Below are 72,089 nucleotides of genomic sequence, written 5' to 3' on the forward strand. Positions count from 1 at the left end.
AGAAAAACAAAAAAATTCGAAACTGTACGGACAGATTTGCGATCGCAGGAAAATATCAGCACAACCCCAATTTTTTCAAATCTTCCAAAAATCATAACTAATTCAAATAAAATCCAAATTAAGTTTTGTAAAGGGCTAACTTGCTTAATTTTTTCCATACTATCCAATAAAAATAATTCCAGAGATGAAATCGCAATTATTTTTCACGAAAATTTCACAAACATCAATCAATCATCAAATAACACTCAATACAACATGATATCATCCAAAGAACATACAAACAATCGTTTTAAAGTCCAAATTTCTTGTAAGTAAATCAATTACCATGGCTCTGAGGCCAGTTGTTGGAAATATTATTTTACCAGGATCTTAGATCTACTCACAAGTATGTTGTTTAAACATCCTAAAATATGAACTTTCTAAAACGATAAATTAAACACATATAAAGTTAAGAAAACCTTACATTGATGCAGCGGAATTAATGTCTCCTTCCACTCAGATCTCTAACCCTTGATTCCTTTCTGTAGCAGAGTATAATCAAGATCTGAGCCCGAATGTCCTTCTTCTTCAAGTTTTGATCCTTCACAGTCTTCCAATCTATGATTGAGTTACTGCTTGCTGTGTGTGGGCACTCACTCTTTCACTAGGGTCACGAAATTGATGAAGAAGAAAAGAGAGAGGGTTTCGGCCAAGGTGTAGAAAGTGGGGAAGGCTCAGTTTTCTAAAGAGAGAAATTTCTGTCAGAAAGATGATCAGAAAACTTGTGATTTGACTGAGCCATCACTTTCTATTTATAGGCAACTACTAGGTTTAGGTTAGGATTTATTTGGCATTAAAATAATGAAAATATTAATTTGAAAAACTCATCTAAGTGGCCGACCATATGGTGTTAAATGGGCCTCACTTGATTTTGCAGTTTTATCAAATTTTATCTCTATTTTCTAAAAAACGCCAATTTTCCAATTCTAACATTTTAAATGCCAAAAATAATTAATTAATAACTAAAATAGATTATTAAATAATATTGTCATTTAATTTAATTATTAATTAGACATATAAAGTCCATTAATAAATAAATAAACCTAGAAACTCTTTTCTTTACAATTTCACCCCTACTTAGTGAAAATTCATAAAATCAGACATAGTCTAACTTTAGAATTATAATTGATCAATCACGAATCAATTAATGAGTCTTACAAGCAGAATGTTCTCAACTAGAATGGGGACCATGGATCTATATGCTGAGCTTCCAATAAGTGAACCAAATTTACCAAGTAAATTTCTACTTATTAATTCTTCGTTGAATCCACTCTTAGAACTTAGAATTGCACTCTCAGACTTATATAGAGCATATTGTATGTTCCACGATATCAATATACTATCTCATTTAACCATTGTTATAATCTTATTGTGATTTAAAGATCCTCTATATAGATGATATACATCGAGATAGGATTTCTTTACCGTTCTCACCCCTCAATGTATTTTGCCCCTTAAAACACTTAGCTACCTGTAAATGGTGTTTAGTGATCTAATAATTAGTCAGTTAAACAAGAGCTCATCCATTTACTTCTATTTGCTAAGCTCGAAGGGAATCATCACTTGACTTCTATACACCAGTAGAAGCTATAGATTCCATATTTATGTTCAGCACTCCCACTCAATCATACTATCATGTTCTCGAAATATATGTATCACCCTGACCCGAAAGTAGGCTTAACTAATAAATCTAAGAATATGAATAGCACTCCTGAGTTGAGCCCAAGCATATCAGGATTTAGATTCTTTTAATCTTGAGATCAACTACTGATATTGACTTGGAAAGATATGTATAACGGTAAGTTTATAATATCTTAACTTAGTTGAATATCGGTCCAGTCCAATGTATTCTCCATACATTCGAAACTAGTATACTTTACTAATGTCCTGGAAAGAACATAACACTTACTCCAAGTGTAAGTACACATCATCGCTGATTATCACATTAGTGTAAATCCAATAACACTGATTAAACAGGGACCAAAACTTTTGATTCATATGATCACAATCACATTCCACTGTGTTGACGATACTGTAATTGTGAATAAACATATGATCTACATTTAACTGATTTTGTGTGTATGAATGTAATAAACATATTAAACATATTAAACATATTAAACCATTAGCATGTAAAATTCATGCAAACATCAATCACTTCAAATTTCTTATATTAATAACTAATCAGATTGTAAAGAGTTTTATTTAGGGCATAAAACCCAACATTTCCATCCCAGTCTGGGTCTTGGTCCGAGTCCAGGTTCGTGTTTGGATCCCTATTTAGGTCCAAGTCTGTGTTTGGGATCGGTTCCAAGATTTAGGTCCAGGTCCAGATCTCAGTTTCGGTCTGGGACACGACCGTGTCTGGGCACGAGTTCCAGTCTCAGTCTGGGTCTGAGGCTAGGTCTGTGTTCGGTTCTAGGTCTGGGTCTGGGTCCTTGTCCTGGTCACTGTCCTAGTCTTGTTCTAGGGTCTTGATTCGGAGATTCTTGTTCAGGTTCTAATTTTGGGTCCCAGGGCTAGGTCTGGGTTCGGGTTTGGTTCTTCGTCTAGGTTCTGGTCCTAGTTTGAGTCCCTGATCTAGACACCGACTACTGGTCTGTTCTAGGCCCTGTTCCCCGAATCCCGAGTCAAGATCTGTATCACTGTCACGGGTCTCGGTCTGGTTCTGGTTCAAGTCCCAGGTCTGATTTTTGAGTTTGGGTTCGGGATCGAGACTGGGGTGCGGTTCTAGGTCTCGACCCTGGTTCTCTGTCCCTAGTCTGGTTCCATGTTTGGGTCTGAGTTCAGGTTCGGGTTCGGGTCCCGAGTCTTGGTTTGGGCTGGGATCCAAGTTTGGCTCCCAATTGAGGTCTAGGTCTCATTGGGAGTCCAAGTCCTGGTCCAGTTACGTTTCTGGATCTAGGTCTATTGTGGAGATTGTCCCACATAGAATAAATGGTAGAGAAGTGAGCCATATATAAGAACATGGGCTACTCCACTCATTGCCAATTGGTTTTTAGATGGAACCCCATGATTCTCAACATGGTATTAGAGCCATATCCCTTGCGGGCAAGTGATCATATCCGATCTGCACCTATACAGATGGTGACCATGTCCACTCTGATACGGTTCAAGATTGGTGAGCAAAAAAATATCCACCATCTTGAGGGGGAATATTGTGGACATTGTCCCACATAGAATAAATGGTAGAGAAGTGAGCCATATATAATAACATGGGCTACTCCACTCATTGCAAATTGGTTTTGAGATGGAACCCCATGATTCTCAACAAGGTCCAATTTTAGTTATGATTCCAAGTCTAAGTCCTAGTTCCAGTCTCCGTCAACTTTCGGTTTTTGTTCCAGTTTTGGGTCACAGGGTATGGGTTCGGGTCAACTTTTGGGTTTGGGACTAGGTTCAGGTCCGGGTGTGGGTTCGGGTCCTTGTCAAGGCTCGGGTCCACTTTTGGATTTGGGACTAGGTTCAGGTCCGGGTGTGGGTTCGGGTCCTTGCAAGGGCTCGTGTCGAGGGCTAAGTCCCAAATCCAAACACCGACTATAGGTTTTGTCCAAGCCCTAGGTCCAGATCCGGATCCCAATCCCGGGTCCCAATCTGGTTCCATTTCTGGTGCCGGGTCACGAGCTGGGTCCTAGGTTCAAGTTCGGGTCTGGGTCGGGTACTAGCTCCCGGTCCTAGTTCTTTTTCCTAGGTTCCTATCCTAATTTTGGGTTCAGGTCCCAGTTATTGTGTGGGTTTGGATTTAGGTCCTCGTCCTGTTCCTATTCCTAGTTCTGTTCTAGTTCCATTTGCGATTCTGAGTTCGAGTTTGGGTTTGAGCTCGGGTCGGAGTTCGAGTCCTGCTAAGAGTTTGGGTTCGGGTCCGAATTTCAGTCTAGGTCCAGATCACGCTTTGGGTTTGGGTTCACGTCCTGGGTCTTGGTCTAGGTTGGGTCCGAGTCCAAAGTTCCAATCCCGATCTGAGTCTTGATTCAGTTCTGGGTCTAAGTCCTTGATTCTGATCATCGTCTGGGTTCAAGTTTGGGTCCGGGTCCGGGTCTAGCTTTGGGTCTGATTCTAGGTGTGGGTGTTTGAGTTCGAGTCCGAGTCTGTGTTTGGGTTTGTGTCAAGGTCTGGACCCCGATCTGGGTATAGGTTTGGGTCCAGGTTCAAGTTCGGGTACCGAGTGTGGGACCAAGTTTGGGTCTGGGTCAAGATCTCCGTCGAGATCTAAGTCCAGCATTTTGATCCCAGTTTGGGTCTTGGTCTGAGTCCAGGTTCGTATCCGGATACCTATCTAGGTCCAAGTCTGTATTTGGGACGGGTCCCAGATTTAGGTCCAGGTCCGGTTCTCAGTTCCGCTCTGGGTACACGACCGTGTCTGGGCCCGAGTTCCAGTCTCAGTTTGGGTTTGAGGATAGGTCTGTGTTCGGTTCTAGGTCTGGGTCCGCTTCCTGGTCACGGTCCTAGTCTTTTTCTAGGGTCATGGTTCGGCGATTCTTGTTCAGGTTCTAATTTTGGGTCCCATGTCTAGGTCTGGGTTCGGGTTTGGTTCTTCGTCTAGGTTCTGGTCCTAGTTTTTGTCCCAGATCTAGACACCGACTACTGGTCTGTTCCAGGCCCCATTACCAAAATCCCGAGTCAAGATCTGGATCACTGTCACAGTTTTGGCTCTGATTATGGCTCACGTCCCAGGTCCCATTTCAGAGATTGGAATCGGGATCGAGACTGGGGTGCGGTTCTAGGTCCCGACCCTGGTTTTGTGTCCCTAGTCTGAGTTCAGGTTCAGGTTCGGGTCCGAGTCCAGGTTTAGGTTGGGATCCGGGTCCGGCTCCCTATTCCGGTCTAGGTCTTATTTAGAGTATGGGTCCCGGTCCGGTTACGGTTCTGGATCTAGGTCCAATTTAAGGTATGATTCTAAGTCCAAGTCCTAGTTCCAATCCCGGTCAACTTCCGGTTTTCGTTCTAATTTTTGGTCGTAGGGTACGGGTTCGGGTCCAGGGCTGGGTCCCAAATCATGAAATCGACAACGGGTTTTGTCCAAGCCCTGGGTCCAGATTTGAATCCCAATCTCGGGTCCCAGTGTGGTTCCATTTCTGGTGCCGGGTCACGAGCTGGATCCTAGGTTCAAGTTCGGGTCTTGATCGGGTACTAGGTCCTGATCCTAGTTCTGTTTCCCAGGTCCCTATCCTGATTCTTGGTCAAGGTCCCGATTATTGTGTGGGTTTTGGTCCCGGTTATTGTGTGGGTTTTGGTCCCTGTCTATGTTCTGGTTCGAGTCCTAGTCTCGGTTCGGGTTTAGGTCTCTGTCGGGGTTTTTATCTGGGTTTAGGTTTGGGTTTAGGTCCTCGCACTAGTCCTATTCCTAGTTCGGTTCTAGTTCCATTTGCGATTCTTATTCGAGTTTGGGTTTGAGTTCGGGTCGTAGTTCAAGTACTAGACTGAGTTTGGGTTCGGGTACGGATTTTAGTCTAGGTCCAAATCAGGCTCCCGGTGTGGGTTCAATTTCAGTTATGATTCCAAGTCCAAGTCCTTATTCCAGTCTCGGTCAACTTCCAGTTTTGGTTCCAATTTTGGGTCACATGGTACGGGTTCGGGTCCACTTTTGGGTTTGGGACAGGGTTCAGGTCCGGGTGTGGGTTCGGGTCCTTGTCAAGGTTCGGGTCCAGGGCTGGCTCCCAAATCCAGACACCGATTATAGGTTTTGTCCAAGCCCTGTGTCCAGATCCGGCTCCCAATCTCGAGTCCCAGTCTGGTTCCATTTCTTGTGTCGGGTCACGAGTTGGGTGCTAGGTTCAAGTTCGGGTCTGGGTCGGGTACTAGGTCCCGGTTCTAGTTCTGTTTCCTAGGTCCCTTTCTTGATTCTGGGTCCAGGTCTCGGTTATTGGATGGGTTTTGGTCCCGGTCTAGGTTCGGGTTCGAGTCCTATTCTCGGTTCGGGGTTAGGTCTCTGTCTGGGTTTTGATATGGGTTGGGGTTTGGGGTTCGGTCCTTGTCCTGGTCCTAGTCCTAGTTCAGTTCTAGTCCCATTTGCAATTCTGAGTTCGAGTTTGGGTTCGAGTTCTGGTCGGAATTCGAGTCCTGGTCTGAGTTAGGGTTCGGGTCCGGATTTCAGTCTAGGTCCAGATCAGGCTACGGGTGTGGGTTCGCATCTTGGGTCTTGGTCTAGGTTGGATCCGAGTCTCAAGTTCCAATCCCGATCAGAGTCTGGAATCAGTTCTGGGTCTAAGTCCTTGGTTCTGATCCTGGTCTGGGGTCAAGTTTGGGTTTTTGTCCGGGTCTAGCTTTTGGTCTGATTCTAGGTGTGGGTGTTTGGGTTTGGGTCAGAGTTTGTGTCAGGGTTTGTGTCCAGGTTTGGACCCCGATCTGGGTCTAGGTTCTGGTCCATGTCAAAGTTCGGGTCCCACGTGCGGGTCCAAGTTTCGGTCTGGGTCAGGATTTCGGTCCAGAGTTATGTCCAGCATTTCGATCCCAGTCTGGGTCTTGGTCCGAGTCCAGGTTCGTATCCGGATCCCTATCTAGGTCCAAGTCTGTGTTTGGGATCGGGTCCTTGATTTAGGTCCATGTCCGCGTCTCAGTTCTTGTCTGGGTACACGACCGTGTCCGGGCCCGAGTTCCAATCTCAGTTTGGGTCTGAGGCTAGGTCTGTGTTCGGTTCTAGCTCTGGGTCCGGGTCCTTGTCAGGGTCCTAGTCTTGTTCTAGGGTCCTAGTTCGGCGATTCTTATTCAGGTTCCAATTTCGGGTCCCAGGTCTAGGTGTGGGTTCGGGTTTGGTTCTTCGTCTGGGTTCTGGTCCTAGTCTAAGTCCCTAAACTCGAATCCCGAGTCAAGATCTGGATCACTGTCACGGGTCTCCATTTTGTTATTATTCAGGTCCCAGGTCCAATTTCTGAGTTTGGGTTCGGGATCGAGACTACGATGCGGTTCTAGGTCCCGACCCTAGTTCTGTGTCCCTAGTCTGGTTCCATGTTTGGGTCTGAGTCTAGGTTCGGGTTCGGGTCCTGAGTCCACGTTTGGGTTGGGATCCGAGTCCGACTCCAAATTCGGGTCTAGGTCCGATTTGGAGTCCGGGTCCTGGTCCGGTTATGATTCTCGATCTAGGTCCAATTTTAGTTATGATTTCAAGTCCAAGTCCTAATTCTAGTCCCGATCAACTTCCGGTTTTGGTTCCAATTTTGGGTCACAGGGTATGGGTTCGGGTCCACTTTTGGGTTTGGGACTGGGTTCAGGTCCGGGTGTGGGTTCGGGTCCTTGTTAGGGTTCGGGTCTAGGGCTTTCTCCCAAATCCAGACAATGACTACGGGTTTTGTAATATCCCAGAAAATAAATAATATTTAAATGGACATATTTTATTAAATATGTAATTACTTGGAAAATGAAGTAGGATTATGATCTTACTTAGATGAATTTTTGAGAAATTATTTAATGAAATACGTTATTTTGGGCCCAGTAATTGTGGAATTTTAGCTATGTGGTTAGCAATGTCACGACATTAAATGAAAAAATTATTTTGAGAATGTCCCGGATTAAGTTAGAATTTTATTAGAATGTCGGATTGGGGAGTTAGTAAAAATTACGAAAATGCCCCTAGGTTATAATTTAAGTTTAGGTTATTTTGAGGGATAGTTTAGTCATTTTATGTTTTGGCAATTTTTTTTTTTACTTATTTATTTTGTGGGCTGGAGGGAAAAAAAAAAAAAGAGAAAACCCTTATTTAAGAGTTTCCTTCCAAGGCAAGAAACCACTTATTTTTTTCAAAAAAAAGACACAACACCAAGCTTCTCTTCTTCTTCTCCTTCTGCCGATCTTTGAAGCTGCTGGAAACCAGGGGAAAACTCATTTATTCTCTTCAATTTCTTGAGCAAATCCTAACCCTAGAAGCTAGCTAAGTGGAGGTAAGATTTCTACTCTTCCCTTAATTGATTTCCTTGAGTTTAGTTAGGTTTTGGTAAGGTTTTCTTTAAAGCCTGAGCTGGGGTATAAACTAAAGTTAGGATAGGTTCTTAGGGTTGATTTGAATCTTGTTTGAATGAAGATTGAGTGAGATTGAGGGCTGTCCAATTAAATAGATGTTGAAAGTGATGTTTTTATGCAAATTATCAAGTGAGATGTTGATTTTGAATTAAATGGTGAATTGTGATTAAATGATGTGTTGAATGTATTGTATTTGGTATATTGAACTGTTCTGGAAATTCAAATTAGGTCTGAATTGGTTTTGGTTCGAGCTGAGGGAGAAAAACCAGAGTTTTTCTGGTCTGACAGCAACCGGTCGACCGGTTGGTTCTGTTGTATCAGAACCGGTCGACCGGTTACAGCAGGGGAAAAATTCTCGGTTTTTTTTTCTGAACCGTGTTTAGCTCGGGGATGAACCTAGTACCTACATTTGAATAATTTTGAGTTATTTGAATTATCATATAGGTGGTGAAGCCTAAGTCTAATCAATTTTAAATTAGGGTTTTAATCCGGAATATTATGTTAAGGTATTTATTGTGTTTCAATTGTCGTGACATAGGACCGGGATTGCCTAGCTTGTTTTTCCACCCAGGTCGGCCATATTCTTGACTTCTGAATTAAGGTAAGAAAAGTGGTAAGCACCATATGTGGTTAAAAATCGATGTATGAATGGAGGTGACCTAAATTATTATCATGATGTTGATTAAAGCTTATTAAGCCTAGGTTATGACCTAGGGTTGGAAACGGTTATTACCGTTATGAGTAATTACTCTTGAAACCGCGGTTAGGTTTCTTACTTATCGGTTGCTTTATCGGGCAACGATAGTGACATATTCAGCTCGTATGTAACGAGTGGTAAAAAGTGGTACTTTATTAAGTACCAGGAATGTGAGATGTTTAAGGGAATGCTTATTATTAGCAATAGTGAGTATGCATAATGGCATGAGATTAAGTGGATAATCATTTTCTTTCAATTATTGTTTTGATCACTTTCTTGCTGAGTCTCTGTGACTCACTGGTGCTTTATGGTGCAGGTAAAGGAAAAGCTAAAGTCGAACAACCATGAGTTATGGTCACGGCGGCAATGTACATACCGGTAGCGGGCGACAGGTTTACAAGATGCTCTATTTTGATTGTATTTTGGAAAATATAAAGTTTATGTTGTAAAATACTTTGAAACCAGTTTGTAAATATTTTGAAAACAGGGGGACCCCATAAATCATGTTACTTATCTTTTGTTAAACAATTTAAAGGTTGAGTTTTAACTATCAAAATTTTAATTACCCACACTTTTAGTATAATTACATTTTATATAATTATTGGTATTTTAAATAAAGTGCACACACGTGGCGTCCCTGTTGGAGAGGGCGTTACAACATGGTATCAGAGCGCCAAGGTTTTTAGATCCTGAAGACTGGTTTGATATGTACATTGGCTGCAAGGACCTGATCGACTCATGGTTTAGTAAGTTTTAAGTTAAAAGATAGCTTGTTAATTTTCTGATTACCTGATTATCTGAATTATGTCGATATCAGAATGTTGTGGGAAGGATTATAATATATGGAAATACTTATCAGTATTGTCATTACTTGGAATGTGATCGCAGGTGTATAGTTATGCACCCAAGGCGGGTAGTAGGGGTGCCCGCGAGCTAGCTGGGCTCGGGGCTGCCGGTGAGGGGGAGAACCCTTTACCACCACCTAATTGGGAACAGTTATATGCTGCTATGCAAGAAACTATTCGGCAGCAGGGTGAGCAAATCAAAGAATTAAGAGAGCAGCGAGCTCAGCCTGCTCTAAATCTGAATCCTGATCCTCCGGCACCTCTAGTAGTGCCACCGGATGCAGTGAATCGTTTAGAACCATTGTATGAACGGTTCAGGAAGCAGAACCCGCCAGTGTTTGAGGGTGGTGCTGATCCACTCAAAGCGGAGCAATGGATGAGTATGATAACATCCATTTTCGATTTTATGCGAGTTGAAGATAATGACCGGGTCAGGTGTGCTACCTATATGCTACGAGATGATGCCCGTATTTGGTGGGAGATTGTATCTCAGGGCCATGATCTGAATAATATGACCTGGGAAACTTTTCGGGCCTTATTTTTTGAGAAGTATTATAATGAGTCTATTAAGGCAGCAAAGGCAGAAGAGTTTATACGGTTAACTCAGGGTAGTATGACTGTGATAGAGTATGCTACTAAGTTTGATCGACTGGCAAAGTTTGCCTCAGATGAGGTGGCTACTGAAGCTGCTAGAAAAGCCAAGTTTATTCGGGGGCTGGATGAACACATCGCCCGGGATGTGATTGTTGCTTCTAAACAACCGGGGGTTGCCCGAACTTATGCTCAGATAGTTGAGTTGGCTTTAGTTTCTGAGGGTGTAGAGGCTCAGATACGAAAGAAAAATATTGCCAGGAGAGATTCATGGAAACAAACGGCGAGTCTTTGGTTCGGGTAGAAGTGCGATCTTGGTGATCGCAGGAAAAGACCTAATGAAACATCAGCAGCAGGCCCAAACAAAAGATTCCAGGGTAACCAAGGTTTCCGTCGTAGTGGGAATGAAAATTGGCGGACTTTTCCTGAATGTCCGAGGTGTAAAAGGCATCACCTGGGCGAGTGTCAAGCTAGGGCCTGTTTCCACTGTGGAATGGTGGGTCACATGAAGAGAAATTGTCCACAATTGCTACGGTTAGAGCAAAAGAAGGATGATACACCCGCTCATGCCCGAGTGTTTGCCCTGACTCAAGCTGAGGGCGATGCCGGTCCTTCTCTTGTGACAGTCGGCTTTACGTTCTTGGTACTTTATTGATCGTGTTAATTGATTACGGTGCGACGCATTCTTATATTTCAAGTAGAATAATTGAGCGGTGAATAAACCTAGTGATGTGCTTTCTAGAGGTTTTGGAACCTTGTTGCCTCTTGGGGAGTTGGTTATCTCCGGCGGAGTGGGTTCGATCCCTTCCAGTGTTTGTGGAAGGAAGAGAGTTATCAGTTGATCTGATAGAATTAAATCTGGAAGATTTTGATGTTATTTTGGGGATGGATTGGCTTGCTAAATACAACGCCACCATTGATTGTAAAAGAAAGATGGTAACTTTTCAGCCTGAGGGCGAGGACCCCTTTGTATTTGTGGGTAAGATGCAAGGATCTCGGATTCCCTTAATTTCAGCCCTTAAGGCAAGGGATTTGTTGTGTGAGGGGTGCATTGGTTTCTTGGCAAGTGCTGTGGATATTTCCAGGGAACCACTAGCGGGACCGGAGCATGTCCCGGTTGGTTCGAGAATTTCGGATGTGTTCCCAGAAGAGTTACCGGGGTTGCCACCAAAACGTGAAATTGATTTTGAGATTGATTTAATACCGGGAGCCGAGCTCGTATCGAAAGCTCCCTACGGGATGGCACTTTGAAATTTGAAAGAGTTAAAAGTTCAATTACAGGGGATGATGGATTTAAAATTTACTAGACCTAGTACTTCACCTTGGGGTGCACCAGTTTTGTTTGTGAAAAAGAAAGATGGAACATTACGAATGTGTATAGATTATCGGGAGTTAAACAAATTAACAGTGAAGAACAAGTACCCTCTGCCAAGAATAGATGATTTATTTGATCAGTTGCGGGGGTAAAGCTGTCTTTTCTAAAATTGATCTTCGATCCGGTTATCACCAACCGAGGATTCGAGAGGAGGATATTCCCAAGACGGCTTTTCGGACCGGTATGGTCATTATGAATTCCTGGTAATGTCCTTCGGATTAACAAATGCCCGGCGACATTTATGGACTTGATGAACCGAGTGTTCAAAGATTTTCTGGATGATTTTGTTATTGTCTTTATCGATGATATTCTAATTTATTCAGACTCGGAAGAGACTCACGAAAGACATCTTCGAATGGTATTACAACGTCTCAGGGAGCATAAGTTGTATGCCAAATTTAAGAAATGTGAATTTTGGTTACCTCAGGTGAGTTTCTTGGGGCATGTGGTGAGTAAAGATGGTATTTTAGTGGATCCAGTAAAGATTGAAGCAGTGCGTGGTGGCCTCGACCTAAGTCGGCAAGGCGAAGTTAGAAGTTTCTGGGGTTAGCGAGGTATTACCGAAGATTTGTTGAGGGCTTTGCAAAGATTTCTACGCCTTTAACTGAGTTGACCCGAAAGAATTGTAAGTTTGTTTGGACTGACAAGTGTGAAGGTAGTTTCCAGGAATTGAAGCAAAGGTTGATTACCGCTCCTGTGCTAACCTTACCAAAAGGTGATGAAAAGTTTGTGATTTATTGTGATGCATCCAAACAAGGGTTAGGTTGTGTTCTTATGCAGTCAGGGAAAGTGATTGCTTATGCATCCAGGCAATTGAAGGAGTATGAACAACGATATCCTACCCATGATATTGAATTAGCAGCGGTTGTCTTTGCACTAAAAGTTTGGCGTCACTATCTGTACGGTGAAAAGTGTGAAATTTATACAGATCATAAAAGCCTCAAGTACTTTTTCACTCAGAAAGATTTAAATATGAGGCAACGACGATGGTTAGAACTGGTCAAAGATTATGACTGCAAGATTCTCTACCACCCTGGTAAAGCAAATGTGGTAGCGGATGCTCTAAGTCGGAAAGGACCAGGGCAAGTTTGTGAACTAAAGGAAATCTCAGCAAAGTTGGCTGAGGATATGACGAGAGCGGGAATTGAATTTGTAATTGGAAAACTTGCTAATATCACCATACAATCTAATCTATTGAAAAGAATTAGAGTAGCCCAACAAGGTGACCTTGAGCTACAGGGACATAAGGAGAAGTTAGAGGCTGGATTGGCAAGAGACTTTTCGTGCTTATCTGATGGGTTGTTGCGATACAAAAACAGAATACGTATACTTAGGTTGATAAAGAAATCAGACAAGAGATCCTTGATGAATCTCATACTACACCGTACTCCTTACACCCAGGAACAACCAAGATGTACCATGATGTGAAAGCTTTATACTGGTGGCCGGGTATGAAGAGGGATATTGTTGAATATGTGTCAAAATGCTTAACCTGTCAACAAATTAAAGCAGAACATCAAAGGCCGGCAGGTTTGCTACAACCTCTAAAGATTCCTGAATGGAAATGGGAAGACATCACCATGGATTTTGTGGTGGGATTACCCAGAACAGTAGGGTATTATGATTCTATTTGGGTGATAGTGGATCGATATACGAAGTCTGCTCACTTTCTCCCGGTGAGGACAACGTATACAGTGGATCAATATGCTGATTTGTATATTAAAGAGATAGTTCGACTTCATGGTGCCCCAAAGTCGATAGTTTCAGATCGAGATCCAAAATTTACATCCAAATTCTGGGAAAGTTTACAGCAAGCAATGGGTACTAAGTTGAAATTCAGTACAGCTTTTCATCCTCAAACCGATGGTCAATCTGAAAGGACTATCCAGATACTTGAAGATATGTTGAGAGCATGTGTAATGGACTTTGAAGGTTCTTGGAACAAGTACCTACCTCTGATTGAGTTTTCTTATAACAATAGTTATCAGAGTACCATTGGCATGGCTCCGTATGAGATGCTTTATGGAAGGAAATGTCGATCACCTATTCACTGGGATGAGGCTGGTGAACGTAGGTACCTTGGACCTGAAGCTGTCCAAAGAACGAGCGAGGCTATTGAGAAGATTCGAGCTCGTATGCTTGCTTCCCAAAGTAGACAGAAAAGCTACGCGGATCCAAAGCGTAGAGATGTTGAATTCCAAGTTGGGGATTTTGTTTTTCTTCGGGTGTCCCCAATGAAGGGAATTCGAAGGTTCGGGAAGAAGGGAAAGTTGAGTCCCAGATTTATTGGTCCATTTGAGATTCTTGAGAAAGTAGGTCAGGTAGCTTATCGGTTGGCTCTACCTCCTGCTTTATCAGGGGTTCATAGCGTGTTTCATGTCTCGATGCTTCGGAAATATGTATCTGATACAACTCATATCTTAAGTTATGAGGACATTGAGCTTCAAACCGACCTGTCATATGAAGAACAACCAGTACAGATCTTAGACAGGAAAGAAAAGGTGTTGCGAAACAAGACTATTCCACTAGTCAAAGTGTTGTGGCGGAATAGCAAAGTTGAAGAAGCGACTTGGGAATTAGAGTCGCAGATGCGGGAGTTGTATCCCGAGCTTTTCAGGTAAATTTCGAGGACGAAATTCCTATAAGTGGGGGATAGTTGTAATATCCCAGAAAATAAATAATATTTAAATGGACATATTTTATTAAATATGTAATTACTTGGAAAATGAAGTAGGATTATGATCTTACTTAGATGAATTTTTGAGAAATTATTTAATGAAATACGTTATTTTGGGCCCAGTAATTGTGGAATTTTAGCTATGTGGTTAGCAATGTCACGACATTAAATGAAAAAATTATTTTGAGAATGTCCCGGATTAAGTTAGAATTTTATTAGAATGTCGGATTGGGGAGTTAGTAAAAATTACCAAAATGCCCCTAGGTTATAATTTAAGTTTAGGTTATTTTGAGGGATAGTTTAGTCATTTTATGTTTTGGCAATTTTTTTTCTTTACTTATTTATTTTGTGGGCTGGAGGGAAAATAAAAAAAAAAAAATGAAAACCCTTATTTAAGAGTTTCCTTCCAAGGCAAGAAACCACTTATTTTTTTTCAAAAAAAAGACACAACACCAAGCTTCTCTTCTTCTTCTCCTTCTGCCGATCTTTGAAGCTGCTGGAAACCAGGGGAAAACTCATTTATTCTCTTCAATTTCTTGAGCAAATCCTAACCCTAGAAGCTAGCTAAGTGGAGGTAAGATTTCTACTCTTCCCTTAATTGATTTCCTTGAGTTTAGTTAGGTTTTGGTAAGGTTTTCTTTAAAGCCTGAGCTGGGGTATAAACTGAAGTTAGGATAGGTTCTTAGGGTTGATTTGAATCTTGTTTGAATGAAGATTGAGTGAGATTGAGGGCTGTCTAATTAAATAGATGTTGAAAGTGATGTTTTTATGCAAATTATCAAGTGAGATGTTGATTTTGAATTAAATGGTGAATTGTGATTAAATGATGTGTTGAATGTATTGTATTTGGTATATTGAACTGTTCTGGAAATTCAAATTAGGTCTGAATTGGTTTTGGTTCGAGCTGAGGGAGAAAAACCAGAGTTTTTCTGGTCTGACAGCAACCGGTCGACCGGTTGGTTCTGTTGTATCAGAACCGGTCGACCGGTTACAGCAGGGGAAAAATTCTCGGTTTTTTTTTTCTGAACCGTGTTTAGCTCGGGGATGAACCTAGTACCTACCTTTGAATAATTTTGAGTTATTTGAATTATCATATAGGTGGTGAAGCCTAAGTCTAATCAATTTTAAATTAGGGTTTTAATCCGGAATATTATGTTAAGGTATTTATTGTGTTTCAATTGTCGTGACATAGGACCGGGATTGCCTAGCTTGTTTTTCCACCCAGGTCGGCCATATTCTTGACTTCTGAATTAAGGTAAGAAAAGTGGTAAGCACCATATGTGGTTAAAAATCGATGTATGAATGGAGGTGACCTAAATTATTATCATGATGTTGATTAAAGCTTATTAAGCCTAGGTTATGACCTAGGGTTGGAAACGGTTATTACCGTTATGAGTAATTACTCTTGAAACCGCGGTTAGGTTTCTTACTTATCGGTTGCTTTATCGGGCAACGATAGTGACATATTCAGCTCGTATGTAACGAGTGGTAAAAAGTGGTACTTTATTAAGTACCAGGAATGTGAGATGTTTAAGGGAATGCTTATTATTAGCAATAGTGAGTATGCATAATGGCATGAGATTAAGTGGATAATCATTTTCTTTCAATTATTGTTTTGATCACTTTCTTGCTGAGTCTCTGTGACTCACTGGTGCTTTATGGTGCAGGTAAAGGAAAAGCTAAAGTCGAACAACCATGAGTTATGGTCACAGCAGCAATGTACATACCCGGCCCGCGAGCAGTTTACAAGATGCTCTATTTTGATTGTATTTTGGAAAATATAAAGTTTATGTTGTAAAATACTTTGAAACCAGTTTGTAAATATTTTGAAAACAGGGGGACCCCATAAATCATGTTACTTATCTTTTGTTAAACAATTTAAAGGTTGAGTTTTAACTATCAAAATTTTAATTACCCACACTTTTAGTATAATTACATTTTATATAATTATTGGTATTTTAAATAAAGTGCACACACGTGGCGTCCCTGTTGGACAGGGCGTTACAGGTTTTGTCTAATCCCTTGGTCCAGATCCGGATCCCAATCTCAGGTCCCAGTCTGGTTCCATTTTTGGTGCCGAGTCACAACCTGGGTCCTAGGTTCAAGTTTGGGTTTGGGTCGGGTACTAGGTCCTAGTCCTAGTTCTGTTTCCCAGGTCCCTATCCTCATTCTGGGTCCAGGTCCCGGTTATTGTGTGGGTTTTGGTCCCGATCTAGGTTCGGGTTCGAGTCCTAGTCTCGGTTCGGGTTTAGGACTCTGTCTAGGTTTTGATATGGGTTCGGGTTTGGGTTTAGGTCCTTATCCTGATCCTAGACCTAGTTCGGTTCTAGTTCCATTTGCGATTCTGAGTACGAGTTTGGGTTTTAGTTTGGGTCAGAGTTCGAGTCCTGGTCTATGTTTGGGTTCGGGTCCAGATTTCAGTCTAGGTCCAAATTAGGCTCCGGGTGTGGGTTCACGTCCTGGGTCTTGGTCAAGGTTGGGTCCGAGTCCCAAGTTCCAAGCCCATTCTTAGTCTGGATTCAGTTCTAGGTCTAAGTCCTTGGTTCTGATCCTGGTCTGGGTTAGAGTTTGGGTCAAGGTCCGGGTCTAGCTTTGGGTCTAATTCTAGGTGTGGGTGTTTGAGTTCGGGTCCGAGTTTGTGTCCGGGTTTGTGTCCAGGTCTGGACCCTGATTTGGGTCTAGGTTAGGCTCCAAGTCCAAGTTTGGGTCCCGAGTGCGAGTCCAAGTTTTGATCTGGGTCAGGATCTCGGTCCAGATCTAGGTCCAGCATTTCCATCCCAGTTTGGGTCTTGGTCCGAGTCCAGGTTCGTATCTGGATCCCTATCTAGGTCCAAGTCTGTGTTTGGGATCGGGTCCCAGATTGAGGTCCAGGTCTGGGTCTCAGTTCCGGTCTGGGTACACGCTTGTGTCTGGGCCCGAGTTCCAATCTCAATTTGGGTCTGAGGCTAGGTCTGTGTTCGGTTCTATATCTAGGTCCGGGTCCTGGTCACGGTCCTAGTCTTGTTCTATGGTCCTGGTTCGGCGATTCTTGTTCAAGTTCTAATTTTGGCTCCCAGATCTAGGTCTGGGTTCGGATTCGGTTCTTCGTTTGGGTTCTGGTCCTAGTCTGAGTCCCAGATCTAGACACCGACTACTGGTCTGTTCTAGGCCCCATTACACGAATCCCGAGTCAAGATCTGGATCACTATCACGGGTCTCGGTCTGTTTCTGGTTCACTGTCACCGATTTCTGAATTTGTGTTCGGGATCGAGACTGGGGTGCAGTTCTAGATGCCAACCCTAGTTCTGTGTCCCTAGTCTAGTTCCATATTTGGGTCTGAGTTCAGGTTCAAGTTCGAGTCCCAAGTCCAGGTTTGGGTTGGGATCCGGGTCCGGCTCTCCATTGGGGTCTAGGTCTGATTTGGAGTTCGGGTCCTGGTCCGGTTACGATTCTTAATCTATGTCCAATTTCAGTTATGATTCCAAGTCGAAGTCCTAGTTCCAGTCCCGGTCAACTTCCGATTTTGGTTCCAATTTTAGGTCACAGGGTACGGGTTCGGGTCCACTTTTGAGTTCGAGATTGAGTTCAAGTTCTGGTCTGAGTTTGGTTTCGGGTACGGATTTCAGTCTAGGTCCAGATCAAGCTCCGGGTGTGGGTTTGCTTCCTGGGTTTGTGTCTAGGTTGGGTCCGAGTCTTGGTCTTGGTCTGGGTTCTAGGTTAAAGTTTGGGTCTGGGTCGGGTACTAGGTCCCGGTCCTAGTTCTGTTTCCAAGGTCCCTATCCTGATTCTGGGTCCACTTCCCAGTTATTTTGTGGGTTTGGGTCCCGTTCTAGGTTGGGGTTCGAGTCCTAGTCTCGGTTCGGGTTTAGGTCTCTGTCTGGGTTTTGATCTGGGTTGGGGTTTGGCTTTAAGTCCTTGTCCTGGTCCTAGTCCTAGTTTGGTTCTAGTTCCATTTGCGATTCTGAGTTTGAGTTTGGGTTTGAGTTCGGGTCGGAGTTCGAGTCCTGGTCTGAGTTAGGGTTCGGGTCTGGATTTCAGTCTAGGTCCAGATCAGGCTCCGGGTGTGGGTTCGCGTCCTGGGTCTTTGTCTAGGTTGGGTCCGAGTCCCATGTTCCAATCCCAATCTGAGTCTGGATTAAGTTCTGGGTCTAAGTCCTTGGTTCGAGTTTAGCTCCGGGTCCGGGTCTAGTTTGGGTCTGACTCTAGGTGTGGGTTTGAGTTCAGGTCCGAGTTTGTGTTTGGGTTTGTGTCAAGGTCTGGACCCCGATCTGGGTGTAGGTTGGGGTTCAGGTCCAAGTTCGTGTCCCGAGTGTGGGTGCAAGTTTGGGTCTGGGTCAGGATCTCCGTCAAGATCTAGGTCCAGCATTTCGATCCCAGTCTTGTTCTTGGTCCGTGTCAAGGTTCGTATCCGGATCCCTATCTAGGTCCAAGTCTGTGTTTGGGATCGGGTCCCAGATTTAGGTCTAGGTCCGGGTCTCAGTTTCGATCTAGGTACACGATCGTGTCCGGGCCTGAGTTTCAGTCTCAATTTGGGTTTGAGGCTAGGTCTGTGTTCGGTTTTAGGTCTGGGTCCGAGTCTTGGTCACGGTCCTAGTCTTGTTCTAGGGTCCTGGTTCGGCGAGTCTTGTTCAGGTTCTAATTTTGGGTCCCAGGTCTAGGTCAGGGTTCGAGTTTGGTTCTTAGTCTGGGTTCTGGTCCTACTCTGAGTCGCAGATCTAGACCCGGACTACTTGTCTGTTACAGGCACCGTTACCCGAAACTTGAGGGAAGATCTAGATCATTGTCACGGGTCTCGGTCTGGTTCTTGTTCAGGTCGCAGGTTCCATTTCAGAGTTTGGGTTCTGGATCGAGAGTGGGGTGCGGTTCTAGGTCCCGACCCTGGTTCTTTGTCTTTAGTCTGGTTCAATTTTTGGGTCTGAGTTCCGGTTTGGGTTCGGGTCCCCTGTCCAGGTTTGGGTTGGGATCCGGGTGTGGCTCCCAATTCGGCTCTATGTCTGATTTGGAGTCCGGGTCCTGGTCCGGTTACGGATCTAGATATAGGTCCAATTTCAGTTATGATTGCAAGTCCAAGTCCTAGTTACAGTCCCGGTCAACTTCCAGTTTTTGTTCCAATTTTGGGTCACAGGGTACGGGTTCGCGTGAACTTTTGGGTTTGGGACTGGGTTCAAGTCTGTGTGTGGGTTAGGGTCCTTGTCAGGGTTCAGGTCAAGGTCTGGGCCCCAAATCAAGACACCGACAACGGGTTTTGTCACAGCCCTCAGTCCAGATCCGGATCCCAATCTCGGGTCTCAGTTTAGTTCCATTTCTGGTGCCGAGTCACGAGCGGGGTCCTAGGTTCAAGTTCGAGTCTGGGTCGTGTACTAGGTCCCGGTCCTAGTTCTTTTCCCTAGGTCCCTATCCTGATTCTGGGTCCAGTTCCCGGTGATTGAGTGTGTTTGGGTCCCTGTCTAGGTTCGGGTTCGAGTCCTTGTCTAGGTTTGGGTTTAGGTCTCAGTGTGGGTTTTGATCTGGGTTTAGGTTTCGGTTTAGGTCCTTGTCCTTGTCCTAGTCCTAGTTCAGTTCTAGTTCCATTTGCGATTCTGAGTTCGAGTTTCGGTTTTAGTTCGGGTCGGAGTTCGAGTCCTGGTCTGAGTTTTTGTTTGGGTCCGGATTTCAGTCTAGGTCCAGATCAGGCTTCGGGTGTGGGTTCGCGTCCTGGGTCTTGGTCTAGGTTGGGTCCCAATCCCAAGTTCCAATCCCGATCTAAGTCTGGATTCAGTTTGGGTCTAAGTCCTTGGTTCTGATCCTGGTCTGGGTTCGACTTTGGGTCAGAGTCCAGGTCTAGCTTTGGGTCTAATTCTAGGTGTGGGTGTTTGAGTTCGGGTCCGAGTGTGTGTCCATGTTTTTGTCCACGTCTGACCCCAATCAGGGTGTAGGTTCGGGTCTAGGTCCAAGTTTGGGTCTGGGTCAGGATCTCAGTCCAGATCTAGGTCTAGCATTTCGATCCCAATCTGGGTCTTGGTCCGAGTCCAGGTTCGTATTCGGATCCCTATCTAGGTCCAAGTCTGTGTTTGGGATCGGGTCGTAGATTTAGGTCCAGGTCTGCGTCTCAGTTCCAGTCTGGGTACACGATTGTGTCCGGGCCCGAGTTCTTGTCTCAGTTTGGGTTTGAGGCCAGGTATGTGTTCAATTCTATGTCTGGGTTCGGGTCCTGGTCACGGTCCTAGTCTTGTTCTAGGGTCCTAGTTCGGCGATTCTTATTCAGGTTCTAATTTTGGGTCCTAGGTCTAGGTCAGGGTTCGGGTTTGTTTCTTCGTCTAGGTTCGTGTCCTAGTCTGAGTCCCAGATCTAGACACCGACTACTAGTCTGTTCCAGGACCCGTTACCCGAATTTCGAGTCAAGATCTGGATCACTGTCACGGGTCTTGGTCTGGTTCTGGTTCAGGTCCCAGGTCAAATTTCTGAGTTTGGGTTCGGGATCGAGACTGGGGTGCGGTTCTAGTTCCCGACCCTGGTTCTGTGTCCCTAGTCTGGTTCCATGTTTGGGTTTGAGTTTAGGTTCGGGTTCGGGTCCCGAGTCCAGGTTTGGGTTGGGATCCGGGTCCGGCTCCCAATTCGGGTCTAGGTCTTATTTGGAGTCCGGGTCCTGGTCCGGTTACGGTTCTGGATCTAGGTCCAATTTCAGTTATGATTCCAAGTCCAAGTCCTAGTTCTAGTCCCGGTCAACTTCCGGTTTTGGTTCCAATTTTGGGTCACAGGGTACGGGTTGGGGTCCACTTTTGGGTTTGGCACTGGGTTCAGGTCCGGGTGTGGGTTTGGGTCTTGGTCAGCGTTCGAGTCCAGGGCTGGGTCCCAAATCCAGACACCGACTACGGGTTTTGTCCATGCATTGGGTCAAGATCTGGATCCCAATCTCAGGTCGCAGTCTGGTTCCATTTCTGGTGCCGGGTCACGAGCTGGGTCCTAGCACTACACCAAAATTCCTAATTAGTGACACTTCTAAATGTCACTATTATTAATATTTAGTGACACTTTATAATTTAGTGGCATTTCTTAAAAATATAAGCTATTCTAATGTCACTAAAGATTGAAGTGTCACTAAACTAATTTTTATTGACATTTTAAAATGACACCTAAATATAAATTGTGACACTTCAAAATGTCACTATAATATTTATTAATTTTTATGTTTAATATTTTCAAAATGATTTAGGGACATTTTTAAAATGTAAAAAAAAAAAAAATAATTAGTGACATTTTTTAAAAATACCATTAAATTTTTTTTATATAATATATAATTTATTTAAGAATTACGTAATTAATTTTAAGAGTCATGTACATTATTAAAAAAAAAGTTGTTTATTTAAGAATTACGTAATTAATTTTATATAATTTTTATGTATAAATAATATTTAATATATTTATATTTACTTATATAAATTTATTAAGTTTAGTAAAATTGAAAATGCTCATAATATTAAACCAACATTCTAATAATAAAATAAATTTGTTACATATATATTTTAATAATATAAAAGTATAGTATATAATAATTTGTGTTCTTACACCAAACATCAACAACAATAAAATTTATACACAAATTATCCATACAACACCAACATATATATATATATAAAAATATATATATATATACATATATTTACATAAGTCTATTCTTCTAAAATAATAAAGTCACATCATTGAATCATCAAGTTGTGTATGTGATTCTTCTGAAATCTGCATAATTTTGAACACAATATAAACAAATAAATATCTTTATAAATATGTATAATATGACATTCAATAGATGATAAATGACTTAAAAAGTATATTCAACTTACCAAAAAGTCTGTTGGCCATGCAATAGGTACCCAACAACTTCACCAATTTTCTTAAATTGTCCATATGCTCTAATTAATTGCTCGTCACACTTGATAGGAACTTGAACAATAACTTCAGAATAAAAGTCTCCAAGCTCTTTTCCTCCAACTTTTTTTGATGAATCTTTACTAATAACTAGAGCAATAGCAATTGTTTTAGGATCATTAGTAATACTTTTAAGTTTAACCACTTCTCCCACCTGTACAATAATTTATGACATCAATATATTGAATTTAATTTATTAATAATTTTTTTAAATAATTTAGTAATACCTAAATTATATAGTTACAATAATATTTACCTCAACAACTGGAGTATCATATGATGAACATGAAAACAACAGCTGGCGTCGAGGTTCCTTGTTATGTGATGTACAAGCCCTTTTGACCTACACATATAAAAATATTAGTAATTTACTTTAGTGGTTAGTAATCTTTACAATTATTTAAAAGTAAAATCTCAACTGGTTGTGAAGACGTGGCTTCGTCATTATGGTTAAAATCCTGCACAAAATTACATTCAATTTTAAGAACTACAAAATATTGAATAATAATTAAAAAAAAAGTGAGAGATTAAAGATCTAACCTTATCAAGTATAGTTAATGTATTATCTACATTGTCATTTTGAACTTTAGATCTTAACTCTTTTAGTTCAGATTCTAAAGCCTCTATATATTTGCTTTGATTTCGCTTCTTACTGGATTTGTTTTCCCACACATCAGATGGGCAAACACCAAAACCATAAGTGCGAACAGAACCATATCTTTCCTTACCCATTATTTCAGAATAAGTGTCATTCATGCTCTTTTCTTTTGATATATCTCCATTTATTTCTTCTTTCTCTTGTAATTTTACCTATCATTAATTTCATATAAGTAAACAATATACTAAGAATAATACATGAATTAAGAATTACTGAATTATACCATTGTTTCTTGTGTTGTTTCATCCATTACACTCTTATCTTTTTTTGTGTAGCATAGATTAAATATAGCAACACGTGTTGGTGTACTTCCACCACTTTCTTTCTACAAATGAACATATTATTTATAGTTAAATATTAATCAAATTATGCATATTAATGAAACAATGTTCAACCTAAATGTTGAAAATAAATTTTGTAGTTTTACCTCTGCTGATCTAATTTGTGCAAAACTTTTTGTACCAGTTGTATGATTGTATATCTTTTTAGCACGACTAGCCTTGTTTGTAGCACTCTTTTTCTGAAATAATATTGAGAATTACAATCAATAAATATAAAATTCATGAAACATGATAAAAATAACATAGTAAATTAAATATTAAAACAAGAAGTACCTTTGCATCATCTGTTGCCCAATAGTTTATTAATTGCTCCCATTGTTTATCATATACTCTTTTGTCCTTATATTTTTTTTGCTCCTCAAAAGATAAAGTTTCTGAATAATAAGTTTTCTTAAGATAAGCTTTCCAATTTTAAGTTCCTTACCACAAGTCCTCATAGTCCAATTTTCTGCCAGATAAGGAATATCAAATTTTTCCTAGAAGATTCAAAGCATGCATTAACTATTAGCAATTTTAAATATACAAATTATGAATGTCAAAATTACTTTAACTAATGATCTAAAATGCTAAATTATGTAAAAACAAAAATATTAATTTTTACCTGTATGAGTATTCACATTGTAACTTTGTATTTGTCTGGTACTTTATTTAAATTTTCATAGTTAATTGGAGCATTTTTTCCATCTCGTACTAATGTCCCAATGAATTTTGCAAGTCTACTTGCATTTTTATCATGTGGTTGTCCAAATTTATTACATGTGATTTGTATCTTTTTACCATCAAGATTTCCCCAAATGTCACGCATTTGTGTAGGACCTCTACCATTCTTTTTGTCATTATTATTTGTCAACAAATCTGTAAATGATTCTACACTATCTTCATCTTGTTCAGCCAATGTATATTGCATATATCGATCCATAGCTGCAAACATTTTCAATAAAAAGTAGAATAATTATGAATCTATGAGAATGATTTAAATCAACAATGAAATTTTATAAACTGAAAAATTAAAAGAAAAAAATTACGAGTAAAGTCATATAAATAGTGATGACAAAAAAGATGCTAAATCAATTGATGGATACTTAAAATAAATATTTACATTAAAATCAATTCATACTACTCTTAACTTGATACAAAATTAATATAATAATACAAAAATAGTATTTTTCTAATCTTTACTTTCTATTATGCTTCCATAATAAAAAGTGCTATTTTTAATTTTACACTTTTGTTATACATCCACAACAAAAATGATATTGTTAAAACACACAATTGCATTTTTGTTATATTCAGGTCCGAAAATTCAAGAGAGCCCAACTCAAATTTGGCAATTTAAACCTCACAAACTTTTCTTAGTTGTTGGGCCCAAGAGTCAAACTCTTAACATTCTTCAATATTTGGTTCACTAAAAGGAGATATCAGCCCAACAAGCACCAAAACCCTAGTATATATATATAAGGTATATGTCAAACTCTAACACACTATACTCGCCAGCCACTATCCTCTCACACAAAGAGTTCAAAATTATTCAAAAAATACTAATTCTCTCCACTAACAGTAACACTCATTCACTAATTCATCTCATCTTCACCATGAGGGCTAAGTGGAGACTGAAGAGGAAGCGACGAGGCAGTAAATAAGTGATGTTTTCCCCTTTTTATCGTTTTATTTCAGATGCTTTGCAATGTTTATTTTTAAATTAGTAAATAAAAACTCAGCTAGTGTTGTATGGGTTAAGAAAATTTCTTCTCTTCTTCTTCTTGCTACAGCCACTTAAAGAAAAATTCTAAGGTTAGAGCTTTCCAAAAATGTCTCTTCTTCTCTTATAATGGCAGCAAAGGTTTGTATGAATATTCTTATCTTCTTCTTTCCTTCTTAATCTACGAACGAACGCGGGTTCTAGGGCTCTAAGGGTGTTCTTATTTTTCTTTACAACTTATTCTTCTTCTCTTGTTTTCAGCTTAATTGTGAAGGATCTTTTTATTCCATTGTACAGTGACTAAATTAAATTGAATACTATATCAAATCTAAAATATTTTGATGAGTCCCTAATAATCAAAAGGAGAGAGGCAGAAAAAGATATTTTCAAAGTGAGAGGCAATTACCTGCTAGTGATGTTTAGACTCCAAAAGCCCAAAAGCTCAAAAGCTGAAAAAATGAAAACCCAAATCAAATTTTTAGATTTTGAAATGTGAATCTATGAAAAATGAAAACAAAAACAAAATCAAATATTTGAAATACATGACAAAGTAAAAAAATACCCAAGAAAGATAAATGGGTGAGGGACAAACAAAACAGTAGAAAAAAAATCTTACCTTAGATGAAAAACTTCTAGCGCGGTGGAGGCCGACGAGCTCCTTGCAGCAGCAAGACAAATGCTCCGATAAGAGGAGCCAGATTGTAGTTTGCTGAAAATGGCTGAAAAAATAAAGGAAATAAAGAAACTAATTAAAGGCAGGTACAATCCCGCTTCTTTTTTCTTCGTTCTAATTTTTTTTAAATGTTCTTTTCTTTGTTTAAATTATACATCAGTGAAAACGCAAAAAATTAAAAAATAAAGGATATAATTTTTTTTTTATCTTTTTTGTAACATATAATACTATTTTTCAGGAAAAAATCATAACTATAATAGTGGAATGATAACATTTAATTTAAAATATATACATACTTATAAAAATAGAATTCAACATAATTAATTTTTAATATTATTATATATTTAAATTTAAAATCTTACGTGGGAATATATATAAACATAAATAATTTTTAATAAATGATAATATCTAATTTAAAATTTAGTAAGATATTTTTATTTCAAATAAAAAAATAAATAAAAATTATATTTATAACAAATCTTTTTTTTTAAAAAAAAAAATCCTATCTTAGAAAACTATATAAATATATATATATATTTGGTCGAAAGTTTTCATAAGTAGCTTTCTTCTAAAAACATATAACAATATTTTCTTTATTCTTGAAGTGAAAAACAAACTTCATAGAGGTAATAATATTATTCTACTTATAATTTTTATTTTATTATTTTAGTTTTTTATGTATTGCTATGTTTCTTTCTATGTCTTCTTTTGTTTCTTTTTATGTTTATTTTTTCTAATTAATTTATTTTTTCGTTCATGTTTTCTTTTCAAAATTTATATATACAAACTAACATTAAGGGTTTTAATAGGTGTGAATAAAAAATTTCAAAAGATAAATTATGGATAAGAGTTGGATGACACAATCTAGATTGAGTGTTTCATATCAAAACAGAGTTAATTTATTTCTTGATTTTGCATTTAAAAATGGAAGTCTTGAAGGAAAAATTGTATGCCCTTGTGTGAAGTGTGGCCTTATTAATCCTGTCACTCGATCAATCGCATTTGAACATCTAATATGCAATGAATTTATGAATAAGTACACTAAATGGATATTACACGGAGAAACTTCTTCACATTCTCCACAGAACATTGACACTATTAGTGATCCTCCTACTATTGATATGCAAGAAGTTATACATGACGTCTTTGGATAAAATACTAGAGACGTTGAATGTGAAATTGAAAATAATGATAACTTTCACGGTGAAGAGGATGAACCAAATGTGAAGGCAAAAGAATTTTATGATTTGATAAAAGATGCAGAGACAGAACTTTATCCCGGTTGTACAAGTTTCACAAAGCTGTCATTCGTTATTGAATTATTTCATATCAAGTGTATGTGTGGATGGAGTGATATTTCATTTGGTAAGGTCCTTGAATTATTTAAAAGAGCGCTACCAAAAGGTGAAACCTTACCCAATTCTTTTTATGAGTCAAAAAAGTTAATCAACGCGCTAGGACTTGATTATGAAAAAATTGATGCATGTAAGAATGATTGCATGTTGTATAGAAAGGAGCATATAAATGATACAGAATGTCAAGTTTGCTCTATACCAAGGTACGCTATTAAATATAACACTTTTTTCTTCTTCTGGTTTTTTTTCTCACATATATTGTCTAGATAAAATAACTTTACCTTTTTTTTTATCAAAATAGGAGTGAAGCAAAAGTCTTGCGCCACTTTCCATTAATACCAAGATTACAAAGATTATTTATGTCATCAAAAACATCTGATTTTATGACTTGGCATCATCAAAAAGATTATGCAAATGATGGTTGTATGAGACACCCAAGAGATTCTCCAGCATGGATGACTTTTAATCACAAACATAAAGATTTTGCTGCAGATCCTCGAAATGTTAGACTTGGATTAGCTTCTGATGGAATGAATCCTTTTAAGACATTAAGTGTAAGTCACAACACATGGCCAGTTATTATGATACTATATAATCTCCCTCCATGGATGTGTATGAAACAACCTAATTTTATTATGTCCTTGCTCATACCTGGTCTAGAAGCACCTGGAAATAATATTGATATATATTTGGAGCCATTAATCGAAGAGTTAAAAACTTTATGGGAAGTGGGAGTTGAAACTTTTGATGCGTCCACGAAAAAAAAACTTCATGTTACGAGCATCACTACTATGGACTATTAGTGATTTCTCAGCATATGCAAACTTATCAGGATGGAGCACTAAAGGAAAATATGCATGCCCGTCTTGTCATGAAGACACTTATTCTTTGTGGTTGAAGCATAGCAAAAAGCATTGTTATATGGGTCATCGTCGTTGGTTAGAAAACAACCACTCATTTAGAAATGATGAAAAGTCTTTCGACGGCACAAAACAGAAAAGATTGGCTCCAACACCATTGAATGGATCTATGATACTAGATAGGTTACAAGGCTGCCAAATTAAATTTGGAAAGACAGTTGTTAATCCTCAGTTGCCACATAGTTGGAAGAAAAGGAGTATATTTTTTGAATTACCTTATTGGAAGGATAATTTGTTACGACACAATCTTGATGTGATGCATATTGAAAAAAATGTATGCGAAAGTTTAATTGGGACATTATTGAGTTTAGACACAAAAAATAAAGATAATTTGAATGCGCGTCTTGATTTAAAATTTATGGGCATTAGATCTGAACTTCATCCAAAGGAGAGCGAATCTAAGAGAACTGTCATACCACCTGCTTGTTTTACTTTTAAGCAAAGATGAAAAATTTATTTGGATCACTGTCACGGGTCTTGGTCTGGTTCTTGTTCAGGTCCCAGGTCCAATTTCTGAGTTTGGGTTCGGGATCGAGACTGGGGTGCAGTTCTAGGTCCCGACCCTGGTTCTGTGGGTTTTGATCTGGGTTCGGGTTTAGCTTTAGGTCCTTGTCTTGGTCCTAGTCCTAATTCGGTTCTCGTTCCATTTGCAATTCTGAGTTCGAGTTTGGGTTTGAGTTCGGGTCGGAGTTCGAGTCCTGGTCTGAGTTTGGGTTCGGGTCTGGATTTCAGTCTAGGTCCAGATCAGGCTCCGGGTGTGGGTTCGTGTCCTGGGTCTTGGTCTAGGTTGGTGTTGGAATTTATTTTACCAGGATCTTAGATCTACTCACAAGTATGTTTATTAACATCCTAAATAAGAACTTTCTAAAACGATGAAATAAACACATATAAAGTTTAGGAAACCTTACATTGGGTGCAGCGGAATAATATGACTCCTTCCGTTCAGATATCTAGCCCTTGATTCCTTTCTGTAGCAGAGCATTATCAATATCTGAACCTGGATCTCTTTCTCTGAATCTTTGATGCTGAATCTCCTTTGCTGATGATCTTTCTTCACGATCTTCCTCACTATGATTGAGGTATCACTTGATGTGTGTGGGCACTACTCTAATCACTAAGAGAGGTTCGAAATATTGAGGAAGAAAAGAGAGAGAGAGTGGCGGCTAGAGAAGAGAGTGGAGGCTCAGGTTTTTCTGATTCAGAAAGTGTCTTATTTTCCTGAAGCCTTCACTATCTATTTATAGCATTCCTCTAGGGTTTGATTTGAATTATATGGCATTAAAATAATGAAAAAATCATTTAAAAAAGCTACAAAGGTGGCCGACCATACACTTAATGGATTGGGCCTTGGGCTTTGCAATTTTGCAATTTTAACACCTTTTGTATCTGATTTTCTCAAAAATGCCAATTTCCTAATTCAATCATTTAAATGCCAATTCTAACTATTTAATAACTATAAATAATTATTAAATAATATTGTCATTTATCATATTTATTAATTGAACCATACAAAGTATCATAATTAACAAATATGCCCATGTTAACTCTTTCTTTACAATTTCGCCCTTACTTAGTGAAAATTTCACAAATAGACATAGTCTAATTTGTGAATTATAATTGATTAGTCAAAACCAATTACATGAGTCTTACAAGCAATATTATCTCAACTAGTGGGGGGACCATGGGTCTATATAACCGAGCTTCCAATAAGTAGATCAAGAATTTAGCACTAAAATTCACTAACTTATTAATTCTTCGTTGAATCCACGCATAGAACTTAGAATTGCACTCTCAGTATATAGAATGCTCTATATGTTCCACCATATAGACACATCATTAGTTATCCATTGTTATAATCCTAATTTGATCAATGATCCTCTATATGAATGATCTACACTGTAAAGGGATTAAATTACCGTTACACCCTACAATGTATTTATTCCTTAAAACACTTGACCCCGTATAAATGATATTTCAGCTAATGTGAAATGAGTACTCCACCATTTATGTTCGTTTGGTCAAGCTCGAAGGAGATCATCCTTTGCTTACTATTCGCCAAATAGAAGCTATAGATTCCATGTTTATGATAGCGCTCCCACTCAATTGCACTACCGTGTTCCCAAAATGTACGTATCACCCTGACCTAAAAGTAGGCTTAACTAACAAATCAAAGAACACGAATAGCCTTTCAAGATTGAGCCTAATCATAACAGGATTAAGATCATTTGATCTAGGATCAACTAGGCGATATTGACTTGAATAGATATTACGGTAAGTTTAATAAATCTAAGTCAAAGTTCAATATCGGTCCCTTCCGATGCATACTCCATGCATCCAACCTGAGCTTTACTTTAACCAATGTTCTGGAAAGAACATAGTATTTCTCCAAATACAAGTAAACTCTTGTTGTAGATTATCATATCAGTAAAACCCTGTGTCTGATAAATCTAGGAAACTTTATTCACATAGTCATGTTTACTTTCCAATGTGTTGACGGCACAATAAACAGGATCAAGTATGTGAAAAGGGTTTCAGATGAATTTATACATTATGTACATATAATCATGAAATAAATCATGTGAACCATGCAACATTAGATGTTATTTCTGATCTATATTAATAAACAAATCTGATTATATATTGAAATGAGTTTTATTTAGGGCATAAAACCCAACAAACTCCCACTTGCACTAATATAAAACAAAAAGTGCGTTTCAAATAATCTCAACACCTTGATATACAAATCAAGTGTAGTAGTAGTAAACTCCTCGTAATAGGATCTGAAAGGTTGAATTAACCACAACCTTTTCTCCACTATTACTCTTCCTTAATCACAAAATCATTGATAATGTGAAATTCCTCTCTATATGTTTACTCTCTTGGGATACTGGATTCTATACCTTTGGCAACTACTTTTGGTTAATCAGGAAATTAACACTAGTAGTTTAAGGCAATTTGGAATGGTGCCAAAGATGTATAGAACTTTCCTTAGACTGAATAAGTACCTTTCCCGCACTTTAACATTCGGTCTCTCTGGTAGACCTAGAGACTTCAGATAGGTTTTTACACTTCTCTAAAATCACTATTCCACCCCCAGAGTAATCACCATCTTATCAGAAAGATTTACTAGCACATAGGCAAATTTCGAAATCTGATATGGTGTAGTCTAAGAGTTTTAAACACACCCTTATAGACTAACATATAGTTCCTCTTCTTTATCTTAAGATTTACTTGATTGTCTTCCAATGTTCTTCTCCTGGATTAATCTGATACCTACTCATTACTCCCACTCAACAGCAGGTGTCTGGTCTAAGGCATACAAAAGCATATCTAAGACCTCTCACTGTTGATGTAAGAAATTCTTTCATGGCTTTATCTTTTCTGGAATAGTTAAGACTTTTCCTTAGATAAATAAAATCTATGCCTAAGAAGTTGTGAAGCTTCTATAGATTGCCATTAGAAAGAAAATGCTTCAGCATCTTACTAAAGTAAGTTGCTTGCATTAGAGTAAGTAATTACCAGGTATACCATAAGCCATAGGTTTAGATAAACTGAAACCTGTAATACTAGGAACAGGAAGTTTTGTTAAGTCCATTGAATAGACTTATAAACGAAAATTTCCTTTTATGTCCTTGTAATAGAAAACTTTAGGTTATTCCATGTGAATGGATTAAACCATAGTTCTATAGGCTTTCTTCTTAGTTTCTTATCTTGACAATCCATTACTTGTTTAAACTCACAATGGATTTTAATCACTAGTGTCTCCCAAGTCATAAGAAGGTGAGTTCCTAGAAACTCTCCCACTACGACAAGGTACCGCGAATTATGTCGAAGAAAACTAAATGGTATTAACCTCTTTGGTTGTGACAAGACAACAGAGGCAGTGGGATCATCATATGTCATATAAGATGATAGAACACTTTTGGAATCAAGAATTAAATATCTCCTTTATTTGCTACTTGTTTTCAGACTTAGTCATTTTCTTAGAAAAGTAGTATTTGTTTGAACAAACACTTTCTTATCTATTGACAATGGGATGGTCCACCCCTAATCATTTAGAATAGCTAACAAACCATGGATAACAGTTCTAGCTTTTCTTAAGATTTTGATTAGGTCATCCATGAATCTAGTAATGATTTACATTAAGTATAAAACCATTACATCATTCTGAAATTGTATTACCATAGAAGGATTTAGGCAACGACTAGTAACTAATCATCAACATGCAACTCGAAATTTCTGGGGAGGTAAGTTTGGATATAATTCAAAAATCAATTTAATGATCTTTGAACTGCATATCTACTAACTATTTCTCCACCCCTATCAGTTCGCAAGATCTTTAACCACTTACCTTAATGGTGTTTAACCATTGCTAGAAATTAATGAAATTTTTCAAACATTTCAAATTTCTTTGCATAAGGTATAATCTAGAGTTATCGTTTTAAGAATACAACGAAAAACTCATATCCACCCCTGAATGTACATTCATCTGTGAATGAGATGAACTACTTTCAGTGGATATAGGCATATTAACTCTTTGCAGAGATTGATCTTGTCAAATCCACTATGAACAAGATACAAATGCCATAGATTAAGAAAATGTGGTAGTGTCTATGATGACATAGGTTTAGTTACATCGAAGAGTTCTTAGAATACTTCAAGTGGATCCTGGTCACAGAATACCTAACTCACATTCCATACAGTTTTAATCCATTAATAAAAGATGGATATTAAACACTTGAGAAAGTGTAACTGTATTGTATTCTGGAATTAGAAATTTAAGAAAATTTCTATTTGGAATCTAAAATTAAAGTCAAAGACTTAAATTCAACCAAATTTAATGAGTAATTCTTTCTTGGACCACCACTACTAATACAAACTCTAAGTCAGATTTGCCCATACAAGTAGGAGATTTCTAAGATTGAGGATTTATATCAATTGGGAATAGAATTTCGGGGTTATAATCATATGCGTCATTTAATTTCTTAAGAGAAAATATAATGACATGAAATGATTCATAGACCATTCATCCAATGATATATTTGAAAGCTAATTCGAAATGAATAAGCTAAGAGGAATTAGGATAATTTCGTTTAAAATAAGAATCCAACGATGCTTCGATTAGCGAAAGTCAAAGTAATCTTATTTATATAATCTTCTTGTTTTATATCGTAAAAATACTAGTCTAAGGTGTCATCAATTGATGAACAGCTAGATGTCGCATATACAATATTTATCTTTCGAGATCTAACACTATTATGTATGTCTAATGGTGAAAATCCACTAGGGATTTATCTCATTAGATAAACAAGCCAAGTTAGACCAACAATGAAGATTCGAAATTAAACTACAACTTAATAACAGAAAATAACATGGTTCAATATAAATTCATACACAATTCAGAAATTATAAACATATAGTAAGTAGGAATGACAAGTGAAAATACTAAAACTTACAATCCTAAATAATTTCCAAGGTTTTCAACAAACTGATATCAGTGTCCCGTTTAGGCGAGAGTCAAAGCTACCATTCATTGAATAGAGTTGTCAGCTCGTCTAAAATGTTAAACATTCTAGCAACCTTTTATTCGATCAAGATTGGAATTCAGCGTTGTCCCGTTTAGGCGAGAGTCAAGGCAATTCTATCTTATGAGCTTCCACCATTGTTTCATAATTTGCAAGTCAAGTATGGTCGCCACCATTAGGGTGATCCATACCATACAAAACACTTACAAACTACTTATCATGCGAGGTTAAACGGTGCGAAATTGCTAATGAACGTTCCTCCATTAGGGAGGATTACTCACTAAAACAAACGCGGTGTAAAACCCACAATGGAGATCGAATGTCTCTATAATAAAGCTCATTATTTGAAAAGAGTTGTATTTTCTTTTATTCTCTTTATTTATTCTATTTATTTTAAATATATATTTATTTAATTAAAATTTCCAATTTAGAATGAAAAATTCTAAATATAAATTTTAATTTAATATTTATAAATTTTACTTAGATGGATATGAAAATAATATGAATTATTTCCATCTTAGTAATAATTTCCAATAAATATTTAGAAAAAATATTTAAGTTGTTACAAAATTAATTTAAATTAATTTACAACTCAAATTTAATTTTCTATAAATATATATTGCATTTCGAAAAATTAAAGTATTTAAGAATACAATTTTCGAAAAAATGCATATTAAAATAAAAAATAAATCCTGGAAAAATTATTCTAATTTAATGTTGGCCCAAAATTAATTAATAAAATTAATTTACAACAAAAAATATAATTTTCCTATTTAATTAAATATATAAGAAAATTTTCAAATATTTAAGTATGATGATGAAAATCAACTTAAATATTAATTTTCTATTTAATTAAATACACTAGAAAAATACTTCAAGCAAAAATATCACCTATCTAGATTTTCCTTTGACTAATTAATTCTATTTCTAATAATATACTTTAATTCAATTTATTTTAAATTAATCAATAAATGAAAAAATCATTGATTTAAGTTGATCCAAGAATTAATTAAAATAATTAATTTACAACTTAATCTATTTTTCAAGATAAAATTCGAAATTCTAGCATTTAAGAAATACAATTTCGAAAATTGATTAATAAAATAAAGAAAAAATATATTTTGAAAATTATTTAAATTTAGTTGAAAAAAATTAAATTTCAACTAAAAATAATTTTCTATTTAATTAAATGTCATGAAAAAGAAATATTTAAGTATGATGATAAAAATCAACTTAGATATTTAATTTTCAAATTAATTAAATGTATTAAATTCAAGAAATAAATAATTAAGTGTAGAGAAGGCTTAATTATTAATCTCTAGTTTAATACTAGGAAAAAATATATTTAAAATAAATTGTACCAAAATTAATTAATAAATAATTAATTTCACAATTTATAATATTTTCCTATTTAATATTAGAAATAATAAGTAGTCTATAAATAACTATCTAGAAAATATCTTATTTGACTAAGTATCTTTTCCACAAAATTTGAAAAAATATCTAATTTAAGTTGTACTAGAAAAATCTAGAACTTAAATATTTTCAAATTTAAATTTAATTAAATATCAAAAATTAAGTTGTAACCACTTAATTTGAAAATATTCCATTTTAAGTTAATATTTGAAAAGATATTAACTTAAAAAAAATATCTAAAGAATCTTAATAACCAATGCCTAAAATTCCTCAACTTAATTTTGAAATTTTGAATTCAAAAGATATTCAGATTTAAGTTGGTTAGTTGAAGATAACTAAATATCAACTTAAATAGGAATATTTAATGAAAAATTTAAATTAAGTTCCAGAAAGAATCTAGATGGTTATAATTCTATATTTAATTAAATACAAGAAAATACATATAGTTTAGCTTAGAATATAAAATTCCTTAAACTATATTTTTCTTAAATTAATTTCAAAATAAATGAAATTAATTATGTTGCTAATCAATTTTATTAGGTTAAACTAGTTTAATTAACCTAGTACAGTCATTCAAATCAGGCAAATGGGCCTTCACAATTGGGGTGGTTTGTGTGAGGGGAGTCTTGGGTTCAGTATGTCGTACCCACTTCTATGGCTCCCAACTCTCACACAAGGCCCAAAAGAGAGGAATTTAACCTTAATAAGAACAACTGTTATTAATTGAATAAGCCCAAAACTAAATGGGCCTAAATAAAATCTATCAATGACTATGACATTTTATTTAGCAACATTAACCTATATGCATCTATAATAAAATTAAACACATAGGCTCACACAGGCACACTTTGGATGGGTCCTATCATGTTGCTAGGTCATACACAGATGAAAGAAGATTGTAAAATTTACCTGTTACAAATTATTAACTTGACCAAGGGAGCCATCAGATCATTAGATCTGGCAAAAAGTAACCATGGCTATTTGCAATCAAGTAATAATAGGTTTTAAAAACTTACACATAAGCTAAAACACATACTCCTGCAACAAGGTTAGTTGGATAGTTGGATGTAGGATTTATTTAATTTTAAATTAAATATTTAATTTCGAAAATAATTAATTAAATAAAAAAAATAATTTTTCGAAAAATTTAAAAAAAAATTTGAAAAATTCGAAAATTTTTTTTTTTTTTTAAAAAAATTAAAATTTAAAATTAAACCTACAATTTTTGAAAAATTAGGTTTCAACCAACCTAAATATCATTTCAAAAAAATTTGCTAACTACTTTTAAATTTTAAATGTTATTTTATAAATAAAAATTAAATAAAAAATTAGAAAAGATAAATAAATATCTTTTTCAAATTTTAAATTTAATTTAAATAAATAAAATAACAAAATTTAAAAAAAAAATTAGCAAAATATCTTATTTCATTTAAAAATTACATAATTATAAATATCTTATTTTTAAATTTAAAATAAGATAAGATATAATCAAATTTTAAAATAAGATAGATTTTTAAGCAAAAAGATAAATACTAATTCTATTCGAATTCAAATTACACTAATATCTTGAATTAATTTAAAAAAAAAATTAAATTAATTCAAAATGATAATTAGAATTGAATTAGGAATAGTAATAGTATATATACAAAACCATACAAAAAATTGGAAGTTAATTCCATGAAAAAGTATGAAAAATTGAAGAAAAAGGAAAAAATCCGAAACTGTACGGACAGTTCTGCGATCGCAGGAAACTATCAGCACAGCCCCGATTTTGTCAAATCTTCAAAAAATCATAACTAATTCAAATAAAATCCAAATTGAGTTCTGTAAAAGGCTAACTTGCTTAATTTTTTCCATACTATCCAATAAAAATAATTCCAGAAACGAAATCACAATTATTTTTCACGAAAATTTCACAAACATCAATCAATCATCAAATAACACTCAATACAACATGATACCATCCAAAGAACATACAAACAATCGTTTTAAAGTCCAAATTTCTTGCAAGTAAATCAATTACCATGGCTCTGAGGCCAGTTGTTGGAATTTATTTTACCAGGATCTTAGATCTACTCACAAGTATGTTTATTAACATCCTAAATAAGAACTTTCTAAAACGATGAAATAAACACATATAAAGTTTAGGAAACCTTACATTGGGTGCAGCGGAATAATATGACTCCTTCCGTTCAGATATCTAGCCCTTGATTCCTTTCTGTAGCAGAGCATTATCAATATCTGAACCTGGATCTCTTTCTCTGAATCTTTGATGCTGAATCTCCTTTGCTGATGATCTTTCTTCACGATCTTCCTCACTATGATTGAGGTATCACTTGATGTGTGTGGGCACTACTCTAATCACTAAGAGAGGTTCGAAATATTGAGGAAGAAAAGAGAGAGAGAGTGGCGGCTAGAGAAGAGAGTGGAGGCTCAGGTTTTTCTGATTCAGAAAGTGTCTTATTTTCCTGAAGCCTTCACTATCTATTTATAGCATTCCTCTAGGGTTTGATTTGAATTATATGGCATTAAAATAATGAAAAAATCATTTAAAAAAGCTACAAAGGTGGCCGACCATACACTTAATGGATTGGGCCTTGGGCTTTGCAATTTTGCAATTTTAACACCTTTTGTATCTGATTTTCTCAAAAATGCCAATTTCCTAATTCAATCATTTAAATGCCAATTCTAACTATTTAATAACTATAAATAATTATTAAATAATATTGTCATTTATCATATTTATTAATTGAACCATACAAAGTATCATAATTAACAAATATGCCCATGTTAACTCTTTCTTTACAATTTCGCCCTTACTTAGTGAAAATTTCACAAATAGACATAGTCTAATTTGTGAATTATAATTGATTAGTCAAAACCAATTACATGAGTCTTACAAGCAATATTATCTCAACTAGTGGGGGGACCATGGGTCTATATAACCGAGCTTCCAATAAGTAGATCAAGAATTTAGCACTAAAATTCACTAACTTATTAATTCTTCGTTGAATCCACGCATAGAACTTAGAATTGCACTCTCAGTATATAGAATGCTCTATATGTTCCACCATATAGACACATCATTAGTTATCCATTGTTATAATCCTAATTTGATCAATGATCCTCTATATGAATGATCTACACTGTAAAGGGATTAAATTACCGTTACACCCTACAATGTATTTATTCCTTAAAACACTTGACCCCGTATAAATGATATTTCAGCTAATGTGAAATGAGTACTCCACCATTTATGTTCGTTTGGTCAAGCTCGAAGGAGATCATCCTTTGCTTACTATTCGCCAAATAGAAGCTATAGATTCCATGTTTATGATAGCGCTCCCACTCAATTGCACTACCGTGTTCCCAAAATGTACGTATCACCCTGACCTAAAAGTAGGCTTAACTAACAAATCAAAGAACACGAATAGCCTTTCAAGATTGAGCCTAATCATAACAGGATTAAGATCATTTGATCTAGGATCAACTAGGCGATATTGACTTGAATAGATATTACGGTAAGTTTAATAAATCTAAGTCAAAGTTCAATATCGGTCCCTTCCGATGCATACTCCATGCATCCAACCTGAGCTTTACTTTAACCAATGTTCTGGAAAGAACATAGTATTTCTCCAAATACAAGTAAACTCTTGTTGTAGATTATCATATCAGTAAAACCCTGTGTCTGATAAATCTAGGAAACTTTATTCACATAGTCATGTTTACTTTCCAATGTGTTGACGGCACAATAAACAGGATCAAGTATGTGAAAAGGGTTTCAGATGAATTTATACATTATGTACATATAATCATGAAATAAATCATGTGAACCATGCAACATTAGATGTTATTTCTGATCTATATTAATAAACAAATCTGATTATATATTGAAATGAGTTTTATTTAGGGCATAAAACCCAACAGTTGGGTCCAGGTCCGAGTCTAGCTTTGGGTCTGATTCTAGGTGTGGGTGTTCGAGTTCGGGTCGGAGTCTGTGTTCGGGTTTTTATCCAGGTCTTAACCCCGACCAGGGTCTAGGTTCGGGTCTACGTACAAGTTCGGGTCCTGAGTGCGGGTCCAAGTTTGGGTCTGGGTTAGGATCTCGGTCCAGATCTAGGTCCAGCATTTCGATCCCAGTCTGGTTCTTGGTCCGAGTCCAGGTTCGTATCCGGATCCCTATCTAGATCCAGGTCTGTGTTTGGGATCGGGTCCCAGATTTAGGTCTAGGTCCGCGTTTGAGTTCCAGTCTAGGTACCCGATTGTGTCCGGGCCCGAGATCTTGTCTCAGTTTGGTTCTGAGGCCTGGTCTGTGTTCGGTTCTAGGTCTGGGTTCTGGTCCTGGTCACGGTCATAGTCTTGTTCTAGGGTCCTAGTTTTGCGATTCTTAGTCAGTTTCCAATTTTGGGTCCCAGGTCTAGGTCTGAGTTCGGGTTTTTTTCCTCGTCTGGGTTCTTGTTCTAGTCTGAGTCCCAAATCTAGACACCGACTACTGGTCTGTTCCCAGCCCCGTTACCCAAATTCCGAGTCATGATCCTGATCACCGTCACGGGTCTGGGTCTTGTTCTGGTTCAGGTCCCAGGTCCAGGCCCCGTTACACGAATCTCAAGTCAAGATTTGGATCATTGTCACGAGTCTCGGTCTCGTTTTGGTTCAGGTCCTAGGTCCCATTTCTTACTTTGGGTTTGGGATTGAGACTGGAGTGCGGTTCTAGGTCCCGACCATGGTTCTGTATCCCTAGTCTGGTTCCATGTTTGGGTCTGAGTTCAGGTTCGGGTTCGGATCCTGAGTCCAGGTTTGGGTTGGGATCTGGGTTCGGCTCCCAATTCGGGTCTAGGTCTTATTTGGAGTCCGGGTCCTAGTCCGGTTACGGTTCCGGATCTAGGTCCAATTTCAGTTATGATTCAAAGTCCAAGTCCTAGTTCTAGTCCCGGTGAACTTCCAATTTTGGTTCAAATTTTGGGTCACAGGTTACGGGTTCGGGTCCACTTTTGGGTTTGGGACTGGGTTCAGGTCCGGGTGTGGGTTTGGGTCTTGGTCAACGTTTGAGTCCAGGGCTGGATCCCAAATCCAAACACCGACTACGGGTTTTGCCAAAGCCGTGGGTCAAGATCTGGATCCCAATCTCGGGTCCCAGTCTTGTTCCATTTCTGGTGCCGGGTCACGAGCTGGGTCCTAGGTTCAAGTTCGGGTCTAGGTCGGGTACTAGGTCCCGGTCCTAGTTCTGTTTCCCAGGTCCCTATCCTGATTCTGGGTCCAGCTCTCGGTTATTGTGTGGCTTTGGGTCGCTGTCGAGGTTCGGGTTCGAGTCCTAGTCTCGGTTCGGGTTTAGGTCTCTGACTGGGTTTTGATCTGGGATTGGGTTTTGGTTGAGGTCCTTATCCCGGTCCTAGTACTAGTTAGGTTCTAGTTCCATTTGCGATTTTGAGTTCGAGTTTGGGTTTTAGTTCGGGTCGGAGTTCGAGTCCTGGTCTGAGTTTGGGTTCGGGTCTGGATTTCAGTCTAGGTCCAGATCAGGCTCCGGGTGTGGGTTCCCGTCCTGGGTCTTGGTCTAGGTTGGGTCCGAGTCCAAAGTTCCAATACCGATCTGAGTTTGGATTCAGTTCTTGGTCTATGTCCTTGGTTGTGATCTTGGTCTGGGTTCGAGTTTGGGTCCGGGTCCTAGTCTAGCTTTGGGTCTGATTCTAAGTGTGGGTGTTTGAGTTCGGCTCTGAGTCTGGGTCCCGGTTTGTGTCCAGGTCTAGACCTCGATCTGGGTCTAGGTTCGGGTCCAGGTCCAACTTCGCGTCCCGCGTGCAAGTCCACACTTGGGTCTGGGTCAGGATCTCGGTCCAAATCTAGGTCCAGCATTTCGATCCCAGTCTGGGTCTTGGTCCGAGTCCAGGTTCTTATCCGGATCCCTATCTAGGTCCATGTCTGTGTTTGGGATCAAGTCCCAGATTTAGGTCCAGGTCCGCGTCTCAATTTCGGTCTAGGTACACGACCGTGTCCGGGCCTGAGTTCTTGTCTCAGTTTTGGTCTGAGGCTAGGTCTGTGTTCGGTTCTAGGTCTAGGTTCTAGTCCTGGTCACGGTCCTAGTCTTGTACTAGTGTCCTAGTTCGACGATTCTTATTCAGGTTCCAATTTTGGGTCCCAGGTCTAGGTCTGGGTTCGGGTTTGGTTCTTCGTCTGGGTTCTTGTCCTATTCTGAGTCCCAAATCTAGACACAGAGTATTGGTCTGTTCCAGGCCCCGTTACCCGAATCACGAGTCAAGATCTGGATCACTGTCACGGGTCTCGGTCTGGTTCTGGTTCAGGTCCCAAGTCCAATTTTTGAGTTTGGGTCAGGGATCGAGACTGGGGTGCGGTTCTAGGTCCCGACCCTGGTTCTGTGTCCCTAGTCTTGTTCCATGTTTGGGTCTGAGTTCAGGTTCGGGTTCGGGTCCCGAGTACAGGTTTGGGTTGGGATCCGAGTCCGGCTCCCAATTCGGGTCTAGGTCTGATTTGAAGTCCGAGTCCTGGTTCGATTACGGTTCAGGATCTAGGTCGAATTTCAGTTATGATTCCAAGTCCAAGTCCTAGTTCCAGTCCCAAAAACCTTACGATTTTGGTTCCAATTTTGGGTCACAGGGTACGGATTCGGGTCCACTTTTGGGTTTGCGACTGGGTTCAGGTCCGGGTGTGGGTTCGGGTCCTGGTCAGGGTTCGAGTCCAGGGCTAGGTCCCAAATCCAAACACCGACTATGGGTTTTGTCCAAGCCCTGGGTCCAGATCTGGATCCCAATCTCGGGTCCCAGTCTGGTTCCATTTCTGGTGTCGGGTCACGAGTTGGGTCCTAAGTTCATGTTCGGGTCTGGGTCGGGTACTAGGTCCCGGTCCTAGTTCTGTTTCCCAGGTCCCTATCTTGATTCTAGGTCCAGGTCCTGGTTATGGTGTTGGTTTGGGTCCCTGTCTAGTTTCGGGTTCGAGTCCTATGCTCGGTTCGGGTTTAGGTCTCTGTCTAGGTTTTATCTTGGTTCGTGTTTGGTTTAGGTCCTTGTCCTGGTCCTAGTCCAACTTCGATTCTAGTTCCATTTGCGATTCTGAGTTCAAGTTTGGGTTTCAGTTCGGGTTGGAGTTCCAGCCATGGTCTGAGTTCTGGTTCGGGTCCGGATTTCAGTCAAGGTCCAGAACAGGCTCCGGGTGTGGGTACACAACCGTGTTTGGGCACGAGTTCCAGTCTCAGTTTGCGATTCTGAGTTCGAGTTTGGTTTTGAGTTTGGGTCAAAGTTAGAGTCCTGGTCTGAGTTTGGGTCGGGTCCAGATTTCAGTCTAGGTCGAGATTAGGCTCCGGGTGTGGTTTCGCGTCCTAGGTCTTGGTCTAGGTTGGGTCCGAGTCTTAAGTTCCAATCCCGATCTGTGTCTGGATTCAGTTCTTGCTCTAAGTCCTTGGTTATGATCCTGGTCTGGCTTCGAGTTTGGGTCTGGGTCCGAGTCTGTGTCCGGGTTTGTGTCTAGATCTGGATCCCGATCTGGGTCTAGGTTTGGGTCTAGGTCCAAGTTTGGGTCCCGAGTGTGGGTCCAAGTATATTAAAAGAATCTAAATCCTAATATGCTTGGGCTCAACTCAGGAGTGCTATTCATGTTCTTTGATTTATTAGTTAAGCATACTTTTAGGTCAGGGTGATACGTATATTTTGGGAACATGATAGTATGATTCAGTGGGAGTGGTGAACATAAATATGGAATCTATAGCTTCTACTGGTGTATAGAAGTAAAGTGATGATTCCCTTCGAGCTTAGCAAATAGAAGTAAATGGATGAGCTCTTGTTTAACTGACTAATTATTAGATCACTAAACACCATTTACAGGTAGCTAAGTGTTTTAAGGGGCAAAATACATTGAGGGGTGAGAACGGTAAAGAAATCCCTTCTCGATGTAGATCGTCTATATAGAGGATCTTTAAATCACAATAAGATTATAACAATGGTTAAATGAGATAGCATATTGATATCGTGGAACATACAATATGCTCTATATAAGTCTGAGAGTGCAATTCTAAGTTCTAAGAGTGGATTCAACGAAGAATTAATAAGTAGGAATTTACTTGGTAAATTTGGTTCACTTATTGGAAGCTCAGCATATAGATCCATGGTCCACATTCTAGTTGAGAACATTCTGCTTGTAAGACTCATTAATTGATTCGTGATTAATCAATTATAATTCTAAAGTTAGACTATGTCTAATTTTATGAATTTTCACTAAGCAGGGGTGAAATTGTAAAGAAAAGAGTTTCTAGGTTTATTTATTTATAAATAGACTTTATATGTCTAATTAATAATTAAATTAAATGACAATACTATTTAATAATCTATTTTAGTTATTAAATAATTAGTTTTCACATTTAAAAGGTTAGAATTGGAAAATTGGCGTTTTTGAGAAAATGGAAATAAACCTAAACCTAGTAGTTGCCTATAAATAGAAAGTGATGGCTCAGTCAAACATACATCTTAACACATGCTTTCATTAGCTTTCTGACAGAAATTTCTCTCTTCAGAAAAACTGAGCCTTCCCAACTTTCTATACCTGGCCGAAACCCTCTCTCCTCTTTTCTCCTTCATCAATTTCGAACCCTAGTGATAGAGTAAGTGCCCACACACAGCAAGCCGTAACTCAATCATAGATTGGAAGACTGTGAAGGATCAAACTTGAAGAAGAAGGACATTCAGGCTCAGATGTTGATTATACTCTGCGACAGAAAGGATACAAGGGTTAGAGGTCTGAGTGGAAGGAGACATTAATTCCGCTGCATCAATGTAAGGTTTTCTTAACTTTATATGTGTTTAATTTATCGTTTTAGAAAGTTCTTATTTAGGGTGTTTAAATAACATACTTGTGAGTAGATCTAAGATCCTGGTAAAATAAATTCCAACAACTGGTATGAGAGCCATGGTAATTGATTTACTTGCATGAAATTTGAACTTTAAAACGATTGTTTGTTATTTGGATGGTTTCATGTTGTATTGAGTGTTATAAGATGATTGATTGATGTTTGTGAATTTTCGTGAAAAATAATTGAAATTTTGTTTTTGGAATTATTTTTATTCGATAGTATGGAAAAAATTAAGCAAGTTACTTTTCGATTTAATTTGAATTAGTTATGATTTTTTGAAGATTCGAAAAAAGATAAGGTGACTGTGCACCTTCACGCGCGCGCGGATCCGAGTGATCCTCGGTCAACACGCGCATTCAGACAAGATTTTGTCTGAAAACGTGCGCGCAAGGCTGGTGACACCTCATTCTGCACGCGGGATGGCTGCAACCTCCCCTGTTCCGGCGAGGTTTCTCGGCTGTCACTCTCCATGCGCCCGCGGACGGGTATGCACAGCATCCTGTCCGTACAGCTCGCAATTTTTTCCTTTTTCTTCATTTTTTCATGCTTTTTCATGGAATTAACTTCCGATTTTTTGTCTAGTTCTTTATTTATACTATTACTATTCCTAATTCAATTCTAATTATCATTATGAATTAATTTAATATTTTTTAAATTTAATTCAAGATATTAGTGTAATTTGAATTTGAAATTAGTAAATATCTATCTTTTTTGCTTAATTATTTATCTTATTTTTAAATTTGATTATATCTTATCTTATTTTTAAATTTAAGGTGAGATATTAAACCTTTTTTTAAAAAATTAATTTTTTTTTAAATATTTTGACCTTATTTAAATTTAAAATAAGATAACTATAATCATGTAATTTTAAATAGATGTAAGATATTTTGCTAACTTTTAAATTTTGTTATTTTATTTATTTAAATTAAATTTAAAATATGAAAAAGATATTAAATTTATCTTTTCTAATTTTTATTTATAAAATAACATTTAATTTTTAAAAGTAGTTAGCAAATTTTTGAAATGATATTTAGGTTAGTTGAAACCTAATTTTTCAAAATTGTAGGTTTGATTTTAAATATTTATTTTTTTTTATAATTTCGAAATTTAAATAAATAATTTTTCGAAAATTAAATTTTAATTTCATTTTTATTTTTTTTTTGAAAAATAAATTATTTTATTTTTCAAAATAAATTATTTATTTAATTATTTTAATTTTCGAAATTTATTTATTTAAAATTAAATAAATCCTACCTCCAACTATCTAGCTAACCTTGTTGTAGGAGTATGTGGTTTTAGCTTGTGGGTAAGTTTTCAAAACCTATTATTACTTGATTGCAAATAGCCATGGTTACTTTTTGCCAGATCTAATGATCTGATGGCTCCCTTGGTCAAGTTAAATAATTTGTAACAGGTAAATTTTACAATCTTCTTTCATCTGTGTATGACCTAGCAACATGATAGGATCCATCCAAGTGTGTACCTGTGTGAGCCTATGTGTTTATTTTATTATATAGATGCATATAGGTTGTTGCTAAATAAAATGTCACAGCATGATAGATTTTATTTAGGTCCATTTAGTTCATGGACCTATTCAATTAATAACAGTTATTCATTTTAAGGTTAAATTCCTCTCTTTTGGGCCTTGTGTGAGAGTTGGGAGCCACATAGAAGTGGGTACGACATACTGAACCCAGCACCCCCTCACATGAACTATCCCAATTGTGAAGGCCCATTTGCCTGATTTGAATAACTGTACTAGGTTAATTATATTAGTTTGACCTAATAAAATTGAATTAGCAACATAATTAACTTTTAAAATATATGAAATTCATTTTTCAATTTAATATTTTAAAGTTAATTTTAAGAAAAACACTTTTGGTTTTAGATATTATTTCTAGACAAACTATTTGTATTTTTTTTGTATTTAATTAAATATAGAATTTTAACTAACTAGATTCTTTCTGGAGCTTATTTAATTAAATATTCCTATTTAAGTTATAAATTAGTTGTATCAACTGATTTTTCTTATCTAACTTAAATTTGAATATTTGATTTAAATTTTAAATCAAGTTGAGGAATCCTAGGCATTAGTTATTAAAGATTCTTAAGATATTTTTTAAGTTAATATCTTTTCGAATATTAACTTAAAATTGAATATTTTAGATACTTTTTTTAGGTTAATATCTTTTCGAATATTAACTTAAAAAAGATATCTTCAAATTAAGTGGTTAACTTAATTTTTGATATTTAACTAAATCTAAATTTCAAATTATTTAAGTTTTAGATTTTTTCTACATAACTTAAATTAGAAATTTTTTCAAATTTTCTATTGAAAAGATACTTAGTCAAATAAGATATTTTCTAGATAGTAATTTCCAGACTACTTATTATTTCTAATATTTAATAGGAAAATATTATACATTGTGAAATTAATTATTTAAATAATTAATTTTTGGTACAATTTTATTAAGTATATTGTTCCTAGTATTAAACTCGAAATTAATAATTAAGGCTTCTCTACACTTAATTATTATTTCTTGAATTTAATACATTTAATTAACTTGAAAAATTTAAATATCTAAGTTGATTTTAATCATGATACTTAAATATTTATTTTTCATGACACTTAATTAAATAGAAAATTATTTTTTAGGTTGAAATTTAATTTTTCCACTTAAATTTAAATAATTTTCAATATATATATGTTTCTTTATTTTCTTAATCAATTTCAAAAAATTGTATTTTATTTATGCAATATTTTTCGAATTTATCTTGAAAAATAGATTGAGTTGTAAATTAATTTTTTAATTAATTCTTGGGCCAACTTAAATCAATGATTTTTTCATTTAATTGATTAATTTAAAATATATATTATTAGAAATAGAATAAACTAGTCAAAAGAAAATCTAGATAGGTGATATTTTTGCTTGAAGTATTTCTTTTCTATTTTTTATTATTTTCGAAAATTGTATTTTTTTTATACTTTAAATTTTCGAACTCAATAAATATATATTCTCAAGGAAATTTTTAAGTTGCTAATTAATTTAATTTAATTTAATTCAACTTAAATTAATTTCCTTAATATTTATATTTAAGATTATTGCTAAGATGGAAATAATTAATTTTATTTCAATCACCATCTAAGTATAATTTTATAAATATTGTATTAAATTCTTATTTTGAATTTTAATTCTAAATTTTGAATTTAATGAGAATTTATTTATTAGAATAATAAAGAAAATACATTTTAAAGAATGAGCTTTATAATTATTAAGATATTCGATCTCCATTGTGGGTTTTACACCGCATTTGTTTTAGTGAGTAATCCTCCCTAACGGAGGAACGTTCATTAGCAATTTCGCACAGTTTAATCTCGAATGATAAGTAGTTTGTAAGTGTTTTATATGGTATAGATCACCCTAATGGTGGCGACCATATTTGACTTGCAAATCGCGAAACAATGGTAGAAGCTCATAAGATAGAATAGCCTTGACTCTCGCCTAAACGGGACAACGCTGGATTCCAATCTTGATCGAATAAAAGGTTGCTAGAATGTTTAACATTTTAGATGAGCTGACAACTCTATTCAATGGATGGTAGCTTTGACTCTCGCCTAAACGGGACACTGATATCAGTTTGTTGAAATTGGAAATTATTTAGGATTGAATTTTTAAGTATTTTCTCATATCATTCCTACTTGCTATGTGCTTATAATTTCTGAATTGATTTTGTGTAAACCATTATTAATTTCTATTTGTTGATTTCTATTATTTTGTAGTATCCTGTATTACCAAAATGAATCCCCTGGTATCACTGCTGACTGAAAACAAGCTGAATGGATCTAACTTTAATAAGTGGAATGAGAACATTAATATTGCTCTCATAGGAGAAAGTGCCTTGTTTGTTTTAACTGAGCCGTCACCTGAAGTGCCTGGGGATAATGCTTCCAAAGTTGTGAAAGAAAAGTATGAGCGTTGGCAGAAAGCAAATGACAAAGCTCTATACTTTATGCTTTCTAGCATGGTTGACACCCTCAAAACTCGGTTTTCCAAAACCGAGAAGGCTGCTGAAGTTATGACGAAGTTAAATGAGCTATTCGGTAAGGCATCACTTCAGTCACGCTTTGACACGACAAAGAAGTACATTAATGCACGGATGGAACCTCATCAAAACGTGTGTGACCATGTTCTCCTAATGTTAAGTTATTTCCAAGAAGCCCAGGATCATGGTGCTGAAATGGGCAGTGCTACTCAAGTAAGTCTTATCTTGAATAGCCTAACTCCAGCATTTCTACCATACACATCAAATTATGTCATGAATAAGAAGGAAATTGACTTTCATGAATTAGTCAATGACCTTCAAACTTATGAAAATTTGATTGGAGGACCCAAGAAGAAAGGGAGGAAACCTCACAATCCTGGGAATGGTAATGGGTCGATGAAACCTGAAGCAAATGTTGCCTCTGCTTCGAAGCCCAAATCGAAGAAGAAGTGGAAGAACACCAAGAAGAGAACAAAGGCCATGAAGAATAAAAAGGATGCTCCTTCTGGTGATGCTACACTTAAAGGAAAGTGTTTCTACTGCAATGAGAAAGGTCATTGGAAACCCCAGTGTCCTAAACTTCTTGCAAAGAAACAAGGTAACCCTAACACAAAATCAGGCTTAACTAACAAATCAAAGAACACGAATAACACTCTTGAGATTGAACCTAACCATATCAGGATTAAGATCATTTGATTTAAGATCAACAGGTAATATTGAATTGAATAGATATTACGGTAAATTTTAATATATTTAATCAAAGTTCAATATCGGTCCCTTCCGATGTATACTCCATACATCCGAGACTGGTAAACTTTGCCAATGTCCTGGAAAGGACATAACACTTTTCCAAGGTGTAAGAATACCTATCGCTGATTATACCATGTCAGTCTAAATCCAGTATTTTGACAAATCAGGAAATAAACTTTTGAACATATGATTAAGATTATATTCCACTGTGCTGACAACACTATAATCTTTAACAAACTCATATGTTCTGGACTTAAAAAGAGTTCATACATTATATACATATAATCATGAAATAAATCATGTGAACCATGCAACATAAAATGTTATTTCTGATCTTTATTAATAAGTAAATCTGATTATATGAAATGAGTTTTATTTAGGGCATAAAACCCAACACGTAACACCACCCAGGCCACTTGTTCATGAGAGAACAGTCAACGTAGTAATAGGTGGCTCAGAAGTAAGCGGAGTCACCCAGTCAGCTGCAAAGAAACATGCACGTCAGGCTAACTGGACCAAAGGCGAGACCAGTAAAACATCTTCCTTACCGGAGCAAACCATCAGCTTCACGACATCAGAATCAACTAGGCTTCTTAACCCTCATCATGATGCTCTTGTTATTTCTCTTTATATAGCTAACTGTTTGACTAAACGAATACTTATCGATAATGGCAGTTCAGCTAACATCCTTTTTTTGAGTGCTCTCAGGGAAATGGGAATTGACGAATCCAAAATTGTGAGGAAGACAACTGTCCTAATTGGATTTAGTGGTGAACAGAAAAATACCTCGGGAGAGATCGAGCTGCCTGTGTATGCTGAAGGAGTCAACTTGTGCACCAGGTTCCTGGTGATTGACTCCCCTTCTGCCTACAACGTCATCCTCGGCAGGCCATGGATCCATGAGATGGAAGCTGTACCTTCAACTTACCACCAAGCTTTAAGGTTTCCAACCAAATGGGGGTTGAAAGAAATTAGAGGGGAGCAGAAAGATTCAAGAGAATGCTACCGAACCACCATGAAGGCAAAACCAGCATAGTCATAACAATTACAACAGCGAGAGCTACCCAACTCCCAATCTGACCAACCTAATGTGGAGGAGCTAGACGAAGTCCCAATCCATCCAGACTTCCCAGACCACAAAGTCCAAATCGGAGCCCAGCGGGACCCCGACATGAGATCTAAACTTATTGAATTTTTGATTGCTAACCATGATCAATTTGCTTGGTCCCATGCGGATATGACCGGTATTGACCCTAAGATTATTGTCCAAAGGTTACAGGTAGATCCAAATTACCCACCCAGGAGACAAAAGAGAAGAAAGTTTGCCCCTGAGAGAAACCAAGCAATAAATGAAGAAGTTCAGAAGCTCATCGAGAACGGGTTTATAAGAGAAGTCCAAGACCTGCACCGTCGGCAAACGTAGTGATTGTGAAAAAGAAAAATGGCAAGTGGAGGGTCTGCATCGATTTTACAGACCTCAACAAGGCGTGCCCAAAAGACTCATTTCCATTACCACATATTGACATGCTGGTAGACGCCACAGCAGGACACGAACTCCTTAGCTTCATGGATGCTTTCTCAGGATATAACCAGATCCTTATGCATCCAGAAGACCAGGAGAAGACAGCTTTCATGACCAACCTAGGAATCTTTTGTTACAAGGTGATGCTGTTCGGAGTGAAGAATGCAGGAGCAACCTACCAACGCCTCGTGAACAAGATGTTTGCTGACCACCTGGGAAAGACCATGGAAGTCTACATCGACGACATGCTAGTGAAATCACTAGTTGCAGAAGAGCACATCAATCATTTAAAACAATCTTTTGAAATACTTAGAACATATAACATGAAGTTAAATCCTACTAAGTGTTCTTTTGGTGTAACTGCAGGCAAGTTCTTAGGCTACTTGGTGACACAACAAGGGATCGAAGCCAACCCAGCTCAGATTGATTCAATCCTAAGGATCCCCTCACCAACATGCATCAAAGATGTCCAAAAACTAACAGGCCGAATCGCTGCGCTAGGCCGATTCATCTCAAAGTCTTCCGAGCGATGCCACTCTTTCTTCAACACACTTAGAAAATCAAAGACATTCGAATGGACAACCGAGTGTGAAGAAGCATTGGACAAATTAAAGCAATACCTGACTAGCCCTCCACTATTATCAAAGCCAAAAGACAACGAAACCCTCTTTGTGTACCTAGCTGTCTCTGAGGCGGCAGTCAGCGCAGTCTTGATGCAGAAACTAGGTACAGTCAGCTGGAGAAGTTAGCATTGGCACTCATTCACGCAGCCAGAAAGTTGCGTCCATACTTCCAATGCTACCCAATCACAGTACTCACCACCTTTCCCCTCAAGACCATACTACATAAACCAGAGTTGTCTGGCAGATTGACCAAGTGGGCAGTGGAGCTTAGCGAATATGACATCTCCTACAAGCCACGAACTGCCTTAAAATCTCAGGTATTAACTGATTTCATTGCAGACTTTACACCTAACTCTCAAGTGCAGGCGGAAAAAGAACTTTGCCACCTTACAGAGGGACAGACAAATGGCACATGGGAATTACATGTAGACGATTCAAGCAATGTAAGAGGAAGCGGATTAGGACTTGTTCTAACCTCACCCCAAGGCGAGAAGATCGAGCAAGCAATCAGATGTGGGTTTAAAGCTACAAACAATGAGGCAGAGTATGAGGCTACGATTGCTGGACTCGGACTGGCCAAAGAAATGGGAGCCAAAAGAATCAACGTCTTTAGCGATTCACAACTTGTAGTCAACCAAATGCAAGGTAGCTATCAGGCCCGAGATAGCAAAATGACAGCTTATCTTGAGAAAACAAAAGAGTTGCAATCGACCTTCGACGAGTTCACAGTCAGTCAGGTGCCTAGGGAAAATAATAGTCACGCAGATGCCTTAGCCAACCTTGGGTCTTTCATCCAGACAACCAGCCCCAAAACAATCCCAATGGTGTACCTCCAATGGCCTGCTGTCTGGAAGAAAGAAGAAGAAGAAGAAGTAAATGACGTCGCCAACGAAAAGACATGGATGACGCCCATCATCGAGTACTTAGAAAAAGATGTGCTACCAGAAGATAAGAATGAAGCCCGAAGAGTCAAGGCTCAGGCAGCCAGATTCTCAATAATACGAGGTAAGCTCCATAAACGATCCTATTCTGGTCCATATTTGAGATGTGTTAACCCTGCAGAAGCAAAATATATACTAGCTGAGCTTCACGAGGGCGAATGTGGCAACCATTCGGGAGGCAGAAGCTTAGCACACCGGGCCCTCACACAAGGCTACTATTGGCCTACTATGAGAGATGACTCATCTGAATATACAAGACGGTGTGACAAATGCCAACGTTTTGCACAAGTATCCCATCAGCCTCCTGAACGTCTCACATCGATCACATCCCCATGGCCCTTTATGAAGTGGGGAATGGACATAGTTGGCAAATTGCCAACTGCACCTGGACAGAAGGTATATATGCTTGCAGTGACCGACTACTTCAGCAAGTGGATAGAAGCGGAATCATTCCACCAAGTTTGAGACAAAGAAGTTAAGGGGTTAATTTGGAGAAATGTTATCTGTAGATATGGAATTCCGAAAGAAATTGTGACAGACAATGGCTCACAGTTCATCAGCCTCGACTTTCAAAACTTTTGCAAATTCTGGAACATTAAGTTAAGCTTCTCAACACCTAGATACCCTCAAGCCAATGGACAAGTAGAATCGTCTAATAAGACCATCATGAACACAATCAAAAAACGACTAGAGAATGCAAAGGGTAGATGGGCCGATGAATTGCCAGGAGTACTATGGTCCTACCGCACAACAGCCAGAACATCCACAGGAGAAACACCTTTCTCTCTAGCCTATGCAATGGAAGCGGTCATACCAACAGAAAGTGAAGTGCCAACAGCTAGACATGAACTGACTACAGAAATGCAAAATTGGGAAGACATGTGCCACGAACTAGACACAGTCGACGAGACAAGAGAAAGGGCATCTATAAGAATGGCAGCCTACCAACAGTGTCTAGCAAAGCATTACAACAAGAATGCCCGTACTCGGTCATTCAAGGTGGGAGACTGGGTGCTTCGTTGAGTTTTTCAAAACACCAAGGAAGCGGGAGCAAGTAAGCTAGCCCCAACATGGGAAGGGCCCTACCTGATCACTAAGGTAGTCGGCAATGGAGCTTACAAAATCCAAACGGACAAAGGACGAGACATCAACAACAGTTGGAATGCCATTCACCTAAAGCAGTATCACACTTAAACCCCAAACTATTGTTCTGTTCTCTTTGCAGTTGTTTTCTTTATCGGTCTTACGAGACCCACTCTTCTCAACGCACTATTGCTAACAAATATTCATGCAGGGAGACAGAACTACATTTGGGCTTGATCCCTGAAAAGGGTATGTAGGCAGCTCTACAGAGTGCAGCCCCCTATCATAACCATTTTTTTTCCTTTTTAGGATAATGCGTCATTCAAGCTATTTGACATACAACATCCATTTGATAGTTTCATTTGACAACCCACCGAACGAAAATAAATTCAAGACAATATTCTACTGAAATAGAAGCACAACGCATAAATCGAACCACATAGTCCAAACATCATTCTGAACTACTAAGTCTAAATCTAACTCAGCTGACCTACATTTAGACTAAGGGGAAAATGGGGTACCAGACCCATACAAGTCAGCCAAACCAGTTACTACAACAAATACATAATGCATACAACAAACATCATTCCAAAATACTAAGTCTAAGTCCAATTTGGCTGACCTACATTTAGACTAAGGGGAAAATAGGGTAGCATACCCATGCAAGTTAGCCAACCAGGAAAATGGGTACCAGACCCATACAAGTCAGCCAAACCAGTTACTACAACAAATACATAATGCATACAACAAACATCATTCCAAAATACTAAGTCTAAGTCCAATTTTGCTGACCTACATTTAGACTAAGGGGAAAATAGGGTACCAGACCCATGCAAGTCAGCCAACCAGACAAAAGTTCATATTACAACATTAAAAACATAAAACACTTGACATATAGTTAACTCAAGAAAGATGTGAGTCATCCACCGGGAGATCGTTCGTAGTCATCTCTTCAAATGAGTTAGCCAGTTGGCTAGTTTGAGCGTCTTCCTCGGCCCTCATCTGCAGCAATTCTTCATAGTCAGCAATGTACTGGGGTATGTCCCAAGACTCGGCCTTGTTGTCTCGATACTCCATCGCCATTTTTCCGCGACACTGGATCTCAGCCTCCAGTCCAATTTCGACTAACCGACCTTCCAACATGACCACACGAGCTTGGGCAGTAGCAAGATCAGCCAAGGCAGACTTCAAACGATTAGAGTCTTGCTCCTTAGCATCAAGTTGAGTTCGCAACTCTTCTCTGACACGGTCAAGCTCTTTCTTGCAGCTCTTTAGCTCCTTAATCTCCCAGCGCAAAGTATCAGGCTCAGTCCTCATGTCCTTCATTTGCTCCTTCATGTTCTTGATCTTATCCAAGGCGTACATAAGCCCTTGCATACCCTGTAATGCAATATAAAGTACCATAATAGTCAGACACAATAATATCGCGAGTTTGTCCACACATAAATTGTAACATGGGAATGCATGCATACCTGAAAGGAGCGAGAGATGGACAACTCCATGGAAGCTATTTCTCCGATGTTCTCAAAACGAGCTCGATCCTTTGGAAATAATAGCTTACTGGCCTCACAAAGGTGTAGGCCAAACTCAGAATGCGCAGCCGCGGAAGATGGAAAAGAAAGATCAACTGTATTACTCAACAAATCGGTCGACTCAACCGGAGACGGTCTCTTGTTATTCTTCTTCTGAGCCCTCGTAGAAGGACAAGAAGGAGCAGCAGTAGTAACAACCTCCTTCTCAACACTAGGAGTCGTCCTAGTCTTCTGTTTGCGTGAGCGTAAACGTTCCATAGCACCGTCACCAGCCAGAGGAAGAGTGAAAGAAGATTGGGCCATGAATCGATCTGCAAAATCTCGTCCTTCTGATGTCAATTCAGGTAGAAATAAAGGTTCGCATCCCAAAATCTCCAAACTTCTTTGGAGTATAGTAACTTGAGACTTAGCACGATTCTTAGGATGAGATATACCTTCGGGTTGACGGGGAACGTGATCCCACAAAGTGCTGTCTCGAAGAGAAGAATCAGACAATAGAACGTTCCAATAGCGCTCCTCCTCCGCAATTTGAAGAACTTGATCAACTCTCCCTGGCGCCTGCCCACCCACCCAACTAAATGGAAGGCCAATCCTACCTACAAAGAAGACAAATCAACCAGTTAGGCATGCATCAATAAACCATAACAAATAAGGACGTAATTCAACACCAAAACTATGACACTCACTAGCAGGAGACCACAAATGGGGAATCCCACGATCAACCGATAATCCTAGAGCATCAAAAGGAACAAAGAAAAAATCCTCCTTCCATCGCTTAGCTTCTTTAACGCCAAGAATCAGATGGTCACTACCGTTTCTAACGGTAAGTTGGTACCTACCTTTATCATGTGGATGCTCTTTCAAGTAGTAGACGTACAAGACTTCAGCAACCGTAAATGTAATGTTATGCCTTTCGGTCAACACTTCTATGGCCATAAGAACACGCCAAGCATTTGGCATTAGCTGACTGGGAGAGATACCATGATAGGAGCATAGTTCAGACACCAATCTAGGAAGAGGAAATCTGAAACCATACTTAAATGGAAGCTTGTACAAACATGTCCAACCCGGTATCTTCCAACGGGCCGTTCCCCCTAGCCGGAGCATTAAAACTAATGTGTATGGGAATATTATAACGACGGCGAATTTTCGGCAAGTCATTCAAGGTTATTACTGACCTAGGATTAACACCCGAAAGTATATCTCCCGACTCAGTATCACTCCTAGGGCGATCAGTATCTACTCCAACCCCAAACGCATAGCAATAGACATTTGTATCCTCACACCCGTCATCCAACACATAACCTACCACCCCAGTAGGAATATTCGAAGGATCATCAGACGAACTGGTCGTCTTATTAGACGAAGTGGCACAACTACCATGGTTGCTGATAGACATAGTAAAAAACCCACCTAGAACAAAGATACTGGACTAAGAGCGAGTTCACCAAAAACATAATCATATAAAAAGCAAAACACCAGCTAGACAGAACAAAAAGATATGTACATATATATATCAAAGCTCAAGGTGGCCAAATATAACTAGACATAAAAATGGACGCCATAATAATGCTCACCAACTGGACATACGTGTTCTAAATAAATAGACCACCGCTATGGTCCTTTAATTAACTAAAGGAAGACAATATTCCAGCTAGCCAGACAGCCATTATTCAAATCACACTTACTACTATGCAAAGACAAACAGTAAAAATGTAGATTTTTACTACCCACGAAGATCAAACACAAACACAAACATAGCCAACCAGGAAAATATGTACCAGACCCATACAAGTCAGCCAAACCAGTTACTACAACAAATACATAATGCATACAACAAACATCATTCCAAAATACTAAGTCTAAGTCCAATTTGGCTAACCTACATTTAGACTAAGGGGAAAATAGGGTACCAGACCCATGCAAGTTAGCCAACCAGACAAAAGTTCATATTACAACATTAAAAACATAAAACACTTGACATATAGTTAACTCAAGAAAGATGTGAGTCATCCACCGGAATATCGTTCGTAGTCATCTCTTCAAACGAGTTAGCCAGTTGGCTAGTTTGAGCGTCTTCCTCGGCCCTCATCCGCAACAATTCTTCATAGTCAGCAATGTACTGGGGTATGTCCCAAGACTCGGCCTTGTTGTCTCGATACTCCATCGCCATTTTTCCGCGACACTGGATCTCAGCCTCCAGTCCAATTTCGACTAACCGACCTTCCAACATGACCACACGAGCTTGGGCAGTAGCAAGATCAGCCAAGGCAGACTTCAAACGATTAGAGTCTTGCTCCTTAGCATCAAGTTGAGTTCGCAACTCTTCTCTGACACGGTCAAGCTCTTTCTTGCAGCTCTTTAGCTCCTTAATCTCCCGGCGCAAAGTATCACGCTCAGTCCTCATGTCCTTCATTTGCTCCTTCATGTTCTTGATCTTATCCAAGGCGTACATAAGCCCTTGCATACCCTGTAATGCAATATAAAGTACCATAATAGTCAGACACAATAATATCGCGAGTTTGTCCACACATAAATTGTAACATGGGAATGCATGCATACCTGAAAGGAGCGAGAGATGGACAACTCCATGGAAGCTATTTCTCCGATGTTCTCAAAACGAGCTCGATCCTTTGGAAATAATAGCTTACTGGCCTCACCAAGGTGTAGGCCAAACTCAGAATGCGCAGCCGCTGAAGATGGAAAAGAAAGATGAACTGTATTACTCAACCAATCGGTCGACTCAACCGGAGACTGTCTCTTGTTATTCTTCTTCTGAGCCCTCGCAGAAGGACAAGAAGGAGCAGCAGTAGTAACAGCCTCCTTCTCAACACTAGGAGTCGTCCTAGTCTTCTGTTTGCGTGAGCGTAAATGTTCCATAGCACAGTCACCAGCCAAAGGAAGAGTGAAAGAAGATTGGGCCATGAATCGATCTGCAAAATCTCGTCCTTCTGATGTCAATTCAGGTAGAAATAAAGGTTCGCATCCCAAAATCTCCAAACTTCTTTGGAGTATAGTAACTTGAGACTTAGCATGATTCTTAGGATGAGATATACCTTCGGGTTGACGGGGAACGTGATCCCACAAAGTGCTGTCTCGAAGAGAAGAATCAGACAATAGAACGTTCCAATAGCGCTCCTCCTCCGCAATTTGAAGAACTTGATCAACTCTCCCTGGCGCCTGCCCACCCACCCAACTAAATGGAAGGCCAATCCTACCTACAATGAAGACAAATAAACCAGTTAGGCATGCATCAATAAACCATAACAAATAAGGACGTAATTCAACACCAAAACTATGACACTCACCAGCAGGAGACCACGAATGGGGAATCCCACGATCAACCGATAATCCTAGAGCATCAAAAGGAACAAAGAAAAAATCCTCCTTCCATCGCTTAGCTTCTTTAACGCCAAGAATCAGATGGTCACTAATGTTTCTAACGGTAAGTTGGTACCTATCTTTATCATGTGGATGCTCTTTCAAGTAGTAGACGTACAAGACTTTAGCAACCGTAAATGTAATGTTATGCCTTTCGGTCAACACTTCTATGGCCATAAGAACACGCCAAGCATTTGGCATTAGCTGACTGGGACAGATACCATGATAGGAGCATAGTTCAGACACCAATCTAGGGAGAGGAAATTTGAAACCATACTTAAATGGAAGCTTGTACAAACATGTCCAACCCGGTATCTTCCAATCAGCCCGTTCTCCGCTAGCCGGAGCATAAAAACTAATGTGTATGGGAATATTATAACGACGATGAATTTTCGGCAAGTCATTCAAGGTTATTACTGACCTAGGATTAACACCCGAAAGTATATCGCCAGACTCAGTATCACTCCTAGGGCGATCAGTATCTACTCCAACCCCAGACGCATAGCAATAGACATTTGTATCCTCACACCCGTCATCCAACACATAACCTACCACCCCAGTAGGAATATTCGAAGGATCATCAGACGAACTGGTCGTCTTATTAGACGAAGTGGCACAACTACAATGGTTGCTGATAGACATAGCTAAAAACCCACCTAGAACAAAGATACTGGACTAAGAGCGACTTCACCAAAAACATAATCATATACAAAGCAAAACACCGGCTAGACAGAACAAAAAGATATGTATATATACATATATCAAAGCTCAAGGTGGCCAAAAATAACTAGACATAAAAATGGACGCCATAATAATGCTCACCAACTGGACATACGTGTTCTAAATAGACCACCAGTTATGGTCCTTTAATTAACTAAAGGAAGACAATATTCCAGCTAGCATGTACTCATTATTCAAATCACACTTACTACTATGCAAAGACAAATAGTAAAAATGTAGATTTTTACTACCCACGAAGATCAAACACAGACACAAACATACAACAAGTAAAATATATTTACTCATCTACATCACAAAAATAAATATGAACATGTACAAGAACATGAAAAACATAACAAGAACATTCAAGGGAGAAGGTTTAGAAAACTTACCTCTTAAAAGGCTCCCTCTAAGACTTCAAGCCTCACTTCACCAAGAGCTCCAACAAATGTGAGCAAGAGTGAAAATGACACTCTATATTTATAGGCAAGAGGAGACACTAGATTGGTAACAAATGTCTCTCATCTGACCAATAAAAAAAAAATTGATTACATAAAATAATAATAATAATAAGTAATGAAGCAAAGTACTTGTAAGAGTACCATGAGCCCATACCTCTACAACTTACCTATCCCCTTTTTATATGATGAGATGTATTGACCAAGACATATATATATATGCTCCCATGTCATGCGCCTGGAAGAAGTAGCCATCACATTGATATATATTTATATATGTATGGGCATATGTCTATCATATATGGTAGATTATAGCCAAATGCATATGTCAGCTAGTTAGTCAATGAACTAGCTCATTGTGAGAATATTACTAGACATATGTTGATCCCTGTAGTAATGACTGTCATACAGTAGCTCGTGACGTCTTTAATATATATATACTTTTCAGGCTTTGACAATAGTGAACTAGCCAGCTATTGACACAAACATGGGGTTCAAACCCTATAAATAGGAGGTAGATTATATATATTAAAGCCAAATGTATATGTCTTGACACATCAACTATTACAGTACTTGTCATATACGCATATGTCTATCTCCTCACTTGATGTCCATCTCCTCACAACACTTAATGTATGTCTGTCTACCTCCTTCTATTATTTATATACATGTCTATCTCCTCCCATTATCTACATACATGCCTATATATTATGTCTGTCTACCTCCTTCTATTATTTATATACATGTCTATCTCCTCCCATTATCTACATACATGCCTATATATTATGTCTGTCTACCTCCTTCTATTATTTATATACATGTCTATCTCCTCCCATCATCTACATACATGCCTATATATTATGTCTGTCTACCTCCTTCTATTATTTATATACATGTCTATCTCCTCCCATTATCTACATACATGCCTATATATTATGTCTGTCTACCTCCTCTCATTCATATATATATATCCATCTCCCTACAATATATATGCATATAAATGTCTATTTTTTTTACATCTCATACACATGTACGTCTGTCTACTCTCATCTCATATTTTGAGATAGACAGCCAAATATTTTTCATTTGACCCAACAAGACGACTTGGTCTAGTTAAGAGTCTCTTTGAAGAACTAATTGATCACACAAAAATTATTGGCCAAGGTAGCCACATACACGCATGCGACAAGGACTACCCAACCACCATGGTCGAACCGTTCAGCCTATTTTCTTGTCTCAAACAGCAAGACAAGCGTACAATGCTTACTTAGACAAAACTCTTGGCCAACACCTAATTTGGTATTAATAACTCTCCAGCTAAAATAAATTCTAGCTAGAGAGTGAGGGACAAACTGTAGAGGTAAAAATTTGCTTAATATTTGTGATATTTTTGAGAAATCCAGACCGGAACTGAGACCCGGACCTAGACCTAAATCTGGGACTCGATCCCAAACACAGACTTGGAGCTAGATAGGGGTCCGAATACGAACCTGGACTCGGACCAAGACCAAGACTGGGCACAAACCGGACACGTAGTCGGTTCGAACTCAAACCCATACCTAGAACTCAAACCGGAAATTGGAACCAAAACCGAAAGTTGACCGGGACTGGAACTAGGACTTGGACTTGGAATCATAACTGAAATTGGACCTAGATCCAGAACCGTAACTGCAGCAGGACCCGGACTCCAAATCCGACCTAGACCTGAATTGGGAGCCAGACCCAGATCCCAACCGAAACTAGGACGAAGGACCCGAACCCGAACCTGAACTGAAACCCAAACATGGAACCAGACTAGGGACACGGAACCAGGGTCGGGACCCTGAACCGCACCCTAGTCTCGATCCTGAACCCAAACTCACAAATGGGAGCTGGGACCTGGGACCTGAACCAGAACCAGACCAAGACCCGTGACAGTGATCCAAGTCTTTTCAGGTGTGTTCTGACAGGTTGGCGCGGTATAGTCACACCCGGGAATTTCGGGCCGAACCGGGTTCGGGCCCAAAATGTAAATTGAATTAATTATTTGGCATTTTATTTGACATGTGATAATCTGAAATTTATTTGGCAATATTTGAATGTGAAATGGCATTTATGCCCTTGAAAGTGAATAGGTATGTTTTATAAGCCCTAGGGGCAAAATGGTCATTTGACCATATTTGGATTATATTTGATTAAAAGTGATTTTTAAGAAAAAGGATTGATTTTCTGGTTTGTTCACCCTCTCACCCGAACCCTCTCACCCTCTCTTACCCTTTTGATGTTTTCAACTTGATTTGTCAAATTAAAGCTTAAATTGTTGAGGGAAAAAGCTTGCTTTTGGCTTGAGTTTGGAGGAAAGACCAATTGCTCTTATTTTATTGTGAATTGAGGTAACTTTTTATGATTTTAATCTAGTTTTGGTTGCTGAAATATTATGTTTGAAAAGCATAATTTTGGTGTTGATGATGATGGGTTGCATGTTGAGTAATTTGATGTTAATCTTGTGGAATTGGGTTTCTATTGGTTGTATGCTTTGTTGTTGAGCTAGGGCAGAAATTTAATGGTATTTTAGGTTTTGATTGGTGTTTATAATCTGTTTTAAGCTTTGAAGTTTATTGCTGTTGCTAAGCTTGAGTTTGTACATGGTATTCAAGCTTTTGGGTATGGAATTTTGTTGATTTTGCTCAAGCTTTGGAGCTTTGGTTGGGTGTTGTTGATTAATGTTAGAATTGATGTTTGTTGTGATGTTTTTTAACTGTAAGAAGTTAACTTTGGGTATGGTATGATTGAGGTTCGAAGTTATGGAAAATTAACATGTTTAAGACCTTAAAAATGGAGTTTTGGGGTGTTCTAAACCCAGTCGTCGCGACGGGATTTTCGGCCGTCGCGACTGGATCTGGCAGTGAGAAATTCTGTTTTTCTCAATTTTGTTTTGGCCATAACTTTTGACTCGGGACTCCGTTTGGGACGTTCTTTTTACCGTTGGAAAGCTCTTTTCGAGCTCTATGTGATTATCTGTATTTGAAATGCCATGAATTTATTTTATGTATGTGAAATCAGGGGTTAACCCTATTTGTGAAAATCCCGGATTGTGTGTGACTAGGATTACGGCACACAGTCGGGAGCACCCGGGGATTTGGAATCTCTACTATTGCGGGACAACAGGTAAGACAGTGATTAGCACGTAGAGTATGCACAGTGGCGCTTATGTTGAGAATGATATGCATGAATGTTTAAGTAACCGGGATTAGGGTTATTACCCTAATAGGAACGGTCTAATAGCCTAGGGTTATTACCCTAGTGATATATGTGTATAAATGCCATGCCATGTTAATTGAAATGAGATTTAAGGATTATGTGCTCAAGGCATAATCAGGTTGGACTCGGTACTCATAACCGAGATGAACCGCTTCTAAGGCCTTAATGTATTTAGACGTGTGAGAGTAACACGTGGGTCTACGTCATGTAGATTTAATTAGATGTGTGAGCGCAACACATAGGTCTACGCCACGTAGACATAAATGGGCATGATGAAATAATGATCAGGTCTGTGCTATACAGACATATGTGAATGAGCATAATATATTTGTTATGATTTATACTGTCTTGCTGGGCTTGGCTCACGGGTGCTCTACTGTGCAGGAAAAGGTAAGGCATTAGCTCATCAGCCATGAGTTTCAGGAGCAGGGCGAAGAATGTACATGTTCATGCCACTTCAGACCAAGCGGGTTATGGGTCTAACAGTGTTGACTTTTGTATTCTGTTTTGCCGCTTAGGTCGGCTAGTAAGAAAGAGCTTGTAATAATTTTGTAAATATTTTTGGGATCCCAACTATGTTTGAAAAAGTTTAAATATATTACAAGTTTATTTTCAGTCTGTTTAATATAAAAGTTTAAATTCTGCGTTGTTTTTAATTAGTAATCCCGGTTAGGGGATTAGGGTTTCATAATCATTTTGGGTAGCGTGCCTAATTATTTAGGGCGTTACATAAACCCAAACCTGAACCCAGATCAAAACCTAGACAGAGACCTAAACCCAAACCGAGATTAGGACTCGAACCAAAACCTAGACCGGGACCCAAACCCACACAATAACCGGGACCAGGACCCAGAATAAGGATAGGGAACTGGGAAACAGAACTAGGACCGGGACCTAGTACCCGACCTGCAGGAACCAGACTACAGACCAGAAAGTGGTATCCGGATCCGGACCCAGCGCTTGGACAAAACCTGTAGTCAGTGTCTGGATTTGGGACCCAGCCTTGGACCCAAACCCTGACAAGGACCGGAACCCACACCCGGACCTGAACCTAGTCCCAAACCAAAAAGTTGACCCGAACCCGTACCCTGTGACCCAAAATTGGAACCAAAACCGAAAGTTGACCGGGACTGGAACTAGGACTTGGACTTGGAATCATAACTGAAATTGGACCTAGATCCAGAACCGTAATCGGACCAGCACCCAGACTCAAAATCAGACCTAGAGCCAAATTGGGAGCTGGACCCGGATTACAACCCAAACTTGGACTCGGGAGCCGAACCCAAACCTGAACTCAGACCCAAACATGGAACAAGACTAGGGACACAGAACTAGGGTCGGGACCTAGAACCGCACCCCAGTCTCGATCCCGAACCCAAACTCAGAAATGGGACATGGGACCTGAACAAGAACCAGACCGAGACCCATGACAATGATCCTGATCTTAACTCGGGTTTCGGTTAACGGTTCCTGGAACAGACCAGTAGTCGATGTCTAGATCTGGGACTCAGACTAAGACCAAAACCCAAACGAAGAACCAAACCCAAACCCAGACCTAGACTTGGGACCCAAAATTAGAACCGGAACAAGAATCGTCGAACCAGGACCTAGAACAAGACGACGACCGTGACCAGGACCTTTACCCAGACCTAAAACCTAACACAGACCTAGCCTTAAACCCAAACTGATACTGGAACTCGGGCCTGGACACGGTCGTGTACGTCGGAACTAAGACCCGGCCCTGGACCTAAATTGGAACCCGATCCCAGACACAGACTTGGACCTAGATAGGGATCCGGATACGAACCTGGACTCAGACCAAGACCCAGACTGGGATGGAAATGCTGATATTAGATCTAGACCGAGATCCTAACCCAGACCCAAACTTGGAACTGGACTTGAACCTAGACCCAGATAGGGGTCCAGACCTGGACACAAACCCGGACACAGACTCGGACCCGAACTCAAACACGCACACCTACAATCAGACACAAAGATAGACCAAGACCCAAACCCAAACTCGAACCCAGACCAAGATCAGAACCAAGGACTTAGACCCAGAACTGAATCCAGACTCAGATCGGGATTGGAACCCTTGACTCGGACCCAACCTAGACCAAGGCCCAGGAGGCGAACCACACCCGGAGCCTAAACTAGACCTAGACTGAAATCAAGACCCGAACCCAAACTCAGACCAAGACTCGAACTCTGACCCGAACTCAAATCCAAACTCGAACTCAGAATCGCAAATGATGGAACTAGAACCGAACTAGGACTAGGACCAGAACCAGGTTCTAAACCCAAACCCGGACCCAGATCAAAACCCAGACAGAGACGTATTCCCGAACCGATACTAGTACTCGAACCTGAACATAGATCGAACCCAAACCCACACAATAACCGTGACCTAGACCCCGAATCAGGATACAGACCTGGGAAACAGAACTAGGGCTGGGACTTAGTAACCGACCCAGACCCGAACGTGAACCTAGGACCCAGCTCGTGACCCGTCACCAAAAATGGAACTAGACTGGGACCCGAGATTGGGATACGGATCTAGACCCAGGGCTTGGACAAAACCTGTAGTCGGTGTCTGGATTTGGAAACCAGCCCTGGACCCGAACCCTTACAAGGACCCGAACCCACACCCGGACCTGAACCCAGTCCCAAACGCAAAAGTCGACCCGAACTCGTACCCTGTGACCCAAAATTGGAACCAAAACCGGAAGTTGACAGGGACTAGAACTAGGACTTGGACTATGAATCATAACTGAAATTTGACCTAGATCCAAAACCGTATCCGGACCAGGACCCGGACTCCAAATCAGACCTAGACCCGAATTGGGAGCCAGACCCGGATCCCAACCCAAACCTGGACTCGGGACCCCAACCGGAACCTGAACTCAGACCTAAACATGGAACCAGACAAGGGACACAGAACCAGGGTCAGGACCTAGAACCGCACCCCAATCTTGGAAATGGGACCTAGGACCTGAATCAGAATAAGACCGAGACCCGTGACAGTGATCCAGATCTTGACTCGGGATTCGTGTAACAGGGGCTGGAACAAACCACTAGTCGGTGTCTAGGTGTGGGAAAAAAACTAGAACCAGAACCCAAACGAGGAACCAAACCCGAACCCAGACCTAGACCTGGGACCCAAAATTAGAAGCTGATCAAGAATCGCCGAACGAGGACCCTAGAAAAAGACTAGGATCGTGACCAGGACCCGACCCTAGACCTAGAACCGAACACAGACCTAGCCTCAGACCCAAACTAAGACTGGAACTCGGGCCCGGACACGGTCGTGTACCTAGACCGGAACTGAGACCCGAACCTGGACCTGAATCTGGGACCCGATCCCAAACACAGACTTGGACCTAGATAGGGATCCAGAGTCGAACCTGGACTCAGACCAATACTAAGATTGGGATCGAAATGCTGGACTTAGATGTGGACCGAGATCCTGACCCAGACCAAAACTTGGACCCGCAATCGGGAACCGAACTTGGACCTGGACCCAAACCTCGACCCAAAATGGGGTCCAGACTTGGACACAAACCCGGACACAGACTCGGACCCGAACTCAAACACCCACACCTAGAATCAGACCCAAAGCTTGAGACCTGGACCCGAACCAAAACTCGAACCCAAACTAGGATCAGAACCAAGGACTTAGACCCAGAACTGAATCCAGACTAAAATCGGGATTAGAACTTGGGACTCGGACCAAACCTAGACCTAGATCCAGGACGCGAACCCACATCCGGAGCCTAATCTAGCCCAAGACTGAAATCCAGACCCGAACCCAAACTCAGACCAGTACTCGAACTCCAACCCGAACACAAACCCAAACTCAGAATCACAAATGGAACTAGAACCGAACTAGGACTAGGACCAAGACCAGGACCTAAACCCAAACCCGAACCCAGATCAAAACCCAGATAGAGACCTAAACACGAACCGAGACTAGGACACAAACCCGAACCTTGACTGGGACCCAAACCCAGACAATAACCGAGACTTGGACAAAGAATCAGGAGAGGGACCTAGGAAACAGAATTAGGACCAGGACCTAGTGCCCGACCCAGACCACAACTTGAACCTAAGACCCAGCTCGTGACTTGGCACTAGAAATGGAACCAGACTGTGAGTCGAGATTGGGATCCGGATCTGGACCCAGGGCTTGGACGAAACCGGTAGTCGGTGTCTGGATTTGGGGCCCAACCCTGGACCCGAACCCTGACAAGGACCCGAACCCACACCCGGACCTTAACCAAGTCCCAAACCAAAAACTGGACCCAAACCCGTACCCTTTGACCCAAAATTGGAAACAAAATCGAAAGTTGACCGGGACTGGAAGTATGACTTGGACTTAGAATCATAACTAAAATTGGACATAGATCCAGAACCCTAATCGGACCAGGACCCGAACTCCAAATCAGACCTATACCCGAATTGGGAGCTGGACCCGGATCCTAACCCAAACCTGGAATCGGTACCTGAACTTGAACCTCAACTCAGACCCAAACATGGAACAAGACTAGGGACACAGCACCAGGGTCGGGACCTAGAACCGCACCACAGTCTCGATCCCGATCCCAAACTCAGAAATGGGACATGGGACCTGAACCTGAACTAGACTGAAATCCGGACCCAAACCCAAACTCAGACCAGGACTCGAACTCCGACCCGAACTAAAACCCAAACTCGAACTCAGAATCGCAAATGGAACTAGAACCGAACTAGGATTAGGACCAGGACAAGGACCAAAACCCGAACCCAAACCATGATCAAAACCCAGACAGAGACCTAAAACCGTACCGAGACTAGGACTCGAACACGAACCTAGACCGAGACCCAAACCCACACAATAACCGGGACCTCGATCCAGAATGAGGATAGGGACTTGGGAAAAAGAACTAGGACCCGACCCGGACCCGAACTTGAACCTAGGACCCAGCTCGTGACCTGGCACCAGAAATGGAACCAGACTTGGACGAGAGATTGGGATCTAGATCTGGACCCAGGGCTTGGACGAAACCAGTAGTCGGTGTCTTGATTTGGGACCCAGCCCTGGACCCGAACCCTAACAAGGACCCGAACCCACACCCGGACCTGAACCTAGTCCCAAACCCAAAAGTGGACCCAAACCTGTCCCCTAAGAACCAAAATTTGAACCAAAACCGGAAGTTGACCGGGACTGGAACTAGGACTTGGACTTGGAATCATAATTGAAATTGGACCAAGATCTAGAACCGTAACCGTACCAGGACCCAGACTCCAAATCCGACCTAGACCCGAATTGGGAGCCGGACCGGGATCCCAACCCAAACCTGGACTCGGGACCCGAACCGGAACCTGAACTTAGACCCAAACGTGGAACCAGACTAGGGACACAGAACCAGGGTCAGGACCTAGAACCGCACCACAGTCTCGATCCCGAACCCTAACTCAGAAATGGGACCTGGGACCTGGGACCTGAACCAAAATAAAACAGAGACCGGTGACAGTGATCTTGATCTTGACTTGGTTATTCGGGTAACGGGGCCTGGAACAGACAAGTAGTCGGTGTCTAGATCTGGGACTCAAACTAGGACCAGAACCCAGACGAAGAACCAAACCCGAACCCAGACCTAGACCTGGGACCCAAAATTAGAACCTGAACAAGAATCGCCGAAGCAGGACCCTAGAAGAAGACTAGGATCGGGACCAGGACCAGGACCCAGACCTAAAACCGAACACAGACCTAGCCTCAAACCCACACTGAGACTGGAACTTAGGCCTTGACACGGTCGTCTACCCTGACCGGAACTGAGACCCAGACTTGGACCTAAATCTGGGACCTGCTCCCAAGCACTGACTTGGACCTAAATAGGTATCCGAATACGAACCTAGACTCGAACCAAGAACCAGACTGGGATCGAAATGCTGGACCTAGATCCAGACGGAGATCCTCACCTTGACCAAAACTTGGACACGCACTCGAGACCCGAACTTGGACCTGGACCCGAACCTACACCCAGTTCGGGTTCGAGACCTGGATACAAACCAAAGACCCAGGACGCGAAACCACACCCGGAGCCTGATCTGGACCTAGACTGAAATCCAGACCCGAACCCAACCTCAAACCAGGACTCGAACTTCGACCCGAACTCAAAACCAAACTCGAACTCAGAATCGCAAATGGAACTAGAACCGAACAAGGACTAGCATTAGGACAAGGACCTAAACCCAAACACGAACCTAGATCAAAACCAAAACAGAGACCTAAACCCAAATCGAGACTAGGACTCGAACCCGAACCTAGACCTGCGAAAAAGAACTAGAACCGAGACCTAGTACCCGACCCTGACCCGAACTTGAACGTACGACCAAGCTCGTGACCCGCCACAAGAAATGGAACCAGACTGGGACCCAAGATAGGGATCTGAATCTGGACCCAGGGCTTGGACAAAACCCGTAGTCGGTGTTTGGATTTGGGACCTAGCCCTAGACCCGAACCTTGACAAGGACCCGAACCCACACACGGACCCGAACCTAGTCCCGAACCCAAAAGTGGACACTAACCCATACCTTGTGACCCAAAATTGGAACAAAAACCGAAAGTTGACCGGGACTGGAACTAGGACTTGAACATAAAATCATAACTGAAATTGGAACTAGATCCAGAACCGTAACTGGACTAGGACCCGGACTCCAAATCAGACCTAGACCCGAATTGGGAGTCGGACCCGGATCCCCACCAAAACCTAGACTCGGAACCTAAACCCAAACCTGAACTCAGACCCAAACATGGAACCAGACTAGGGACACAAAACCAGGGTCGGGACCTAGAACCGCACCCAAGTCTCGATCCCGAACCCAAACTCAAAAATGAAACTTGCGACCCGAACAGAAACCAGACCAAGACCCGTGACAGTGATCCAGATCTTCACTCGGGATTCGGGTAACAAGGCCTGGAACATACCAGTAGTCGGTGTCTAGATTTTGGACTCAAACTAGCACCAGAACCTAAACGAAGAACCAAAAACGAACCCAGACCTAGACCTAGGACCCAAAATTAGAACCTGATCAAGAATCGCCGAACCAGGACCCTAGAACAAGACTAGGACCGTGACCAGGACACAGACCCAGACCTAGAACCGAACACAGACCTAGCCTCAGACCCAAACTAAGAATGGAACTCGTTCCCGGACACGGTCGTGTAACCAGACCGGAACTTAGACCCCGACCTGGACCTAAATCTGGGACCCGATCCCAAACATTGCCTTGGAACTAGATAGGGATCCAAATACGAACCTGGACTCGGACCAAGACCCAGACTGGGATCGAAATGCTGGACCTAGATCTTGACCGAGATCCTGACCCAGACCTAAACTTGGATCGGCACTCGTGACCCGAACTTGGACCTGGACCTGAACCTAGATCCAGATCGGAGTCCCATCCTAGACACAAACCCTGACACAGACTCGGACCCGAACTCAAACACCCACACCTAGAATCAGATCCAAAGCTAGACCCGAACCCGGACCCAAACTCGAACCCAGACAAGGATCAGAACCAAGGAGTTAGACCCAGAACTGAATCCAGACTCAGATCGAGATTGGTACTTGGGACTCGGACCAAACCTAGACCAAGACCCAGGACGCACACCCACACCCGGAGCCTGATCTGGACCTAGACTGAAATCCGGACCCGAACCCAAACTCAGACAAGGACTCAAACTCCGACCCGAACTCAAACCCTAACTCGAACTCAAAATCGCAAATGGAACTAGAACCGAACTAGGACAAGGGCCAGGATAAGGACCCAAAGCCAAACCCGAACCCAGATCAAAACCCAGATAGAGACCTAAACCCGAACCAAGAGTAGGACTCGAATCCCAACCTACACTGGACCCAAACCCACACAATAACTGGGAAGTGGACCCAGAATTAGGATAGGGACCTTGGAAACAGAACTAGGACCGGGACCTAGTACCCGACCCAGACCAAAACTTGAACTTAGAACCTAAAACTGAATCCATACTTAGATCGGGATTGGAACCATGGACTCGGACCCAACCTAGACCAAGACCCAGGACGCGAACCCACACCCAGAGCCTGATCTGGACCTAGACTGAAATCCGCACGCGAACCCAAACTCAGACGAGGACTCGAACTCCGACCCGAACTAAAACCCGAAGTCGAACTCTGAATCGCAAAGCCGAACTGGGACTAGGACCAGGACAAGGAAATAAAGCCAAACCCAAACCCAGATAAAAACCCAGACAGAGACCTAAACCCGAACCTAGACTAGGGCTCGAACCCCAACCTAGAACGGGACCCAAACCCACACAATAACTGGGACGTGGACGCAGAATCTGGATAGGGACCTTGGAAATAGAACTAGGACCAGGACCTAGTACCCGACCTAGACCCGAAATTGAACCTAGGACCCAGCTCGTGACCCGGCACTAGAAATGGAACGAGACTGGGACTCGAGATTCGGATACGGATCTGGACACGGGGCTTGGACAAAACCTATAGTCGGTGTCTGGATTTGGGATCCAGCCCTTGACCCAAACCCTGACAAGGACCCGAACCCACACCCAGACCTGAACCCAGTCCCAAACCCAAAAGTGGACCCGAACCCGTACCCTGTGACCCAAAATTGGAACCAAAACCGGAAGTTGACCGGGACTGGAACTAGGACTTTGACTTGGAATCATAACTGAAATTGGACTTAGATCTAAAACTGTAACCGGACCAGGACCCGGACTCTGAACCAGACCTAGACCCGAATTGGGAGCCGGACTCGGATACCAACCCAAACCTGGACTCAGGACCCGAACCCGAACCTGAACTCAGACCAAAACATTGAACAAGACTAGGGACACACAACACGGGTCGGGACCTCGAACCGCACCCCAGTCTCGATCCCAAACCCAAACTCAAAAATTTGACCTGGGACTTGAACCAGAACCAGACGGAGACCCGTGACAGTGATCCAGATCTTGACTCGGGATTCGGGTAACGGTGCCTGGAACAGACCAGTAGTCGGTGTCTAGATCTGGGACTCAGATTAGGACCAGAACCCAGACGAAGAACCAAACCCGAACCCAGACCTAGACCTAGGACCCAAAATTGGAACCTGAATAAGAATCGCCGAACTAGGTCCCTAGAACAAGACTAGGACCTTGACCAGGACCCGAACCCAGACCTAGAATCGAACACAGACCTAGATTCCGACCCAAACAGAGATTGGAACTCGAGCCTGGATACGGTCGTTTACCCAGACCGGAACTGAGACGCGGACATGGACCTAAATCTGGGACCCGATCCCAAACACAGACTTGGATCAAAATGCTGGATCTAGACCTGGACCAAGATCCTAACCCAGACCAAAACTTGGACCCACACGCGGGACCCGAACTTGGACCTGGACCCGAACCTAGACCAAGATCGGGGTCTAGACCTGGACACAAACCCGAACACAGACTCGGACCCGAACTCAAACACCGACACCTAGAATCAGTCCCAAAGCTATACTCAGACCCGGAACCAAACTCGAACCCAAATCAGGATCAGAACAAAGGACTTAGACCCAGAACTGAATCCAGACTCAGATCGAGTTTGGAACTTCAGACTCAGACCCAACCTCGACGAAGACCCAGGATGCGAACCTAGACCTGGAGCCTGATATGCCCCAAGACTGAAATCTGGACCCGAACCCAAACTCAGACCAGGACTCGAACTCTGACCCGAACTCAAACGCAAACTCAAACTTAGAATCGCAAATGGAACTAGAACCGAACTAGGACTAGGACTGGCACAAGGACGTAAAGCCAACCCAGATCGAAACCCAGACAGAGACCTAAACCCAAACCGAGACTAGGACTTGAACACGAACCTAGAACGGGACCCAAACCCACACAATAACCAGGACTTGGACCAAGAATCAGGATAGGGACCTGGGAAACAAAACTAGGACACGGACCTAGTACCCGACCCAGACCCGAACTTGAACCTAGGACCCAGGTCGTGACCCGGCACCAGAAATGGAACCAGACGGGGACTCAAGATTTTAATCCGGATATGGACCGAGGGCTTGGACAAAACCCATAGTCAGTGTCTGGATTTGGGACCCAACCCTGGACCGAACCCTGACAAGGACGTGAACCCACACTCGGACCTGAACTCAGTCCCAAACCAAAAAGTGGACCCGAACTCGTACAATGTGCTCAAAATTGGAACAAAAACCAGAAGTCGACTGGGACTGGAACTAGGACTTGGACTTGGAATCATAACTTAA

At 40.0% G+C, this 72,089-nt stretch overlaps 1 protein-coding gene and 1 long non-coding RNA gene across 2 annotated transcripts; both read right to left on the bottom strand.

Annotated features, from left to right (window-relative positions):
- Positions 1–21,972: 21,972 nt before the first annotated feature.
- Positions 21,973–23,541, bottom strand: LOC133039683 (uncharacterized). Its single transcript, XM_061118596.1, has 7 exons — positions 23,334–23,541; positions 23,147–23,239; positions 22,943–23,044; positions 22,602–22,871; positions 22,481–22,519; positions 22,318–22,404; positions 21,973–22,215 (listed from the first exon to the last, which is right to left on the bottom strand). The coding sequence occupies exons 3-7, from the start codon at positions 22,967–22,969 to the stop codon at positions 21,973–21,975; spliced, it is 666 nt and encodes a 221-aa protein (XP_060974579.1). The 5' UTR covers positions 22,970–23,044; positions 23,147–23,239; positions 23,334–23,541.
- Positions 23,542–23,679: 138 nt separating this feature from the next.
- On the bottom strand, positions 23,680–25,593 carry LOC133029194 (uncharacterized). Its single transcript, XR_009683364.1, has 3 exons — positions 25,376–25,593; positions 25,166–25,208; positions 23,680–23,981 (listed from the first exon to the last, which is right to left on the bottom strand). It is a non-coding gene; the product is annotated as an uncharacterized LOC133029194 (long non-coding RNA).
- Between the last annotated feature and the right edge of the window lie 46,496 nt (positions 25,594–72,089).

This window comes from Cannabis sativa, chromosome 7 (assembly GCF_029168945.1).
Source record: "Cannabis sativa cultivar Pink pepper isolate KNU-18-1 chromosome 7, ASM2916894v1, whole genome shotgun sequence".
Taxonomy (NCBI): domain Eukaryota; kingdom Viridiplantae; phylum Streptophyta; class Magnoliopsida; order Rosales; family Cannabaceae; genus Cannabis; species Cannabis sativa.

Coding starts and splice junctions, on each gene's coding strand:
- LOC133039683 (XM_061118596.1), bottom strand. CDS start 22,969: ATGGATGAAACAACACAAGAAACAATG. Junction 22,872..22,942: donor AAACAACACAAGAAACAATG/GTATAATTCAGT, acceptor AATTAATGATAG/GTAAAATTACAAGAGAAAGA. Junction 22,520..22,601: donor CATTAACTATACTTGATAAG/GTTAGATCTTTA, acceptor AATTTTGTGCAG/GATTTTAACCATAATGACGA.